At 39.7% G+C, this 72,089-nt stretch overlaps 4 protein-coding genes across 6 annotated transcripts; all 4 read left to right on the top strand.

Moving 5' to 3' along the window:
- Nucleotides 1-13,327: 13,327 nt before the first annotated feature.
- LOC148067394 (uncharacterized) lies at nt 13,328-16,704 on the top strand. 2 transcript variants are annotated; one of them, XM_087806192.1, is made up of 2 exons: nt 13,328-13,431; nt 16,191-16,703. In XM_087806192.1, the coding sequence occupies exons 1-2, from the start codon at nt 13,422-13,424 to the stop codon at nt 16,571-16,573; spliced, it is 393 nt and encodes a 130-aa protein (XP_087662318.1). In that variant the 5' UTR covers nt 13,328-13,421; the 3' UTR covers nt 16,574-16,703. The 2 variants fall into 2 exon arrangements, with proteins under 2 accessions (XP_087662318.1, XP_087662319.1); XM_087806193.1 differs by having other exon boundaries at nt 13,338-13,431; nt 16,198-16,704.
- A 1,940-nt stretch (nt 16,705-18,644) lies between these two features.
- Nucleotides 18,645-24,552, top strand: paplnb (papilin b, proteoglycan-like sulfated glycoprotein). The gene is made up of 11 exons (XM_087806191.1): nt 18,645-18,701; nt 19,386-19,492; nt 19,553-19,613; nt 19,679-19,781; nt 19,860-19,990; nt 20,913-21,218; nt 22,592-22,781; nt 22,841-22,909; nt 23,075-23,180; nt 23,246-23,318; nt 24,249-24,552. Exons 1-11 carry the CDS (start codon nt 18,645-18,647, stop codon nt 24,510-24,512), a joined length of 1,467 nt encoding a protein of 488 aa, XP_087662317.1. The 3' UTR covers nt 24,513-24,552.
- A 1,099-nt stretch (nt 24,553-25,651) lies between these two features.
- erh (ERH mRNA splicing and mitosis factor) lies at nt 25,652-28,663 on the top strand. The gene is made up of 4 exons (XM_087805602.1): nt 25,652-25,789; nt 26,142-26,229; nt 27,907-28,027; nt 28,111-28,663. The coding sequence occupies exons 1-4, from the start codon at nt 25,787-25,789 to the stop codon at nt 28,211-28,213; spliced, it is 315 nt and encodes a 104-aa protein (XP_087661728.1). The 5' UTR covers nt 25,652-25,786; the 3' UTR covers nt 28,214-28,663.
- Nucleotides 28,664-29,625: 962 nt separating this feature from the next.
- ppp4r3a (protein phosphatase 4 regulatory subunit 3A) lies at nt 29,626-39,407 on the top strand. 2 transcript variants are annotated; one of them, XM_087805147.1, is made up of 15 exons: nt 29,626-30,557; nt 32,148-32,203; nt 32,287-32,385; nt 32,474-33,091; nt 33,718-33,795; nt 33,880-33,996; nt 34,251-34,367; nt 34,459-34,590; nt 34,710-34,812; nt 34,890-35,048; nt 35,117-35,286; nt 36,041-36,180; nt 36,707-36,879; nt 36,964-37,172; nt 38,347-39,407. In XM_087805147.1, exons 1-15 carry the CDS (start codon nt 30,416-30,418, stop codon nt 38,470-38,472), a joined length of 2,439 nt encoding a protein of 812 aa, XP_087661273.1. In that variant the 5' UTR covers nt 29,626-30,415; the 3' UTR covers nt 38,473-39,407. The 2 variants fall into 2 exon arrangements, with proteins under 2 accessions (XP_087661273.1, XP_087661272.1); XM_087805146.1 differs by having other exon boundaries at nt 36,038-36,180.
- The last annotated feature ends 32,682 nt before the right edge of the window (nt 39,408-72,089 follow it).

Here is a 72,089-nt window from a genome sequence, read left to right as displayed (position 1 = left end):
AATGAAGCTGATGTAATATATCCTGCATTTATTGTTTAATGGTAATAACAATGGTAAATGTCATTGTGTCACTGAAATATTATGTCACTGAGTACGGAACGATACATGCCTGATTTATGAAGAATGATAGGAAAGAAATCATTTAGACTAAATATTTCAAAAATATTTCAAAATGATATGAAGTTAACAACAACAATGATACAATATAGTTATACGTATATAATTTGTACATTTTCACCAAACTTATGCTGTGTTTTCTTTGGTCATTTGGGATCCTACAGTAGTCCATTATTAAGCAGCAGCATTTCAAAACAGAAAACACTTTCTTATTAGATATCTTTGGGATGTTGGGGGCCCTACAAAGTGACCCAAAGATATTTTGACATCTTACAAATGAGACCAGCATGTTGTTGTTCTCAGACGGCCTTGCTCAAGGATGCCTCAGTAAAACGGAGATAATTCTTTCTGAAGCTGGAGGGTCTTGTACAGGCAGCAACAGAGGTCACAGGGGTTTATGTTCAGGACTTAGGTTTGGCCCCAGGGGCCACTTGGAGCAGAGGTGGTAATTTTCCACTTATGTATATTTCATTTTCCAGTTAGACCCTTTTGAAAAATGTCATTCCGATACGCTTCTGGAGATATAGTTTTCCCAAAGATAGTTTTACAAAAGTAATTTGTGTGAATAATAACTGAATCTTTTTTTTTTTTTGCTAACATGATTCCACCACTTTTTCCTGACTGGTGAGTAATAACAGTCACAGCTATGACTTTCCGGAGAATTTTCCAAAGAATATCACCTTTCTCAAAAGTGAGATGACTTCATTGTCAACTGAAACCGCTGAAATCCCAAAAGTGGCGAGGCTTTCCCGTCGAGGGCAGCAGACAAACACCTTCACAAAAAAGAAGTTATTGTTGAACTTTAATGATTTGTCACTCATGCATGTGCAAACTAGTCCTGCTGTTTACTGTGGAATTCCCATAGTTTAAGACTATCATGGACTTTAATTCTATAGGGATACAATTACCTAGAAATACTTTTGAAAAACAACAAAAAGCAGGATCCTACAAATATACGCTACAAAATAAATTTTGAATTATTGACAGATAATTGTTTATTGAGTAGATGTCATGACCAGCACTGGAAGACGGAACTCCACCATCTACTCTTTTAACAAATTTCTGGTCTATATATGTTGGAATGTTCCGAGTACAATACATTTTGTCAAAAATATTTATGCCTGAAGCTTATTTTCTACTGGTTATTATCCCGTGTATCTGGAGCTTTCATAATATTAGCAGGCTATTAGCTTAGCTACACAGCAATTTTTGTTGAATCTTTATGTATTTGGACTTTTTTTATGTTAACAGCCAGCAGTTAGCCGAACAATTAGCTAAGCCACACATCAATCCAGGTTGACATTTTTAGCAGATGAAAGAGCTGGCAGTTAGCGAAACAATTAGCTTAGTTGTGCTGACTATTGGCTAAACTATCAGCTACTTCCTGTCTGGAAAATACTCACAATCTAGCTTTTTGTGATTTATTTAAGCTTTTTTTTTTTTTTTCTAGTGCATAGTTTGCATGTTCATCTCTGTAAAGTGCTAGCGAGCAATTCGTTTCCAATACAACATCTTTATTTGCGTACAAGAAGTGCTAAAATGTGTTAAAACTGTTTGAGAAACTATTTTATTTAGCATAACTAAGTTTCTGCTAAAATATATTGCAATAGTAGCAATGTATATTTGTTGTACTGATCCTCTTATGTTTAGGATTATTCTTAATTAAAAAAAAAATTGGTTAGAAGCATCCGACTTCCCAGAAAATACCAATAAACACCTACTACACATGTTTACTTGTGTTTTTCCAAACATCAAAACAGGAAACGGTGATGCTGGGAAAAGCAGTTTATTTCAAGTCTTAAAATGACTTCCTGGCCACAGATAAGAACTTCCTGTGTTAATGATGTTTGTGTTTCTCATCGTGCTCTCACTTCTATCCTGCTATTTTTGCACTGTTTTTATTATCACATCATTGTACTGCTGGCTTATAACATCTATTTCTTTCTTTTTTTTTCATTCTCACTTTGTTTTTATGCCAGTGAATCTTCACATCCTATGACCCTGATTTTTAATCATGTTTTGTAGAAATGTAACTGTCCTTTATATATATATCTGAAAGGACGTGTGCATCTTTAAAGATAGCTCAAAAGCAGCTCTCCCTTTGCGTCACTCTCTGATGAACAGTGCCTGTGGTTTATGATGTCAAAAGGGCAGTATGACACATAAATAAAAATAGTCCCCTTTGAAGTGGCACTCAAAAAAAACAGAGGGTGAAACTAAGATGGATGAAAACTGATATAAAGCCAAAAGAGTGCATCTTTAACCGTACTATTGTGTTGTCTGCAAATCTCTCTAACAAGAATACACACCCACACTTATCCACGCCATCATCTGAGAAATACTTTCCGCTCCAGAGTTCACATGAAAGTGTGTGAGAGACTCTTTGTGATATCAGAGCCTGAAGAAGAGCCGTCAAGAGTTCACTCGGATTAACGGCCGTTAGCACATAGGAAACGCAGGAAATGCCTGGGAGGGTGTGTAATGCCATCTTCCATCTCTGCCCGTGCGACACCCGAAATGTGTATGCTAATGTTTTAGGGTGAGGGGGGGGGGGGGGTACAGAGGAGCTATTATGTGAGGGGTCGGCGCTGGGAAACACAATGATCAGAGGAGTGTGGACGATATACACTACCGTTTCAAAACTTAGAAATTTCCTTATTTTTGAAAGAAAAAAAAAACAGTGCTTTAAACTAATCTATACATTGCTAATGTGGTAAATGACTATTCTAGCTGCAAATGTCTGTTTTTTGGTGCAATATCTACATAGGTATATAGAGGCCCATTTCCAGCAACTATCACTCCAGTGTTCTAATGGTACAATGTGTTTGCTCATTGGGTCAGAAGGCTAATGGATGATTAGAAAACCCTTGTGCAATTATGTTAGCACAGCTGAAAACAGTTTAGCTGGTTAGAGAAGCTATAAAACTGACCTTCCTTTGAGCTAGTTGAGTATCTGGAGCATCACATTTGTGGGGACGATTAAATGCTCAAAATGGCCAGAAAAAGAGAACTTTCATGTGAAACTCGACAGTCTATTCTTGTTCTTAAAAATCAAGGCTATTCCATGCGAGAAATTGCCAAGAAACTGAAGATTTCCTACAACGGTGTGTACTACTCCCTTCAGAGAACAGCACAAACAGGGTCTAACCAGAGTAGAAAGAGAAGTGGGAGGCCCCGCTGCACAACTCAGCAAGAAGATAAGTACATTAGAGTCTCTAGTTTGAGAAATGGACGCCTCACAGGTCCTCAACTGGCAGCTTCATTAAATAGTACCCGCAAAACGCCAGTGTCAACATCTACAGTGAAGAGGCGACTCCGAGATGCTGGCCTTCAGGGCAGAGTGGCAAAGAAAAAGCCATATCTGAGACTGGCCAATAAAAGAAAAAGATTAATATGGGCAAAAGAACACAGACATTGGACAGAGGAAGATTGGAAAAAAGTGTTATGGACGGACGAATCGAAGTTTGAGGTGTTTGGATCACATAGAAGAACATTTGTGAGACGCAGAACAACTGAAAAGATGCTGGAAGAGTGCCTGATGCCATCTGTCAAGCATGGTGGGGGTAACGTGATGGTCTGGGGTTGCTTTGGTGCTGGTAAGGTGGGAGATTTGTTCAGGGTTAAAGGGATTCTAAATAAGGAAGGCTATCACTCCATTTTGCAACGCCATGCCATACCCTGTGGACAGCGCTTGATTGGAGCCAATTTCATCCTACAACAGGACAATCACCCAAAGCACACCTCCAAGTTGTGCAAGAACTATTTAGAGAAGAAGCAGGCAGCTGGTATTCTATCTGTAATGGAGTGGCCAGCGCAGTCACCAGATCTAAACCCCATTGAGCTGTTGTGGGAGCAGCTTGACCGTATGGTACGCAAGAAGTGCCCATCCAGCCAATCCAACTTGTGGGAGGGGCTTCTAGAAGCATGGGGTGAAATTTCTCCTGATTACCTCAACAAATTAACAGCTAGAATGCCCAAGGTCTGCAATGCTGTAATTGCTGCAAATGGAGGATTCTTTGACGAAAGCAAAGTTTGAAGGAAAAAAAATATTATTTCAAATAAAAATCATTATTTCTAACCTTGTCAATGTCTTGACTATATTTTCTATTCATTTTACAACTCATGGTGGTAAATAAGTGTGACTTTTCATGGAAAACACAAATTTTCTGGGTGACCCCAAACTTTTGAACGGTATATGTATGTATATCATGAACAACGTACACTTTTAAGTGACCCTGCATTTTTGCATGTTTCACGTTATGTGTTTAAATATGTTTGTCCAACTCTGTATATATTTGTATTATTTTAAGAACTTCAATCGTGGCCCATTTTTTGGTCCACTAGAATTAGGCGCCTGCATAAGAAAGAATCTGGCGAAATGATACGTATCAAAATACATGTGTGGCGATACCATGTGGTAGAAACAACAATATGTTTCTTAAAAACATCATAGCATAGTAAACATTACATAGTAAACAGCTATTTCATGCTTAACATCAGCCATATTAGATGTACATAAGTTACAGTCAGATGTAGAGAAAAATCATGAACACAAGATTTTTGTAGAGGAAGATGAGCTGCTCCAGATTTCATACTGCAGATCGCACGGCTCTTATCGACTTCGCCACTGTTTTGCTTTGTTTTAAACAAAAAATGTGTCCAAATTTTAGCTTTAAAAGCTGCTGTTGTTTCCATTCTTGTTCCGTCATCATTTCGCCTGTTTTCTTGTTCCTTTTGGAAATGACCAATGTTGCCAACTAGTGGCCATAGGTTCAATTGCACCAAATATTAAATTAAACAGTGTTAATTGTTAATTTTAAAAAAATATTGTTTTTTTTATACAAACCCATTTGAAATATTAACCATAAAATAACTAAACATAACTGAAATAATTAAAATTCAAAAATGTAAATATTGTAACAGTGCTATTGAATTTATAATTGTATACGTCAATATATTTTTACACCCCTAATCACGATACAAGGGAAACATGTATGAACAAGGATATATTTGTAGTATTGTCAAGTACTCGACTCTGGTGTTCCAGAATTTACAGACCACAAGACTCAAGACGAAGTCGTAACTGCTTTCATTTTCTTTGACATCCAAAATATTTTGAAACATTAGCTTTAAAAGCTGCTGGAGTCAACTGTATCCTCTCGTCCTCAGTCACTTACAGCATCTTGCGGAATTCCACTGTTCCTTGAGCCGCGTTGAACGAAATGAATGCTGCCATCTAGCGGCCGGAAGTTTAATTGCTATAGAAAAATGAACAAACCCTGTGAATCTTTGCCTGGTTATAGTAAATAAAAAATAAAAAACAAGAAATAGAATTATATACACAATTAGTTGAAATATAAATCCTCCAAACATGATTGAAATGATTTGAAAGCCAAGGTTTCATTTTAAAAATGAATGTATTCATTTTCTCACACCACACCCCCAAACTTGAACTCATAATCGCACGTCACTCTCCGTGGAGCAGCTGCTATCTAATCAGCACAGGAAGAAGCTACTATGTATCTGTCACCACCAGCCATGCTGCACCATAAAAACATAAACACCTCTCGGTCTAATTCTCCTGCTGATCCACGGTAGAAGAGTTTTACAGCAGAGTGAGAAGCTCAGCTGCATGTCTGGACACAATGGTTTCAGGAGGATTGAAAGCTTGAATCGAGCAGCAATGCGGGACTTATCTTCTGATAAAATCAACGTATTCAATAGCTTAAAGAAGTGCTGTCTGAACTTTTCAGAGGCGGATTTACATTTGAAACGAGCCGGAGGGTAAACGGGAACTGAACTTCAAAATAAAAGCACCTATATCTTCATGCATTCATGCAATGTTTGTGCCATTTTAATTGCATAGAATGTGAACCTTGTGGAATCTGTACTTTTGGACTGGCCTGAGTATGTCCCCTTACATCCCTTACTTTAGTACACTCTGGGTACTCCAGTCATAATTTGGATGACCAATGAAAAAATGACTATGAGAAATACATTTTTATTTTTCCAAAAAAGTTTCCAAAAAGAAATGTAAAAAACTAGAACATTTTCAGAAGAAATGCAGTGTGAATGCTGAATCCGCTGAATCTGTGAACTGAAATCTTTGAAAGCAAACGATGGCATAAAGAAGAAAGTCTGATCTTGAGAAGAAGAAAAATTGGAAAAGGAAGAAGAAGAAAAAAATAGAATTTGTAGTAGAAGTAGAGGTAGGAGTAGGAGTAGTACAATTAGTAGAAGTAGTAGTAGTAGAAAAAGAAGTAGAAGTAGAATAAGGAGTAGAAGAATTTGTAGTAGATTTAGAAGTAAAATTAGTAGTGGTAGCAGACGTAGTAGAATAAGTAGTAGAAGTAGAATAAGTAGAAGTATTAGAAGAATTTGTAGTTGAAGTAGTAGTAGTAGAAGTAGTAGTGGGAGTAGAAGAAATATTAGAATTAGTAATAGAAGTAGAAGTACAATTAGTAGCAGAAGTAGTTGTAACGGGTAGAAGAAGTAGAAGTAGTAGTAGAATTAGTAGTAGAAGTAGAAGTACAATAAGTAGTAGAAGTAGTAGTACCTAGAAGAAGAAGTAGTAGAAGTAGTAGTAGAATTAGAAGTAGAAGTAGATGTACCTAGTTGAAAAAGTAGTAGTATAATGAGTAGTAGAAGTAGTAGTATTAGAAGTAGTTAGTAGACAAAAGTGTTTTTTAAGTTGAATGAAGTTTCTAGGTGTGACTGATAAATGTACCTGAAGGTCAAAGTGGAAGGACATTAAACATGAGTTGAAGAGTTTTATCATCCAAGTGAATGAGGGAAAAATACAGGAGAAAGGGAGGAATAGAAGAAAGAGTTGAAGAGATAAAAGAAAGATAGATCATAGCCCAAAGATACAATTTGTAGGAGGAGTTGCGGTACAAAATGTAGGTCAGACGTGCAAGCTGATGACCAAAAATCATTCATCAGCAGCACATCCCTGCACACAGCCCTAACCCTGACCCTGACCTTTACCGTAGTCGAAGGTCAGATGTCAAAGAAACAAACATTCTCATGGAGCTTCTTAAAAGTTAATCCTCTGCTTGTTTTTTCTGGCGTGGTGATGTCATGCAGGTGAAGTTACGGGACATCCTGAGCAGATGTTTGGATAAAGCAACCTCCACGTTGGAATGGTTGATAAATGTGCAAAACAGAACTCAAGAGCTTTGACCTTATCGACCTCAAAATCATAATTTCTCAGCTCGTCTGAAACTCTAACCACGGTTACCTACAGTGCTTCCCTCCGACCCCGCCTCCCTCCCATCCACCGTTATCATCCATCATCCCAGGTCCGTCAGGACCCCCCGGTAGATCCTGGAAGGATGGGGGCAGCTGGTGGAGGGATCAATGTTGGACTCAAATCTGCTTTTCCCATCAGCCCCGCAATGATGAGAAAGTTAACCAGCTTTGACACCTAAGACAACATCAGCTTCTGGAAGGTCCTCCATCTCTCGTAGCTCTTTAAAGAGAGCAGGAAAGTCGGGCGTCTTCTCTGCTAAAGTTAGATACGCAATTAGCTCAGTGGCTAATGAGTCGAGAGGAAAGATTTCCCTGGTGTCCTCTCCCCCCTCACACGAGTCGAGATGAGGTCTTAGAACCAGCAAAAATGAACAGTTAAAGTTTTATTATATAATCAGACAGGTGTGATAACTGGCTAAAGGATGTTCAATGATTTTATTGATCAACAGTAAAAAGTCAGTAAGTACATAAGTAAATGTTATTTGTAAAGCGCATTTCTAGACCAGGGTCACAAAGCGCTTCAACAATCAAAAACAATACACAGTTAAAATACATACTTTAAAAGATCAAGACACATAAGACAAACACAGGTGTCACAGGAAAAGCCTGCACAAATAAAAATGTCTAAAGATGTTTCTTGAAGGAGTCAGTAGATCATCAAACACAGAGGGAGAGGTCATTCCAAAGCTTAGGAGCAACAGCCTGGAAGGATTTCTCTGCTCTGGTCCTGAAGTATGTTCAGGAACCATAAGTAAATTCTGATCCACAGACCTCAGAGCCCGAGCTGGGGTGTAAGGCTGGATCAGATAACTGATGTAAGAAGGAGTCTGACCATGAATAGATCTGAAAGTAAGAACCAGAATTTAAAAATTGATCCTGAAAGAAACTGGCAGCAAATGAAGAATTTTAAGGATCGGGGAAAATGTGAGTTCTTCTACTTGAGCGGGTCAGAATTCTCGCTGCAGAGTTCTGTATTAACTGCAGGCGAGACAGATCCTTCTTGTTTAGACACGAAAATAAACCGTTACAAAAGTCCAAACAAGAAGACATAAACAATTTTAAAATATTAAAATAATACTAATAATATTAATAATTCATAGTAATAAACAAATTCAACAATTCAATATAGAAATGATTGAATTCAATTATTAAAAAAAACTACATTTAAGCCACTCAATATACAGTAACTGATATACTTTCATACAGGGTTTGTTTTGATGGATAAATTAGTAGTTTGATGTGATGTAGAGACAGTTAGATGAATCTATAGTTTTAACTCAATCATTTTGCATTTCCACACTTTCCCACTCTTGTAGCTGTTCGCCAAGCGAAGCACTTAAGTGGAACTGGAAAAGATAATGGGAGAGGACTGCCAGGTGATAGAGAGAAAGTGTGTAGGGAGGCGAAACCACCAGCCTGGGAATGTCGCCGGGACAATAACACCACTGTTGGGTATGTGCCGTTTACTTCAGGTGCAACTGAGAAGCGACAAGGAGTTCTGGCCAGCTGATCAATGTCATGACTATCGGGTTCCTGGTCTTTCCAAGGAGGGATAATCGGGACACATTAGACCCTCATGATGGACGCAAGTCAGTGGGGGGTCAACAAGATACATTCCATCCAATGATTCCGAAAATCTCCGCCAGTGCTCTTGCTTGCGAGGTTCGAATTCTCTCGCCTGTTTCACGAAATCATAGAAATGTTTCGTGATCAGAGCCTTCAGATGTTTGATCATCTTCCTCATCCAGTCTTCCTCTAACATGTCCCCAGTCTTTCTTCTCCATGAGTCCAAACTGGCAACCTATTTAAAGGTCACATAATCTGGTAATTTCAGGGGATATTTAATTTGCTATTGGATCACAGTGAAGCACTGAAGTTTTTAAATAGAATCCTTTCAAATTATGTTCAGGAGAGGTTTGTAATTTTCTCACCGCTCCTTTGATCTCACTGTTCTTCTCCGCCTTTGACCACCTTCTATGCAGACCATGTGAAGAATAAGATTGATAGATTGACTTTATTAAACCCTATGGAGATCTCTTTCGGGGAAATTGGATTTCCAGTCCGGTACAACAAGTTTCATAAAAACCAAAACAAGAACAAAGTTCAAACAAAAGAACAAAGGTCAAACAAAAGAACAAAGTTCAACGGATGACAAAGTGCAAGTATAAAGAACAAGGGTCACATACATCATACTATCACTCCGCTCCTGCCCCCAAACTCAGAATTATGTCCGATTCGCAAGGGATAAGTATTACCTTGGGACCTCTGGTAATTTGTAATAATAATAATAAATAAAAGTTTTAATCCCGTGCGAATGTGCCATGTCTGTGATTTGAAATGTAATAATTTCGCCACAAATTACCTACTATAATTCACCAAACACAGACGTCGGCTGATAATACTAGTCCTGTGTGAATCCGAATGTCCGTGTTTGTAATTCTGAATGCAGCATATACGCCACTGTAACGGACTTCTAGGGACTCGCCATTCTGTTAATATTTACTTCCGTTGTTTTATTTTGAAGGGGTCGAAAAGGAAGTAGATCAAGTTCGTTGTTTTTGTGGGTGTGCTCCACATGACAAAAGTAATAGAAGACATGCGCGCTGCATAGCTACAAACTAAGTTCCAGCCTCGTTGTTTCCCACACGAATACACTCGGTTACAATACTTTAAAAGACTGTGTCTCTTCTTTAAGAATAATGTTGGGGCAAATTTATTTGCAGGACAGCGCTCTCACTGTTGAGAAACAAAAGAAAATAAACGCTTATCTACTTTATCTTCTCTAAACAAAGAATGCTTGGTTATACTAACTTTCTCTTTCAGTAATTGCGCTCCTTTTTACATCTGTATCTCTAAGTAAAGTCAGTAAAAATGACTATTTTACAGACGTCGCTTATCCTGTGTGAATGCAATTAAAATAACGCAGAGGAGGGGGCGCTTTAAACAGCCTAATATCACGAGGAATCAATGAGTCCCTGAGTCTATTAGTATTGCATTTGGGAAGGAGCATTCGTGCACTCCATCTGCTTCTCTCTGATGACGATGCTCAGTTAAACGGGTAAATTAAATGGTATTGAAGCCCAAAACCAGTCAAAAACATGTTTTCAAAAGGTAAAGAATTACAGATTTTTAGACATTTTTTTTCCACTGAAGTACAGTTACGACTCATAGCATGGGAGTAAGTTCCCTCAGTTGCAGTGTGATTCAGGTTACACATAAAATACATCTAGATGGTAATAACAACACTAGGCTAATATTTTCTCGTATGACCTCACGCCCTGTCACGATGATCCCTCAGTTTGAACCCCTTGCAAGATCCAACAACTACAATAATGCCTCAGTAAGACCAAATGGAAAGCCATAAATCCAAAAGTACATTAAAAAAATAAACCAATAGTTGCAGGTGAAAGTCATGAGTCTCTACGTTCTCTCCAGGGTTCAGCGGGCTGACGCAACATCCAAGCCAGGAGGATCATAACTCTTCTATTCATCCGCAGACTTTTTATGCGCTCATTGAGTCGGAATAAATCATGCACGAGAAACAGAGTCATGAACTTCTTCTCTGATGGTCTGCTGATGATAAGACTGCAATCATATTAATTATATGCCTCGAAGGGTTAAGTAGAGAAGGAATAAATCTGCTGCTCTCCAAAGGGACGAGTGGGAGAAAACCCTCACGACAGAAGTATTATTACTGTAAACATCAGTAACACAATGACACAATCAGTCTGCACAGTTTTTTTGTGCGCCGTTGCCATTTTGCAAGTTAAAAAGTCTGTAATATTGTGGGTTTAAATGACAGGTTTAGTGGCAAAGAACCACCAGAGTGGAACCCAAGAAACTTAAAAACCCCATAAAACGAACCCTCGCCTGAACACGGAGTGTTGCAGGAGACTCATTAGACGCCGCGTCTGGCTTCTGTCGCCACAAATCATGATGGGCGTCGAATAACTGACTCCATTTACCAACTTGAAAACATTTTCTTCATTTAAAAAGAAATAGCTTAAGTTAACTCCAAATGAATGATCTCAAAATCATGTCCAAGGATGGTGTAAAATAAATGCTGTACAAGCTAATCATATTTTTACGGTAAAAGTAGTTTAATCTGATATTAGCCTTTTTTACATTAGCTTGAGAAAAGACAACTGCTGAACTGAAGCTGTTCTGTTTTCATCCTAATAAGGTTACATTTGACATTTGTTCAATGCGTTTGGCTCTTGGATTTTAGTCTCGATTAAAAACACACGGGGGTGTTATCTATAACATATTGCAAGATAACAACAGTGACACCAAATAAGTTAACTTATTAGTACTTATCAGCAAATTATTAGGTCATTTATGATGCGACATGTTTTTATAGCAACACTATTCATACAGGAAAGAGCATTTTAGTACTTAGAAGTTAGTTGTCAGTAGTTAGAAGTTAGTAGTTAGTAGTCAGTATTAAGAAGTTAGTTGTCAGTAGTCATTAGTGAGTAGTTAGTAGTCAGTAGTTAGGAGTTAGTAGTCAGTAGTTATAAGTTAGTAGTCAGTGGTCAGTAGTCAGTGGTAAGTAGACAGTAGTCAGTAGTCAGTAGTCAGTCATCATAATTAGTAGTCAGTAGTTAGTAGTAATAATAATAATAATTCATTTTATTTTGAGACGCCTTTCTTGGAACTTTCTTGGTAGGTCACCTTACTAGTCAGAAGAATGTAGTTAGTAGTCAGTAGTTAGCAATCAGTAGTTAGTAGTGAGTTTCCAGTAGTTAGTAGTTAGAAGTATGTATTATGTAGTCAGTACTTAGTAGTGAGTAGTAAGTAGTATGTACTTTGTAGTTAGTGTTTAGTATGTAGTAGTTAGTAGTTAGTAGTTAGAAGTTAGTAGTTAGTAGTTAGTAGTTAGTAGTTAGTAGTTAGTAGTTAGTAGTTAGTAGTTAGTAGTTAGTAGTTAGTAGTTAGAATTTAGTGGTCAGTAGTTAGTAGTAGGTAGTATTTAGTAGTCAGTAGTTAGTAAAAAGGCTAGTAATTGGTTTGTGATAGTTTTCCATTTACTAATAAATGCTAGCTCATACACTGTTTTAAGTTTACTTTACAAAGCTGTTAAGGTATAGTCGGTTAGTATCCAGGAAACTAGACTTTTGCATAATTAAAAACTATATATTTTATTCATATTTTAATTGCTTTAATAAATGTATTGAAACTTCAAATCAAAAGACTAGAGTCGTCTGACAGGATCCCATTTACATCCAGCGACAGCCATTCAGAAATTCCAGACCATAATAATTGAAACATTTAATCCCATTTCTATTGTACGAACTGCTCCCGGTCATAGTCTGCGGGGCCAGTCACTTGTTGGGAGTGTGTTTCTGTTAAAGACCCCATGAGTATAAATCTATTTTCAGAGCCACCTCTGACACTCATCTGGAACACAACAATGGACCCCATTCTCCCCCCCGCCTCATGCTTGGCTGGACTCCCTGAATAGAGAAATAATCCATACCCCTGAACCCCCCCCCCCCCCCTCCACACACACACACACACATGCATGCACACACACACACACACACACACACACACACACACACACACACACACACACACACACACACACACACACACACACACACACACACACACACACATTATATGATCAAACGTGTTGAGGCTCCATAAACCAGGTAGATATTTACACACAAAAGAGTCAGATATAGTTTAAAAGTAGTGTCACACTGGAGATGGACTGTAAACTCAATTGCATAGGACAATACTGCCACCTTGTGGACAACCAGTGTAATGTCACTAGATTGAACGTTTTATTATTTTGTTGAAAATTCGTTTTAATGTTGAACTATATAACTATTTTTAACATGCCTAAATGTATATATAAATGTATGTTATGTCATATATATATTGTGGAAGTTTTATTCGTCAACCATTTTTTCATCAATGACTGCATTGCTACTCAAAATTGTGTTTTTAAACTTCCTCCTCCTCAGCAGAGCAGCAGGAAGTTGGGTTGACTTCGTTCTGGACGATCTTTCTTATCTTCACTCAAGGTTGAGACCACGGAAAAAATGCAAGAGAGTAAGTATCCACTTTTCTTTTAAATTAAATCTAAAATGATATCTGAATAAATGATTTCAATTTATTAATTTCTTTACTTTTATATTAACATTGAACATTGCTTTAATAAAATAAAGCATATATGTAAATAGCAGCACATTTTCGTAATTATAGAGTAACTGCTTTTTGTACAAAGATCATGTGTTTGCTGTTATTTAAAGTAAGCATTTACAAAACAATGTGTAAACAAATACTGAGTTACACTATGATGACTGACCTGAAATCAAAAATTTGTAAATATGATGTCTAAAAATGTTTATAATAATATAACTCGTAATAATTAGTTTGTATAATAAGTAAAAACAATAATTATTTACCTAATTTTTTTTTACTCAATAAGGTTTTTCAACAACTTTTTGTTGTTCTGACTTAAGTGGGAATTTTATGTTTTGAGTACAAATGTCACATTTCTTGTCTCAATACTTTAACATTGGCTTCTCTGTTATTTAATATCTGGATTTGTTTACATGTACATGTGATGGAAAATGTCACATTTTGGCACAAATGGCCTTTTTCAGCAGCAGTTGTATGCGTTTGATAAGAAGTTGTGTTGCTGACATCATCCAGCCGACGTCTTATCTCGACAACCATTTAAAGGGACGCACACGAGGTCTCTTTAACACGATGATGACATCATCACACAGAGTACACACAAGCTTTTAAACATACGATGAAAACACATCCTTATAGACAAATCATCTGATAAACACCTACAAAAGTACGCACAATCAAGTGGAAAACACACATCAACACTGTTACACAAACGTAGAATTTTAGGCTTATGTAAACTAGTAAATATGTTGCTCATTATCACACACTAACCCATATGTAGACACACACACACACCAACGATATCACAAAATAAAATGTCACAACTACGCACAAGTTTGTATAACACAACTTGTCATTCAGATGCTCGCTGATGTACAAATTAACTGAATTCAAACACTCACACAACACAAGTTGTGCTCAAGTATTCATTCTTTCATGTGTGTGAACATGTGGACACACAGTCACCCACAATTACACAAACACACACATGTAAATAAACACAGGTGCAGATGCATAAACACGCATACGAATACACAAACAAATAAAAACACTAATTTATGCACACACACAAACACACACACACAAACTCATGCACACATATGTATACATACGCACACTTACCCATGTACTGACAAACTTACACACACATGCCCGTAAGCACAGAACAAATATACACTTACACAAATACACATGCTCATATGCACAATAACAAACCCACACACGTTAACTTATAGACACTTATAATTTAAACTCACACACTAACACACACAGCCACTCACTCAAACACACACAGATATACACACAATTGATAAAATAGACACACATGCTAACTAAAACACCCCAAAACACACACACACAGCCACTCACTCAAACACACACAGATATACACACACTTGATAAAATAGACACAAATGCTAACTCAAATTCACAGAAAACACACACAGACACTCACTCAAACACGGACAAATACACACTAATTTGATAAAACACACATACACACACACTTACTCAAACACACCGAATTTCAGTCAGACACACACAAATACACACACACTTGATAAAACACAGAAAACACACACTCTCACTCAACACACACAAATACACACACACTTGATGAAACACACACACAATAACTCAAACACACACAGAGACACTCACCCAAACACACACAAATACATGCACACTTGATAAAACACAAAAACACACTAGCTCAAACACATAGAGACATTTACTCAAACACACACAAATACACACACGCTTGATAAAACACTCACACATACACTATCTTAAACATACAATTACACTCAAACACACAGAAAACACACACAGGCATTCATTCAAACTCACACAAATACACACACTTGATAAAACACACACACAAACTAACTCAAACACACACAGAGACACTCACTCAAACACACACACTTGATAAAACACACATACACAATAACTCAAACACAAACAGAGACACTCACTCAAACACACAGAAATACACACACTTGATAAAACACACAAACACACTAGCTCAAACACACAGAGACACTCACTCAAACACACACACAAATACACGCAAGTTTGATAAAACACTCACACATACACTAACTTAAACACACAGAAAACACATACAGGCATTCATTCAAACACACACAAATACACACATTGGATGAAACACACTAACTCAAACACTCACTCACTCAAACACACTTGATAAAACACACATACACAATAACTCAAACACACACAGAGACACTCACTCAAACACACACAAATACACACACGCTTGATAAAACACACAAACACACTAGCTCAAACACACAGAGACACTCTCTCAAACACACACAAATACACACACGCTTGATAAAACACTCACACATACACTAACTTAAACACACAGAAAACACATACAATGACACTCAAACACACACAAATACACACTCTCAGACAAACACACACACACACACACAGTAGTGATGTAGTTGGACGAGGAGGGTGAGAAGCTGGACAAGAACCAGCAACATAATCCTGATGGTCTGGACTGTAATCTGTGGTCAGACTCTCTAACTGGATTAGTGCGTCAGTGAAGACACACACACACACTCACACACACACCCACACACACACACACACACACAGATTAGGCTGATCTTCACATCTTCTGCTCTCCTGAGGTTCCAGCGAGGAGGACATGGACTCCAACATCCGCGAGGAAGGCTCAGCTCAGGCGGACGACAACATGGCGACAGACAGCAGTGAAGCTGTGGACAAGTCTGAGGTGGAGCTGACGTCTGAGCGGGTGGAGCAGCTGATGAAGGGCATGGAGACGCTGCTGTCGGACGTGGAGGAGATGAGGAGCCAGTGCAGCCACCAGGCCACGGAGCTGGTGCAGGCGGCCGTGGACCTGAAGCAGCAGCAGGAGGAGCTGCGGGACAGCTACAGCCAGCTCAACCAGGACATGCAGGACGTCATGGACGCCATGGAGGACCTCTTCTCCACCAAGGCCGCCTTCGAGAGCAAAGAGAAGCAGATGCAGAAGCTGAGCCGGCAGCTCTGAAGACCCTTGTGATCCTAGTGTTTGTGTGTTTCTGGAATTCAGCAAAATAAGTTTTATGAAAATAAATAAAGTTTTGAAGTGAACTACACAATCTTGTCAAGCGTAGTCGACTCAATAACGTTTTTTAACTTTAACTTAAATAAAGTACTAGTAGTGAAGAGACTTGTTTGTGTTTGTTTGTGTTCTTTTTTGTTGATGTTTATGTCTGTTTTTTTCTTCTGCGTAAGAAAGGGGGACTTTGAAGTATGAGGGTATTTTTGTGTGTATCTTTTTATTGAGCTGCTTTATGGTAAGTATGAGTGGATGTTTTAATGCGTGTTTTGGTTGTTTGATGATTAGGACCCTTTAGTGTGTGTGTGTATTTGTGTGCAGGCTAGCTTCATTTTATTTTATTTTTTTGCCGTTGTTGCTGTGTTTTCTCACCATTATTTTTGTGTGTGTATGGATCTTCAACGTATTAGCATTGTGTATATTCTCTTTTTATTGTGTATTTTATTTATGTGTGGCTGTTTTTAGACAGATATTTTCTCTGTCATTTTGTTTGGTTGTGTATATTTTGGTACTAATTTGCAGGATATATTTGTTTCAAATCAAGGATTTATTACATGTACACACAGACACTCATTTAGTGTTTATCTTTGTGTTATAGTGTGTGTTTTGTATGGCTTGGGCGTGGTCTGTTAAAAGGTAAATACATTATTATGTGCTTTGTTGTTTATCCTTATGTACCAATGGATGTTATAGTGTGTGTTTTTGTATGGCTTGGTCACGATCTGTTGAAAGTTAAATACATTATTATGTGTTTTGGTGTTTATCTTTGTGTACAAATGGATGTTATAGTGTGTGTTTTTGTATAGCTTGGACGTGATCTGTTGACAGTTAAAGTCATTGTTGTGTGTTTTGGTGTTTATCTTTGTGTACAAATGGATGTTATAGTGTGTGTTTTTGTATAGCTTGGTTGTGATCTGTTGAAAGTTAAAGACATTATTGTGTGTTTTGGTGTTTATCTTTATATACCAATGAATGTTATAGTGTGTGTTTTAGTATGGTTTGGTCGTAGTCTGTTGAAAGTTAAAGACAGTATTATGTTCTTGGTGTTTATCTTTATGTACCAATGGATGTTGTAGTGTGTGTTTTTGTATGACTAGTTGTGATCTGTTGAATGTTAAAGACATTATTTTGTGTTTTGGTGTTTATCTTTGTGCACCAATGGATGTTATGTTGTGTGTTTTTGCTCGGGTTAGTTAGAACTTGTAGGTATATGAACGATTGATTCGGATGATTGATTGTGTAAAAGTGGGTCTGAAGGAGGATGTTCGTATATGTGTTTTGATGTGTGTGTATTTAGGAGGTGGTCTGTAGTTGTTTTATTTGTTGTTGTTTTAGTCTTGGTGTGTAGGACTTTGTTTTTAGGCAATCCAGGTAGTGTAATTATGGGTTTATATGGGTTTGGGTATGTTAATTATAACACTAGGGTCTATCTATAGTTTTTGTGTGTTTTTGTTGTACATTGTGTAGTTCAGAAGTGTGTGTTTTAGTTTAAGTGAGTTTCTTATTCAAGTTACGACATTGCAGGTGACATTAAAATAAAATAGCAATACACATATTGGTTTATTGTTTTAGAAACTATTTGTTTAAGAAACACATAATCTAAGAAGAGAATATCAAGAGTTATTTTCTTGCTTGAGATTAGACATCGACAGATTACTGAGGTTCACATTGTCACCCCACACTGAGTTCTAACTCATCTGCTGTTGGGGAAACTCCACTTTATCATGAATCTTAGCATAAAATGTTAAATTATACACTATAGTTTTCCCACCAATGCCTTTTTTTATCTCCTAGCATTTATCTTTACAACCTCGCTTCACACCTCGCTGACGTTACCCTCATAAAAAGAGAAAGTTCGGGTATAACCCGTCGGTGTCGTACCTATTAAAAGGTGAAATATTTCTGGTGCGATTAAAACCTGACGCCTGTAGGTGTGGAGCGGAGAAGTTTGAAGAAACAGAGAAGACCTGCAGACCTGAGGAGAACACCTGAGATCAACTGGAGTCATCTGCTGATCACCATGAAGATCCTGCATGTTCTCAGTCTACTACTGTTGCTGAGTGTTCCTGCTTCATCTGTGAGTCTTCTTTCTTCATACACTGTAAATACTGCATTTACTACACCTACTGTATATTATTATTATTCTCAGGTGTGTATTAAACCTCTGAAACAAATTCATTTTATTACACACCGGTACACTCAAATGAAATTGCAAAATAATTATTCAATAAATATTATTTATTTATTTACTTTAAATATTTTTATGTGATCACTTTCAATTTATCACATTTAAAATGGTTAACCCTCATGTTCAGGGTGTCTCAATGTTGGATGTTGAAGACAATAGAAGGGATACCACAATCACATTTGTTTTCAGTCCTTTGGGTAACCTCTACCCAGAGATAACACAAGGGTTAGATATTTGAACAAGAAATGTATTTAATTTTAAATGTCAAACTAAGAAAAATCACCATTTATTGTTTAATATTTTCTAATTATACGTTATCTGCTATTTCTACAGAATAATTATTTTAAGTATAGTGAATTTTTATATCACAATTCGGAACCTTGATGCATGAAGACTTGTGTGTGAATATATATATATTTTTAATAGTAACTTATTTTTTCAATAATATTCTTTATTACTTAATAAAAAAAAATGAAATAGAAAAAGTAAAGAAAACTGTGATCTTCATACGAAATATTTTGTTTTATTGAGCTGCTTATAAAGAACACCATTCATTTCATAAAATATTTTCAGACCCTGCCAAGCCATGACCACTGGGGAGAGTCCGGACCGTATGGACCCTGCAGCCGAACCTGTGGCACCGGTGTGAGGATGAGAACCAGAACCTGTGTGACCTCGAGGTACGACGATAAATACGTTGTTTTTTGATCCAGACAACTGATCTGATCCTTTTTCACAAGAACCGACGGAGGCCACAACTGTCTGGGATCTTCCAAGTATTTCCAGACCTGTAATACTCACGTAAATATTCAAATCCTACCTCACTAGAAGCACAAGAATCCCATTTGAACAATATACACTTCCAGGAATGTCCATCCGGCTCCAAAGACTTCCGGGAGGAGCAGTGTTCACAGTTTGACACCGTGGACTTTCGGGGAAAACGCTACACATGGCTGCCTTATTATGGAGGTAGAACCATTAAAGTTTCCTTCTTTGGGTTGTACTTTGAATACGATGAGAAGGAACCAAGATGTGTAATATGTGCAGGATCAAACCCGTGTGAGCTCAACTGTGTCCCGAGCGGAGAGAACTTCTTCTACAGACATCGCCCCAAAGTCGTGGACGGGACGCCCTGTCACGGAGATCGCTCGGACATCTGTGTGGATGGAACGTGCCGGGTGAGTACTGACCAGTACAACATTTATACTGTTAGTATGTCGTCCACTAATCACTATGAAATCATAACATCTGAGTCTCGTTTATTTTTTGATTGTATTGTTGCACTTTATTCCCCAGAATACATTTTTACTTACTTATTTAAATATTGACTTTGAAGCATTTATTATTGACAACAACTGGAACAAAGTAATATTTTGTCTCAAGCACAAACATGCATAAATAAACTTATAGTTAAAATTAAAACACTGTTGTACTTCTAACTCTTTAAACACTATATAACATGGCCATTCAACCTAAGGCCCGCAGGCCTGATGCGGCCCTCCCAGACAGCAGTCCCATTCAATTATGAATGCGTTACCGAAAAGCCAAATAAAAATTGCAATTCACTTTGCAACACTTTTCAGCAAAGCCTGATTTTTTACGGTAAACCGAAGGGCTTTGGTTTATATAACGCAAAATTCCTTTCAGAGCAACGTAAAATTGACACGAAATCAGAGGATTTAGTGACGAATGTACAGAAAAATATCGACACAAAAAATTGCCACAGGCAATAAAGTTATATATATATATATATATACTGTATATTGTTGTATCTATTCCTATGTAGCTTTTGTGTCACGATTTCTGCGCCGTCGACAAGGAGTATATTGAGAGAAGATACTGTTACGATTTAAATACATAAGCGTGGAATGAGTATTTATTTTTAATCTGTTTTCACAACATTCAACAGGAAATAGTAGCCCACAATATAGACATCCTTCTGAAAATCTGGCCGAAACATTTTAAAAACTCTTTGTCTCACTCCTACTCAGTGAACTCATCCCTGCAGCTTCATCCTTCACGGAATATCTACCATCGCTGTGCTACAGAGCAACTATTTGTACATGTACCGATTAAACTTTTTCTTCGTTCAATCGCCAGGTTTTGATCCACGGCGAATTCCTGGGTCTGGACCACGAGTCCGGACCTCGCGCTCCCGCAGAAGTCGCTCCTTCAGGCGACGCCTCGTCCTACTTCTACGAGAGCGGCGTTTACGACGAGTGCTCCGCCTCCTGCGGCGGAGGAACGCAGCACCGCGGCGTGGAGTGTTGGATCCGTGACCCGGAGAACCCTCGTCTGGTGGACGAGTCTCACTGCGTCTCACAGCGTTTGCCGCGACCTCAGAGCCAGCAGGCCTGCAACCCTCACCCATGTGGGCCGGATTACATCATCGCCAGCCTCAGCCTGGTCCGTGTTTGAAACGCAAATAAATGAAGATTTTAGATCAAAAAGGTCTTTAGTGCTGGGAGTCAATCAAACAAGGGGCCAAGATTTTAAATACAGTACAGGTTGAGAGCCAAAATAAATGATTGGGATCCTAAAGAGATTTAGATAATAGTCAAATTAGTTTTTAATTATTGAAGGGTAACTTTAATATAAATCTCCTTTGTGGTGAATTATTTTATTGGTGCTGTAAATTATTTTTGATTTTTAAGGAAACTTTTGATAATTTAGACCCAATTTGTGTATTTTTTTTTTATTTCTGCATCATTTTGGGGTTTTGAAGGTCATATTAGTTGTAGTTTAATTAAGCTAAATTAAGTGTTTTTTGCTCAAATAAATAAACAAGTCATTAGTGTCATCTTTCATCTCATTATTGTAATTACAATTTTAAGAAATGTATTCATTAGTATTTATTTTACTGGTTGAGTCTCATTGAGATTTTTTTTTTAAAGCTAAAAAGGCAGCAAAGACACAGTTAGGACAAAAAACAACGTAAAACTCAATTCTACATAGAACGGGTACTTAATGCCTACAACAACACACAAAAATTTAAAGAAAACAGTGTCAGGCTTCAATTTTGGCAGATTACAGATTTTTAAAAACACCCAGAGCGACAGGAAGGAAGAAAATTATAACCTTCTCTTACAAAGTGTAGATGTTTATGACCTGAAACTACAGAATTTCTTGAACATACAGTCAAATACATTACAATTACAATACTACCAATTGGACCTTACCTGTCCTTTGATAGCTGCTATAGAAGTCTTTCGCTGACATGTTTCCCTTAAAGTTCAACTAACAGGAAAACTCTCTTGACTTACATGTTTCAAATGTTGAAGTCAAGATGCAGTAACTCCTTCATCATGACCATGTTTTGAACTTATTACTTTATAAAGTTCTCCTCCATTTGAAATCTCGGTGAATGAGAGGTTACGAGAGCCGAGTCCATTATGATGTAATAATGGCTTCACTCTTCCTCCACCCAGTTGCAATCAAGCCCCGCTTTGTTTAAACAACAAGTCCCTTGGAGGTGGAGACTTCCGGGATCGATGACGCGTGGTGACAAACCTCAATGCTTGACCTAGAGTGGGTGTGGTTATGGTAAACAAGATTTTAGCTGGAGAAAAAACAAGTGTTTTCAGTGGGCGGGGCTTAAGATTTTTTTTCTAAATTAACTATTTTAATGAAAAGAGAGTTTGGTACGAACAGTATTAAAAGCTAAAAATATAACTTCTGTGAGATTTTAACTTAACGTTGCTTCAGTGTCCAGCGAGGATTGAGTTTAACAAACTTATGTCGAAGGTGACCCTCATATGTCGTCTCTTCTGCCCCCTCAGTGCTCCGTGACCTGTGGCGAAGGGCAGCAGACTGGAGAGGTCGTCTGCGCTGGACCCGGAGGTCGACATCTGCCGGACTCTGCCTGTCAGGGTCTTCCAAAACCCACCTCCGTCCAACCCTGCGTGCGACCGGCATGCAAACCTGACGCGCAGGAAGCCTGTAACACCCAGCAGTGCCCCGGAGCTCAAGGTGAGTCTGCAGTAAAAAGTGAATTGAAGACTTTTAACAACACGTTCTGTTTCCTGCAGCGAGTGTGCAAGACCCGGCAGCTCACAGAGACCCCGTCACAGCGTCCCCGCCTCGTGTTCCTACTCCAGGTATGTAGTCCTGCTTCTCCATCTTCACATGAAGGAAGGTGTAATTATTCTGCTGCAGCCCTGGGTTCAAATTTAGATGCACAGGCTGTCATTTTGTCTAGACTGAGTTTGTGCTGAAGGTCATACTTAACCATAATTATCCACATTTTTCTGTATCATCTGCAGCTTCCAATCCAGAGCCGTGTTCAGAGTCACCTCACGGCTGCTGCCCTGACGGTTCAACTCCAGCCTCTGGACCCGGGAGTGAGGGATGCGACTGTGTCCGAACTCGGTACGAACACATCTTCTACGACCATCAATGCATGTTCTAAAAAAAAAAACGTCTTTCTAACTCAGGTTCGGCTGTTGTTTGGACGGTGTGACGGCGGCGCGAGGGTTTGGTAGAGCAGGATGCCCCGAATATCCCTCGGTGAGGCCTTCACTGTCCCGTGTTCCAGAGCTTTAAGTTATAGTTGTCAAGGTCAACACAAGTATTAATCACTTACATGTGGTTAATCATCTGTAAAACTATGTTCAAACTACATTTATTTATGATATACTCTAGTTGTTCCCCAGACACCGGGCTGTGGCCCCAGTATCAGTCCATAAGACTGGGTCCCATAAAAATAAAAATAAAAAAATAATAATAATCAAAAAATAAACTTTTATTGATTACCAAAGTATATAATTTTTTGGAATAATGGATTTTTTTTTTCTGTAATAAAAGGTTTAATTTGTTTTCATTAAATCATTGTATTTTTCTTTTTAAATTGAAAGTTTAAATCATTTTTTTTAAAATTTAATTTAAAAAATTGAATATCTTCAAAATAAAAATGATATTTTACACAGAGTTTTATATTCAAATTCCAATAATTCAAAAATAATGATTCCAAATTCGATTTTTTGATTTCAATAAAAAAAATGTTGACATAATAATTAGCTGTTTTCCCAGTTTATTCGGGCAAGAGGTGGGGGGACACCCTGGACAGGACGCCAGCCTCTCGCAGGGACACACAAAAACAGACCAATCACACACACACACACACAAACTATATATGAAGACAGCAGGGGGCAGTAGTGGTCCAGAAATAGCTCAGAGTAAAAGCGAGCAAGAAAGGAGCTCCCACGGCTACTGTCTTTACATCATAACATCGTCAATATTCCCTGAAAACTTTATGAAAGTCTGTTCATCTGTTTCTGAATTATTTAGTAAACAGACAAATTCAGATCATTAATTAAAATCCTTAATAGAAGAAAAAAATTGGAAGGTGAGATATAATATAATACATTTTTTGTCAATCCTGACATAAACACAGTTGAAAAGAAAATATTGTCTGAAATTCTATGATTTATTTTAAAGGTGAGTGCGAACCAAGACCCCCCAGCCACAGCACTTCCATTCAGCGTCTGCACTCTACCACGGGACGAAGGGCCGTGTGACTCCTGGAGGAGCAGATTCTACTTCAACTCACGCTCGGGAAGATGTGCCAAGTTCTGGTTCGGGGGCTGTGAGGGCAATGGCAATAATTTTGTCTCACTGCCGGAGTGCAAGAGATCTTGCGGGGGTCTCGGAAGGACCGGTCAGGAGGGAGCAGGTTCCACCACTGTTAGACAGACGGAATAAATCGTCTGATCAGATGATGTCCAATGACAGTAAATCTGTGTAAACGTAGGAAATAGTATGTCATTATATTTGCTGACAGGAAGTTCTTTTAACATCACTGGTCTGTCCTGACACATAAATTTCTTGATGTCTACAGTTTCTTGTCATTTTCTGTTTTAACAATCATTAAATTAAACTGATTACAGTTTACAACTTCTGCATCCATATGTGGTCTTGGCTTGGGTTCTTTTTAAAATACGATCATGAGGATTTGAAGGATTTTACACTTGCTAAATTCTTTAAACTCACACTATTTTATTGAATTTCTCTAACTAAGTCTTTTTTTCCCTTTTTTTTCAGCGATTAATTCTTAAAATCAATTCAAGTTAAGTTATATGAGGAATATAACGTCATGGAATCCCAACTTGAATTGCTGGGATCTATTTTTCGTTAATCAACTGTAGTCTTATTTCAACTGTATAGTGTCTTGAGATAACTTTGTTATGATACGACACTTTAAATAAAATGGAATTGAATTGAATTCAACTGTATGGATTTGTTTAAAAATAAATAAATAAATAAATAGAAGAAGAATAAACCCTGCGAAATACACAAACGCATTAAATTGATTGAAGCAACTTTTTTTTTGTGATTTAATAAAAGTTTATTTCAATCAAAATGATTAAGATCCTTTGTTTTTTATTGAAACAACTTCTTTTTTTGTTTTAAGATGTTTTTTTTAATTTAAAATGTTAGTTTTGTTTTTGTTATTGGAGCAACTTTTTTGGATCTGAATAATAAAGAAACAAATTCACGGGCATACAAGCGTACTTTACTGTTATTATCCGATTATCAAAACAAATCCTACATAACTTAGATTTTTTACCTTAACTTTGAAAGAAAAATACCTTTTTACGTTTAATTAATCCTATCTCATTCCTTTATGAATAAATAAATCTACCTTTAATAGAAACCGGCAATCAACAAAACGATTTTAATTATTTAGTACGACCCAATATGGGGAGTTAACTTACTTATCTTAGAAATAACACCTTTCTTTTCATTCATTGTTATATATTCCTTAATGACCAATAATGCGCAGCAATGTGCTTTTATTTCGAAGCACTACCTCTTATTTTGAAAGTCCGTGCCCTTTTCAACCGGAACTACATTTACCTAATATTCGACACGCAGTTAGCATCAGACAGCTTCATACAGATTCATTGAAGAAGCGAAAAGGTTAATCGCACCTTTTCATTTCCAGTTAACGGTCGGTGTTCACAGGCAGCACAAACATGGTACGACTATTTAATTTTTGCATTTTGTCTGTGGTTGTGGTCGAAAAACTAGTTGCAATAACTACGAAGAAAGCTAGCTAGGCTAACTAGCTAACTTGTTTAATTTGAGACGCTTCTATTAGGTTCTTGTTCGTATTTTTAGACCTAGTGTTTGTGTCTTTAACTCCTGCTTTTATCGATTATTTATCGACCCTCCTCGGTTATTTTTTATCTCTGTTTGAGGGACCAGAGTTTGGGGGGATGGGGTCAGCCCCCTTGCGAGCAATTTAAAGCATAAACACAAGTGCTTAAAGTTGTATTTTTTATTTTTATGTATTTGTATTGGTGTGTAACTCTGCAATCGTGTTCACAGTCGCACACCATCTTGCTTGTCCAGCCGACCAAAAGACCAGAAGGCCGCACATATGCCGACTACGAGTCGGTGAACGAATGTATGGAAGGTAAAAATCCTGATCATTTGTGTCACTGTAGCTTTATTTAAACCGTTATTATGCCTATTGAATGTTTAGTGTCATGCAGTTCTAGATGAATAGTGGGAAATATCTGTGCTGCTAGTGAGTTATGATGGACATCTCCATCGATGTAATTAATAAGAATAGCTCTGAACGTAAGAACCAGAATTTTAATATTGATCCTGAAAGAAACTGGCAGCCAGTGAAGAGTTTTAAGGATCGGGGAAATCTACTAGAGTGGCTCAGAATTCTCAATGCAGAGTTTTGTATTCACTGCAGGTGTGACAGCTCCTTCTTGTTTAGACACAACAATAAATTGTTACAATAGTGCTAACAAGAAGACACAAATGCATGGATTACAAGCTCCAGATCGGGTTGACACATCATTTTCTGGTCAGTTTCCTGCAGTGTTGTACTAGAGACATGTCTTTGTCAAATACAACACACAGGTTTCTCAGGCTCAGTTTGACAGACTGACCTAAGTCAATCAAGTACTGACTCAACCCTGGAAACTTATCAGGCGCAATAACCACAGTTTCAATTTTGTCCACATTTAGCTGCAAAGTGTTTTCACTCAGCCATTGTTTCCTGTATTTAAATGTTAGAAATCCTTTGATCACTATCTCGTATCATCCGTAGAACAAAGTTAACAAGTGATGAAATTAAAATAAAACCCTTACAAAGCTACTCTGTGATCAAACTAATGAATCACACTTTAAAGTGGACTTTCAGGAAGGAAAGCACATGTGGAAATGTTTTGCTATCAGATGAATCATTTCCAAATGATCTGATACTTGCCTTTGCAGCCATTTGTCACCAAACACCAACAGACCAAAGTCGCATGTAGAGGAGGATAAACAAAAATCATAGCGTAAACTTATTTTTATAAAACCTGATTACACATAGAAGCATGTTTTGCAGCCATACACGATTGCATGCAGTCACACAAACTGTCATATGTAAAAGGCTCCACAATGTGTGCAGAATAACTGTGGCTTTACTTTTTGTAATGTTTAATAAAACAATAATTGTGAAATTGGGATTTCCTTCTCTTAATGATCGCGCTTGCTTTTATTTTGTACGTTTAACAGATCTCCCTATTTTATCAGGCAACATGAGCCTTGAGATTAGCCTTTAAATAACAGTCTGAGTGATCCTAGTGCATGGGTGTTAATCTTGATTTGTCTTACTAATCATTCTATTTTTATGTTCCTCAACAAGTCTTTCCTTTTTAAAATAATTTTACTGTAATTGGAAGTCGCATAATTGAAGACTTTAATCATATCCATTTCTATAACCTAGTGAACCCCATTTAATACAAAATGTATATTAATTTACTTCTAGCAAGCCATCTTTCGTGGTTCATGCCGCATCATCTGGCTCACTATCTTTATATTTGACAGCAAAGCAAAAGTGTTATTTGATTTTCTTTATTTTTAGTCAATTGAACGAAAACAACATCCGAACTGCTGCGAAGCAGGTGTTTACTTTATAAAGTCTTTGACGTATAAATGTATGCCTCACCTGCTCAACAATTTAGAATTTTGTTTGGTGAAGTGGACAATAAACAACGGTCAATATTATTCTTTTAATCCTATTTATTTTCTAGCGGTTTGTCTTATGCAATTGGTTGACAAACGTTTTTAACTTTTCTTTTCCTTCAAGGAGTTTGCAAAATGTACGAGGAACACCTGAAGAGGATGAATCCTAACAGCCCTTCAATCACATACGATATTAGTCAATTATTTGACTTTATTGATGACCTGGCTGACCTCAGTTGTCTTGTGTAAGTATACCCACAATTGTAATGTGAGCCAGTTTAAAGGCACAATTCTGATCCATGTCATTGATATTGTTGTCTATGTGTAGTTACAGGGCAGACACTCAAACCTATCAACCAAACAACAAAGACTGGATCAAGGAGAAGATTTATGTTCTGCTGCGGCGCCAAGCTCAACAAGCAGCAAAGTAACAAAGTCCCCACTTTTACACCTGAACTAAGTTTATATGGTTCTATATTTTGATTTTTTTTTTCTTTTTTTGGTTGTTTTTCTAGGAAGGGGTGGGGTCACATTTCAAAATATAGGGATATATAACACTACTCAATTTGTAACAAGAGTGTTAACGTGAAGGCAAGTGGCTTTTCTACAGCTCACTTGTGAAAAAGCCATTTATTACTTTTTTATTTTTAATTGAAATCAGTTTGTTTTCATTCATAACTGAATGTCATGTTTTTTAAATGTTCTTTTTGCAAATTGTTTTTGTTTCTAAGGTAGTTATTGCTGTTATTATGGTTTACTTTTAATAGATTTCATATCTTTAGATCAGACCCTTTTTTTTTTGTGTACCATTTTCTCTCATCTAGTTACGTTGCTGTTGTGTTGATGCTCTTCATCATAATAAAGGTTTGTGTTGTAAGTGATCTTTTGCTTTTTTTTTTGAACGCCTGGGAGCAAATATTTCCTGCCTTATCACATGTTTATGAATTAAGAAAGTTATGTTTGCCTGAACTCTGCGAATCAACGTAATTCTTTCCTGCCATCTATCAACAAGTCTATAGTTGAGGTTCCTTTCTGAATGAGGTACATTCTGACATGTTTTGGTCAGCCGTCAAGTACATCAACAACTTTTTTGACAACACATGGTCCTGAAAAACAATATTTGTGAAAGTCCAGCTGATTGGACACGCTCTGTACTAGTTCGAAAATGAACCAATGGGTGGCTTTCTTTGTCATAAGGTCTGCACATCGAGTTGGAGCTCTTAAAAGATTTCATTGGATCAGCCAGCTGTCGATTTAAACAGCTGGCGTTTTGAAAGTGGAAAAACTTTGACCTAAATGATTGAATTCAATGCATGTCATAGTGAAGTCAGGCAATGAAAATGTAAATTACAATTTTGAGTTTTTAAATTCTCACAAGGATAGACTAAAATGACAAGATTAGAATCGTGTGTACCAGATTGACTATGTAAATTGTAAAGTTTCAAGAGGGAGGCCAGGTTGAAGTAAACAAACAAACCAGGTTTAGACAGACTTGGTGCCAGATTCCTATTTCAAACGACTCTTGTGTATGTTTCAGTATACATTTACAATTTTTCTTTATTCTTGTTTTGGTTTTAAGAATACCATATTGGAAAATTTGCTCATACAAAAAAAAAAATCTGCATCATAAATAAAAAAAAAAAGATTTTATAATTGTTTATGATAACTCCCTAGAAACTTTGTAATCATAATGTCCTTCCAATACTAAATGTGTAATATTTCCCACGCGTTTATGTAAAAAAATAAAAATGATAAAAGTAGAACTTCTATTTACTTCCAACAAGGCGCAACAACATAGGGTGTACTGTCTCTTTAAATGTGGCGGGCTGCCCTGTTGTTGCCGTACAGGAAACCCCGTGCAGACTCTGAAGGGGCCCAAGATGGCGGAATACTCTCGGGAGGCAGTTAGCAAATAACTGAGCCAGACGTCGCCTATGAATGGCAAACAGGCCTAAAATGTAAAGCGTTGCTTCGTGGTAATCTCCCGACTGTAGTTTCTTCCTCCGCACAATTCTCGGGATGCATAAATACCTTTAAGGGGAGAGTTGTCTCTCCGCGGCCCCGAGCCAGAACATGGCGGAACACTCGGGGAAGAAATAGCAAGCTAACGCTAGTTAAAGGTGTATTATTATTGAGAAACATTTCGTGTTTTAGAGGTTTGTGGGAAAAAAAACATTTCTCTAGGATACGAAAGAGAAATATTGCTATGACTGCGCGGTTTCTACATAAGCTGTACAAAATGATGTTTTCTCCATATAAATACGTGCAGTGCTCGTAGTTAGCTACTAGCTGGCTAACAGGCTAATGTTTAGTGGACAAGCTGTGCTCAAAAATCGGTTGACGGAGAAATATTCAAAAATAACGTGTGAAACCCGCAATGACTACGTTTCTCCGATAAATATTTTTTGGGCTGGTTAAAGCTGGTGCTGTACTTGCAGCTTTGTTATATTTCCTCAGTGGTCTGCGCGTTTATTTGTGCACTAGTAGGTTCGGGAATAGTTGATATTTGGTGAATGCTTGTGAACCGGCAGTATTAGTGAATTAAAGTTGTGGCGTTACTAGACACACTGTAAGAGCCAAGACGACCCAAAAGAAAAAAAAGGGGGGACCGTGTACATCCTTCACCTGCCAGGATGACGGACACCCGCCGGAGAGTCAAAGTCTATACCCTCAACGAGGACAGACAGTGGGACGACCGTGGGACAGGACACGTCTCTTCTGGATATGTGGAGCGTCTGAAAGCCACTTCTCTTCTAGTGAGGGCAGAGAGTGATGGTAAGCATGACACTTCTCAAACTATTAACATCAATGGAATGCTGTGATTGATGTATTTTAAAAGTGTCAACAAGACTACAAGCACCCATACGTCCCTATCCAGTTTTAAGTGCTGGGTTTGATCCCCTATTGTTTTTGTCATATAACAAACCCTTTTCAGATTGTCTTTGGGTGCCTTGTTATATTTGATAGAAGGATAAACTTTATTGATCCCTCTCGAGATCTCCTTCGGGAAATTGTTTAAGATTGAAGGTGTTGAGACATTTGTTTCCTGTTGTATGGGTAGAAGTGTATTCTTAACGCGGCAAGTTATACAAACTTTTAAGTGATGTGTGTACTTTCTAACATGGCTTGCACATCAAATGCAATAAAAACTAAGCCAACAACTGCACTGATTTACACGCTACCTGTTCAAATAGTAGACTTGTCAACTGAGGATGTATTTTTTGCAGATAAGCATGATACATGTACATATTTAGGGACTCTTGATTTGTATAATTGTATTTGGAGTTGTATGTCTATTGTGTGTCTCGTTTTAACGTATTTATTTGATTAATTATTCTTTATTTGCCATTTTACGTAATGTCTATTATTTTTAATTTATTTTTTGTTTGTTAATCGATAATATAATATTTAGTTTATATTACTTCATTATTTTACTCTGTAATGCCACCACAAAAATATCCTGTGTGTTTACAACACTGGCATTAAAAGTTCATGATTCTGATTCTATAAATAAACAGTTCAAATACATTAAAAAGAGCAACAATATGTGCTTCAAATGTTCTGTACGATCACTAAGCTTTGAGTTTGGTGCCATTTGTACGTTCATTAAAAATATGAATAATCGTGTTAAACACAATTGCTCATATGGTGAATACTATCAGTTTTCTAATAAAACCATAAAGTGACAGTTACTGTGTATGCCTTATAAACCTCTTAGTAACAGTTGTGTTTGAGATAATAAACTGACAGATTATAAAACGGGGCAAATTTTGCTTTGTTTACATCTAAATCAAATCTAGTGATGATGTCCTGTTGTTTCAGTTATTTTATGTGATGTGGTGCCAGGATCCACTAGCTTGATGTCAGAGCCAAGAATAGTGTAAATGTGATGCAATATATATGACTGTCGATAAACATGTAAGGTTCCTGAAACCACAGCGTCTATTTCAGTCTTGTCACTTTGTTAAAATGAACAGGTGAACATTGTATCACCGTTACAAAGTATGTCCCACTGTACCTAAATATTGAAGTGTAAATACGACGGTTTACTTGATGTTCTACATTTACCGGAAATAATCATTTAATATACATTTTATTATATTTATGTAAGAAACTTATTAGTGTGACGAGTTTCCTATATACATTTAAATTGGGTTACTTGGCTTGTATAAGGGACATGTATTTAAATGCAGTCATCCATACATTCAAGAGTTCACACCAGGTACACTAAATATACTTGTGGGAAAGTGTGACTCATTGATCTTGACTTTTTTATATGCGTACAGTTTGAAGCAGTCTTCTGATTTCTCCTTGATGTAAAATCATTTTCTAAAACAATATTGTCACCGTCTGTTTTTTCCCTAGGTTCCTTACTGCTTGAATCTAAAATTAACCCAAACACAGCCTACCAGAAGCAACAAGTAAGCCGCTTGATCTTTCATGTTCCTAATGGATTTTAACTTTTGGGTCAGTTTTGTTTCATTCTTCTGTCTCTCCTCTTAAGGATACATTGATAGTTTGGTCTGAAGCAGAAAACTACGACCTTGCTCTGAGTTTCCAAGAGAAAGCTGGCTGTGATGAAATTTGGGAGAAAATATGCCAGGTAAGAGTGATTTAAAATGATAAATGTATCTTTTATTGGTGCAGTATCAGTTTGATTTGCATCAAATTAATCGCCTTTGTCTTTAAAGGTGCAAGGAAAAGACCCGTCGGTGGACATAACCCAAGATGTGGTGGATGAGTCTGAAGAGGAGCGCTTTGATGATATGTCCTCACCTGGTCTGGAGTTACCCCCATGTGAACTCAATCGTTTGGAGGATTTGGCTGAGTTGGTGGCCTCCTCGTTACCGTCGCCGTTACGGCGTGAAAAACTGGCCTTGGCGGTGGAAAACGAAGGCTACATTCGCAAGCTGCTAGAATTATTCCGTGTTTGTGAGGACTTGGAGAACAGAGAGGGGCTGCACCACTTGTACGAAATCATCAAAGGCATCTTTCTGCTCAATCGTACTGCACTCTTTGAGGTCATGTTCTCAGAGGAGTGCATCATGGACGTCATTGGTTGTCTGGAGTTTGACCCAGCACTCCCGCAGCCGCGGCGGCATCGGGAATTTCTCACAAAAACAGCCAGATTTAAGGAGGTGATTCCCATCTCGGATCCAGAACTACGTCAGAAAATACACCAGACTTATCGAGTGCAGTACATTCAGGATATGGTGCTGCCGACTCCATCTGTTTTTGAGGAAAATATGCTGTCCACCCTGCACTCCTTCATCTTCTTCAACAAGGTGGAGATTGTGGGCATGCTGCAGGTGAGAATAAAGGACACGGTTCATTACGTGCATCTTTACATGGGTAATAACTTTTTTTTTAACCGAATATAGAACTGAAGTTCAAATAAGTTGTTTCAAGAGTATGACTGTCCTTAAATACACTCGAGTCAATTTGCTTCACACACTGCAGTTCATCGGGAAACGTAGATGGTCATGTGACCTTTGTTTACTCGTTCTGTGTGAACCAGCCACTGTTTATGTACAGTTGTCTCCCTAGAGATGGCAAAGCACTGTATAAATCCACAGTGTTGCTGTGTGAGAGGAAAACAGAAACTTCTGCATGGTTAAGAGAAAAGCACTTGTCATTTATTTATGAGTTACTACCCTCAAGATAAATGATTTACACGATTGACCTCACTTTAGCAAGCAGAGCTTTGAAGAACACAACTTTATTGGAAACTACTATAAACGAAAATGGCCTGTCAACATCGTTTGAGTGTAAAACTGAATAATTTACCAATAAAATCATTTTATTTAAATGTACCTATGAACAAACCCAATTCAATTCCACAGGGTATGCTATCATATTGACGGCTTGTGCTGTATTGATTTTTTTTTAATGTTTAATGTCTTGAAGACTCACACTCTCCTTTCTTTAATGTCAGGATGATGAGAAATTCCTGACAGACCTTTTTGCACAGCTAACAGATGAAGCGACTGAAGATGACAAAAGACATGAGCTGGTATATTATAGCCCTCTGGGCAATCATATAACTGAAGCTGAGTTTTGCTCTTGGAATCACATGTCTGATCTTTCACTTTCAAAGGTTAACTTCCTAAAGGAATTCTGCGCATTCTCCCAAACGCTACAACCTCAAAACAGAGACGCCTTTTTCAAGACACTGTCAAACATGGGCATTCTACCTGCTCTAGAGGTCATTCTGGTGAGTGCTGTGAACATATGAGATGATAAGTCTCAGAACGAACACTTTGTAATGTGAACAATGGGTCAAGTACCTCCATGGATGTTTATATAAATAGATATCTTGTATTAATTAAAGATAAGTGAAAACTTGTTTTGACGGTTGACGCATCAACTGGACCCTGGACTCACCAGAAGTTGGTCAAGTTAGATTGTACTGTTCAATGCTAAATTTAGCAATACCAAAAATTGATAATCTTGTATATTTGGGAACAGGGAATGGATGACGTCCAGGTGCGCGGGGCAGCCACTGATATCTTTTCTTATCTGGTGGAATACAACCCGTCCATGGTACGAGAGTTTGTGATGCAGGAGTCTCAGCAAAATGATGATGTGAGTGGACACTTTCAATAAAAAAAAATATTGTCTCTCTAAAAAATACAAACTAATTGCTCACCATTATTATTTGATTTCTACTTTTTAGGATATTCTTCTGATCAACCTCATCATAGAACACATGATCTGTGATACCGATCCAGAACTAGGTGGTGCGGTGCAGCTCATGGGCCTTTTAAGAACCCTAGTGGACCCGGAGAACATGCTGGCTACTGCAAACGTAAGTCATTTACTGAGTCATGGTTTGAGTATTGGAATCCTTCCAGATAATCACCCAAATTGTGGTAAGAGTTTTTTGTTAACCGCTAACTAAACACATTACCATTTTATTTCCCCCAGAAAACCGAAAAGACTGAATTCTTAAGCTTCTTTTACAAACATTGCATGCACGTCCTGTCGGCTCCACTGCTGGCCAACACCACAGAGGACAAGCCCAGTAAAGGTGCTTTAGCTAGTTTATGAGTTTGTTTTTGAGACGGTTATTTATATTCAAATTGTTGTTTTTTTTTGATCCGGCAGATGATTTCCAAACATCTCAGTTGTTGGCTTTGATTTTGGAATTGCTGACGTTTTGCGTGGAGCATCACACCTACCACATAAAGAACTACATCATCAACAAGGACATTCTCAGAAGGGTTCTGGTGCTTACGGCCTCGCAGCACGCCTTCTTGGCACTTTGTAAGCAAATGGAACTTTTCTTCACCTTGAAATGTGAGATCCTATCTTAAATTTTGCTTGTGATCCAGGTGCTCTGCGCTTCATGAGGCGGATCATCGGTTTGAAGGATGAATTCTACAACCGCTACATTATGAGGAACTTTCTCTTTGAGCCCGTCATCAAGGCTTTTCTCAACAACGGCTCACGTTACAACCTCATGAACTCGGCCATCATCGAGATGTTTGAATATGTCCGTGTGGTGAGTGTTTTTCCAAACTTGTTCACATTAATTAAAGGGCAACTAATGTGTCGCTTAAATTGATCTTGGATCTCTATTGTACTCCTCAGTATGTGTGTTTATACAAAACTCTTTTCATTTAAATATTTACATTAGAAAATGTGCTTAAGCCCCGCCCACTGAAAACGCCATAACCACACCCACTCTGTGATTGGTCAAGTGTCAATGCTTATAACCATTATTACGTCACAATGGTCTCCGCTCACGTTGGCCAAGATTTGAGATGACTTCAAAACATGGTCATGATGAGGGACTTACTGCATCTTGGAGAGGAAGACCTCCACATTTGAAACCTGAGCGTGTCAGGAGGGTTCTCAAATTAGTTGCCCTTTAAGAAAAGTTTTTTCCGGATTCACCCACTTAACAGCTTGGATGTTTCATTTTATAAAAACGACTTTCAGCTTATATTTACTGGTGAGTCAATGTACACACTGATGATTTATGGTTTAGTCTAGATGTAACTGCTGCTGTGTTTTTGAGAGGTTGGTTAAATCCATGTTCTCTCCAGGGAAAGGTGTAGAGATGTTTTAAAAAGTAAATTATGCTTAATTAAGTTTTAGAAATGCAGTCATTTGTCGACATGCTCTTTGATTCGTAAAGATTCATGCTAATTGGTGTCTCTTTTTTCCTCTTCCACCACCGTTCCTTTTCGACATTTCCTCCAAATGTTTTGGCCCCTGCACCACCCCTCTGTCCTCCACATTTCCCCCAGGAGGATGTAAAATCTTTAACGGCTCATATAGTAGAAAATTACTGGAAGGCTCTTGAGGATGTGGACTACGTTCAGACATTCAAAGGCTTGAAGCTGCGTTATGAGCAACAACGAGAGCGGCAGGACAACCCGAAATTAGACAGGTGAGTGACGTAGCTGCTTTTCTTTCCACGGCACTGTGCAGTCAAAATGGGGGCTTCCACTTTCACAGTGGACAGTATCCCTCAAAATTGGTTGTGAAGAAAAACAAATTATTTATTTGTTGGGCTGCACCGATATGAATATTATTTTGACGTCATCCTAATCTGCTGATTAAATGATTTATCTGAATGCTAAACTGGATGAAGGATAATTTCTTGATTTAATACTTTGAGTTTTGTATTACTTATTTTCTTTTAAAGGTTCCAATGTGTCGTGCTTTTTAAGAAGTGTTAATTGTTGTTATGTGGGTTTGTGTGATCAATAAGCAAATGATGACCTGTGAAGTTGCTCTGTAAGAATGTGAAATCGTTACAGTCCACAAATGATGATCAGTTCGCCCCAGATTCTTTCCATATTTATGATCGTTAGTGTTTTACTAATTGCGTTTTCTTCATCTTAAACGTCGGACGTGTGTTGCTGCTGAGACTCACTCTTTATCCACTGATGACGTTCTTTCAATTCCACCAGCATGCGCTCCATCCTGAGAAACCACCGCTTTCGACGTGACGCACGGACGCTGGAGGACGAAGAGGAAATGTGGTTCAACACGGACGAAGACGACCTTGAAGACGGCGAGATGAAGATGAAGAGCGAGGAAGACCTCATGGAGCCTATCAGCAAATTCATGGAGAGGAAGAAATGTAAGTTCTGGTTACTCGTGTGTCTTGCAGTCGCATGTGTCAAGGTCAATGAAGCTCAAACCTCTTGTTCCTCTGCTCCCTCAGTGAAAGACCCGGAAGACAAGGAAATGCTGGGGAAGTCCAGTTTACAGAACAGGCAGAATCCCAGCTTCAAACTCTCTTTTTCTGGTTCAACCAAAACCAGCCTGTCTAGCCCCCCGTCTGCCTCACTCAACCCTGGCTCTCCAGGGTCTCCGGGGTCTCCTGGCTCAGGAGTACGTAGCTCGCCCTCCACCACAGCTGTGACCACAAAGGTAACTCGACTCCAACCATATACACAAGGAGATAAGTTCTCTCTTCTAGAAGTAACACATTTAATGACAATACTTATTTATAATTTATATAAACATTGATACATTTTTAACCCGTTTTATTTTCTGCTCGCAGCAGTGTCATTATTTTCAGAGTTCGCTAGATGGCGTCTAGTCTGGCACAGTCTCTGCACTTTTTTTAAACGACTGTTCTAATGAAACATCACATCATTTTTAAACTGAAGGCGCCACCTACTGACCTCTTAACAACATGACACTGTTTCATGAAGCTTCATCAGACCATTACTAATAAGGACACTTGTTTCCTTTATTGAGATCGGCTCCTGACCTTAACATTAAACGATACTTGCTGAATGACCCACAAGACCCTTGCTAGCTCCTATCGTCGGCTTGACAATGACAAGCGAGCCAAAGGCATTCAAGGATTTTTCCAAATTTTCTTTCCAGTCACTTAGAATATGGCGAGATAAGATACCTTAGCGCAGTTTTACAGTATCGCAAGTCTTGGTATTTGTCGCCCCCTGTCGTCAGAATGGAGGGATTGCTTTAGCTGGCTCTGCTTCTTGTCCTCTTCACACTATAATACTAACATTTATATTGATTTAAAAATGTATCAATTAGTCTCTCAACTCATCCTGACCATGTTTAACAGTGACTGTAAAGATGTATAATCTTGATTATCTGAAACCAAATTAAAAATAAGAAGGCAGTATTATTATTTTCATTTTTTTTCTCTCAAATCACTGTAAATAAATCTTTCTCTTGCATCTAAAAATTGATGGAATCAAATCATCCATGTAACTCCGCCCCCCCCCATAAATATTTACACATAATTAAAACATCCTGTCGAGGAAGTGCTCTCAGTGACATCTTTTCGATACTTAATACAAATTCACATATTGAATTAAATGCAATGAAATAGCCTGTAGATGGAAATACCTCAAACTCATAATTTAGAATGACATTTAATACTTGTGAGTGCTGTGTCGTGTTTGATGGATCAGAATAAAGAATATACTGTTGTTACTTCACAGGTGTTAAATTCGATCACAAAAGGTGAAAATAAAATATTAGTTTCCCATAAGCTGTGATTTTTATTAATAATGTATTGTTATGAATTACACAATTCAAATGTAAATCTTGAATCTGTTCTCAGGGAGGGTTGGTGGGACTGGTGGACTATCCTGACGACGACGACGAGGATGAAGACGAGGACGAGGACGACGGGGAGAGTAAAGAGGAGACCCTCCCCCCGACAAAGAAACCCAAACTAAACTCCTAAAGGCTCCTCGGCCTCCGAGCCGAGACCCGCCGCAGGAACCATGTACACAGAGTGAATGAATGAAGCCACATCTGGCCGGAGGTCAGAGCAGGAGCGGACTGAAAGGGTTCAAGCTCACCTCTGACCGGTCCAGTTCCTACAAGTGCCAATCAGCAGACCCCCGGAGAGAGACACGTCCGAGATGTAAACCACCAACGTGAAAGTCAAAGGGGAGGGGGACGGTCCCGTGGAAGGACCTTCAGTTCACTGGTTTGGTCAATGAAATGGACCACAAACAAACATGACTGAAGTTCCAGTTGTGAGCTTGGATCATAACCCACTCCCCCCCCAGACCCCCACTCAGGGAAGGACATCACAGTGACCCCAATAGGTCCGCCAATTCAGACCCAGAACCATCACGTGCACCCACTTGAGAATCTTCTTTCTGTTCTTTCTCCACCCGTTCATTTTCCCTGCTCTCTCTCCACCTCTGTTGCTTTGTGCCCGTTTTTTAAGTTCCTCAAAAGGACCAGAAGGGAGAAGGCATGTGGCGAGGATCTGTCTGTGTTGTCGTCGGATGATGTCATCAGTGTCTTCGTTCGACATCGTCTCTCTGAAGAGAAAAAAAACAAGCCAGCAGTTTCTTCATTATGTTCATTTTACTCTTATTTGTCCAGTTTTTTGTAAAGAGAAAAAAAAGACCTGCCTTTAAATGTTCAGGATGTTTTCAGTCACTTGAACAGGTTTTTAAAGACCTCAGTAGGTGAGCTAGTTTGACCCTTTTTGCCCTTTGAAACTGCAGATTTTTTGGAGAATTTGTAATCCCGTCTTGATTAAAGATTGAGTGGAATTCTAGATGTGATGAATTTTGTCATATCTTCTCATTTTCTTTCCTTTTACATGAGTGTACACTTAGTTGTTCAAAATATTTGGGACCATTAAAATCTTTGCTGTAAGGCGTCCTGCTAGCCTTTTGTTCCATCAAGTCTTTCCTGCCACTGCTTTTCTTTTGTCTTGAGCGCCACAAACATGTGGTGTTTCCCTGACTGTCCACTAGGCGGGACCATTTCTCCATGGATTATAAACTGCTGACCCAAGTAATCCTCTAGTGGACAAATGAGGCTTTGCAGCAGCTGTTGGGTTATACTTTAAATATTCCAACAAACTTCTGCTTCAGTTTAAGTTCACGATGCTACATTTGTTTTGCTAAATAATAAACACCCTGTTGCAATGAAACATTTCAACAGGAAAAAAAAAGTTTTTAAATTGGTACTATATTCCATTTCTTTTCTTCTATACTTTAGTTTCTTAAAAAATGAAAACGCAACTTACTATAAAACTCGAGTCCAACTGATAATTATTAAATAATGTTGTCTGGGAACGGAGTATTCCTACTCTTGGGCCCCCTCTAGTGACTCGCATGTCTCACGATTTCTCTAGATCATATATAGATTAAAAACAAAGCGTTAATATCTAAGAAATGAAGAATAAAACGGCTGAACTGTATGGTTTCCTCTCGACAACCCTCTGGTTTCATGCATTTTATAGTGTTGCTTTGTGAAGTTGTTTTCCCTTTTAAGGGTTAATATCTCAGAAAGAATAATAACTGATAAAAAGGAAAAAATATATTATCCTCAGGACCACTCTTATGGTGCACAATACATTGTTAGTACAGTCACAACTAAATAATTTGCACCATTTTGTGTAAAATAAGATCAAATCTGCAGCTCAAGATTATCTGACTTTTATTTTTTTTGCTTTACTAGAAAAATATGTAGGTGAATAATTTTAAACTTATAATTCTTGTTTATGATGATTTAGTTTTTGTTTTACTAATTGCGTTTTCTTCATCTTAAAAGTTCGACATGTGTTGCTGCTGAGACTCACTCTTTATCCAAAATATAACAAATTATGATACTAACAAGGAACAAATATACATTTGTAGTATTGTCGAGTACTTGACTCTTGTGTTGCAGAATTTATAGACCACATGACTCTCGACAAAGTCGTAACTGCGTTCATTTGTTTTGAAACCAAAATATGTTCAAAAATCAGCTTTAAAAGCTGCTGGAGTCTAATGTATCCTCTCGTCCTCAGTCATCGCCGGACATTACATTTTTTCTACATTAGCTATTTTATTTTAAAGACAATTTAAATATTAACCATAAAATAATTATCATATATACTGTATATACAGTACAGTGTGTATATATATATTTAAAACAAAAAAAAAACACCTAAATATCCATCCATCCATTAAAATGTAACTTTAGTGTTTGATGATCTTCAACAGTGACTGCAGACGTCGGCTACAGTTGGACTGTACGTGGCCTCAGTGAGAGCCAAACAGAAAAACAAACACTGAGACTGTGAGGTCCGTCCAAGATGCACTTCAAACATTGATTATTAATTAAAAAGCGGACAGAAGAGAATCCCTCGGTGGCCACAACGCCTATTAAGGGCTCCTTTCACGCGAAAGCTGTTTGGGGGATGACGGCAGCTTTCCCCTGCCAGTCTGTGTTGGCTCCTCAGCAGGAGTGTGGCGGCATGTGTGTTGATGTGTGATCTGTGCCACCAGAATTCCTGCTTCCACTTCCACGCCCGGGCACCTCTGCATGTCTGCCATGTTGAAGAGTGACCATTGGGGGGAACGTCCAATCCCCCCCCACCCCGCCGTGCCGCTGAAAAGCATCCCTGACAGCTCCTTTGATTGACTCGCATCCCCCGAACATCACGTCTGGCCCGGAGAGAGAGAGCGGTATCTATTCACAAGTGACAGTCGTATGGCGGCAGACAGGACAGTGTGGCGACAGCAGTGGGATGTATGCATGTAAAAGAAAAAAAAAACTTAAGCTCGATCTCTGACGACTTTCACTTCACTGACCCTTTTATTTGGTAATTGTTTTTTTTCGGCTCGTTAAGCTCACTCTGGCCAAATATCACTCTCTCCTGACCCAACGTGACCCCCACGGAGGTCACTACCCAGCAAGGCATTACGTTGACGACTTCCAGTACAATCCTATGATGCAGCATGACTTAATGTTTATTAATTGAGTTACTTTTTTTCCCCTTTCCCTTCACTTGCTTTTACTTTTCAAACATTTCTTTTTTTTCCACTCCATCCATTATTTAAAATTTTTATTTTATAAAATTTTATTTTTGCCATGTTTTTATGGATGGATTGATGGATGGGTGGATGGATCGATAGATACATGGATGGATGGATGGATGGATGGATGGATGGATGGATGGATGGATAGATACATGGATGGATGGATGGATAGATACATGGATGGATGGATGGATAGATACATGGATGGATAGAGAGATACATGGATGGATGATAGATTGATAGATACATGGATGGATGGATGGATAGATTGATAGATAAATGGATGGATGGATAGATTGATAGATACATGGATGGATGGATGGATAGATTGATAGATACATGGATGGATGGATGGATAGATACATGGATGGATGGATGGATAGATACATGGATGGATGGATGGATAGATACATGGATGGATGGATGGATGGATGGATGGATGGATGGATGGATGGATGGATGGATGGATGGATGGATGGATACATGGATGGATGGATGGATGGATGGATGGATGGATGGATGGATGGATGGATGGATGGATGGATGGATGGATAGATACATGGATGGATGGATGGATGGATGGATGGATGGATGGATGGATGGATGGATGGATGGATGGATGGATGGATGGATGGATGGATGGATGGATGGATGGATGGATGGATGGATGGATGGATGGATGGATGGATGGATGGATGGATGGATGGATGGATGGATGGATGGATGGATGGATGGATGGATGGATGGATGGATGGATGGATGGATGGATGGATGGATGGATGGATGGATGGATGGATGGATGGATGGATGGATGGATGGATGGATGGATAAACTGTATTGATCCCTCCAGGTCTCCTTTTGGAAATTATTTTACCAGTGCACAGCAACACAGACAAAACAAGAGCAAACAAAATACAAGAACAAAAACAAAGTACGATAAAAAGAAAGCGCAAGATGATAAAATCAAAGTCTAAAGATAAAGAACATTAATCATAGTATAAGAACAAAGAAAACGTATATAAAGATTACCCTGGAATATCATCTTTTCCCTCCACTCCTGCCCCCAAACTCAGAATTAAACATGATAGACAGTAGTTTGTCCAGTAATCTTCTCTTGAGTCGAGTCAGCATTTTTTCACAGCGTGCACAATTTAGTTTTACTTTTTTACAAAACAATTCCAGAATCACCTCCGGTTATATGGAATTCTTTCAAATTCTTTGACAGATTTTTATTCCTTCACCATGTTCTCGACAGTCACTCTCATTTTTGGGAGCTTTTCGGACTGTCAGAGGAAAAGCTTAAATAGATATTCATTGTTATTTTTAGCCCGTACAGTAGATTAATTTGTGCAATCCAATTTTCAAAATGTTCTTTTTTAATTTTCAGCTTATTAACGCAGGGATGTTAAGTAAAAGTATCGCCTTAATCACACATTTTCTCTTGGAAACTGACTGCGTAATTACGCAATAGTATTTGCTCTCTGGCTCCCTCTACTGGAACAACAAACTGTTGTAACCAGTCAGTGTACCACCAGAGAGGGCGCTCTCACGTCCACAAAGAGTTTATTTTCCTCGTTTGGAAACATGTGCTGTTTGCTCGGTGAAGCTAACAATGGCTCTGCAGCAAGTTAACCGAACTCTAAGCTAACTCCAAAAAAAAAAAGAAGTTTCCTACGATTTTAAATCCTCTTCAGGATATGAAAACGGAAACGTGGCACACGTGCGTCTCTTTAGGAAACCCCCGATTGAGGTTGTCTAAACACCGGCACAGAGTCCACCTTCATGACTCCCCGCCGAGTCCGGCGTCCACGCCGACAATGGTCAGTGTTCCCGGGGACAAAGTGTTCTCTGTGTCTGGATCCGCCGGAGCCCATTGGCCGAAGTCGTGCACAGCGATCCGTCGCCTGCGTGTGATTAATCACCGCGTTAAAAACTCTGGAGGTGGACGGAGGTTTGCAGGGAGGGCCCCGGCTGACCGACAGGGACCCCGGGCGGCGAGGATGCCCCGGGTCAGCGAGAGTCGGTAGCAAATGAAAGCCGTGAAGGAAAGTCATCATCCGTTCCATCTGGTCTTCATTACCTCGGAGGTGAGATACAGTCACCCGCCCAAGTCCACGCTGCTTTTCACAAGTTTTTCCTTTTTACAGTCAGAATTGATAGATGAATGAAGCCAAGAGGTCGCGTCCCCCGACTCGCCAATGACATCCTAATTCTAAATAATTGAGCGTAATGTGTGAGGAGATCACATGTTAAGCCTCTCGCGCTGCCTTTGTTCTTGAAATGTCTCCCACACGCTCCATTACTCACTGCAAACACTAAACTGCATCTTTTGGTTCAATCTGAAAATGAAAATTACACTAAAATCACATGAATAGATTGAAATTTGCTAAATATTTTATGATTAAATGCGTGAAAAATAGGATAATGATTAACACATGAGTGTTTAAAAAAGGTTATTAAGATAAATAATCCAAATTGAGATAATCCAGAAATTCTTTTAGTTCTAGCTTGATAGTAAATCAGAGCCAACACAATATTGAATTTAACTTTAAACATGTTGAAACTTTTAATAGTTTATATTGAAATGTTGCTTTTTTAAAGCATTAATCTATTTGAAAAAATGAATTCAATATTTTCTATATTGAGTTGTTGGATTTTATTTTGTGGAATTCAATCATTTGTATTATGTAAAGTTTACAATAATAAAATGAAAAAATGAAAATAAAAATTGGTAAAGGTATTGATAATAGGTATAATAGTGCCACCAGACAGTAGCAAGTACTGGAACTATTATATCAAAATATTTATATTGAATTTAAAATGAATTGGATTAAAAAATATTGGATTCAGAAAATTTATTTTTGAATTTTTGGAATTAGAATATCAAACTCTATGTTTAAAAAAATAAAATAATATTAGTCGAAAATATTCGATCTAAAAAAAGAAAATGTTATTTAAAAAAGAAAAATAATTTAATTAACTTATACAATAAAACTAATTAAACCTCAATATGAATAACATTAAATAAAACAACAACAAATTGACTGATTAAGTTATTTAAGACGATTTAAAGACAAGAGCCAATCAATGTCGTAACAATTACCGTGTAAAAATATTTGTTTCTATCAAGTAGTGATGACAAACAAGATAGATTCGTGCTGGCAAATGACATCACCGTGAAATTGATCAGCAACAACATTTCAAGTACATCAAAATACATTTTTACATTCTTTAAATTTGAATTCATGTTATTTGGAGTTTGTAGTTATCTTGGACCTCTGGAGTGCTGCCCCCTAGTGGACTGGAGACACCATTTCATACTTATTCAGTAAATCTCCTTTTAATTTAAACCTTATTTAAACTAAAAAGACAGATTTATTCAGTATTGATTTTGGATACTTCGTTTTGAATATTTCGTTTTCTGATTTCAACTTGATTCAAGTCGGTATGCGTGACTTCGGTGAGAAAAAAAACTTTTTAAACAGCAACCTTCAGTCGGGTCGTGGGTCACTCGCGGCTCTAAATCAAGGATCCATAATCGGCGTTCCCACCGACGTGCTCGGAAGCCGAAGAATCCGAGTCTGATCCGCCATCGCTAAATGTTAAGTGGCTTGTGTTGTGCCTCGGCATGGTGGGGGGGGGGTGGACAGGAAGCATGGATGTGAGGGTGAGAGCTCTTGGGCTGCATGCAAAATGAAAATGTCACAGTGATAAAGAGTGTACCTTCCACACCCAGGAGTGTGTGAGTGTGTGTAAGATGGGTCGGAAGTAGCATGGCGGCGCGCTGTAAATCTACGAGTCACTGATAGCCATGCGCTGGAATTTCTTCCTAGAAGTAGAGCTTACGAACACAGAATCCAAGCATGCCTGCGTCGCCCCTTATAAAAGAATTTAAAAATGTAATAAGCTGAATATCCCCGGCCTCTGGGGGGCACGCAGGGGGGTGTTGCTGAGAAATGAACGGAGAGGAACAAAACGGTGTTTGTGAAGGCGGAAAACCGGGCTGGACATGTGAAAATCATAAAGCGCCTCTGGAGGAATGACCACGACGATGATTCCTCAGCTATTGGATTCAGCTCATGTAGTGTAGCATGAATGAAGCCCTTAAAAGTATCACTTTTCAGTCAATAAATAGAGGATCGGACCCGCGGTTCACTGGAAGTTAAACATGTGGAAAACACACACACATACACATACGCACACACACACACACAGTTGGTTGTGTTTGATTCTCACTTTTTAAATCAATGCTACATGTGGGATTTATAGATGTGTCTGCTGTGAATACAAACCAAGAGACATGTGTTCTTAAACATCTCGGTCATCCAGCGAACTAGTCCATGAACCTGTACTGGCCTGTGAGGCCTTTAAACGATCTCTCTCTCTTTGCGCTTGATGGAGTCTACTGACTCCTTAAGAAACATCTTAAGACATTTCTATTTGTTCAGGCTTTTCCTTGATTTTCTGGAACTCCTGTTGTGTTATCAGTTTTATCTTGACCTTTAAAGTATATACTTTATTGAATATTGTTTTGATTGTTTAAGCGCTTTGTGACCCTGGTCTACAAAAGTCTTAGACAAATAAAAATGACTAACTTACTTACTTACTTTAATACAGGGGAAACAGATGGGGGGGGAAAAATTATTTGTATTTTTTTTTCTTATAGTGATTATTACCGTCTGACAGGTGTTTTATTTTGAGAAAATATTTTCTGTTAGGGTAACTCAGCATTGACACGGCAACACGCTTATTTTCGTAAAGTTTAATGAAAAAATAAACCTGTAAACTAGTGAAAACGTGTGAAACAGAAACTCTTGTCCGACTCCTCATTTCATATAAATAGTGTTAAGACACAAACCCGCTCACACATCCGCAAACATGTCTTTAAAAGCTTGGAGACAAACACGTACAGAACACCATCGTCGGCATACCATAGAATATACATGGATGCAAATACACAAACATCTGCTGATTCAGCGTTCAGAGATGTATTTTTCATGCACTTAGTTTTAGCTTTTTTAGCCAGTCTTGCTATTTTGTTTATACTGTTTTTATCTAAGGGATGGTCCATGAATATAAAACTGGTCCGTTGTACTAAAAATGTTGGATCGCTGATCTAGAGTCAAATCCTTTCCCGACTGCCTTGAGTTTCAATTGTGCTTCATCAGTTTGTGTCGTGGGGGTTAAAACTAGCTGAAGGCAAATCTTTGGTTTCGGAGTGACCCTGGGGTTCTGACTTCCACCCACAGAGCTCTTAATACAGGGGTGTCGAACTCCATCACACAAGGGGCCCAACATGTTTTTAGCAGTTGAGGTTGTGGGTTGAATTAAATGTATACTATTCCTGAACTGTCGACGATTGCTATGTTTTGATGATCTATTTTTGACTTTCCTCAGTTTTAGACTAATTGTGCGATTATACATTTTTGAGACTTATCTTATCTTAACTACTGTCGTCTTCATTGGTAACGACATCAACATTAATCTACTCTGATGTGAGTAAAACCCTCTGGTCGGCTACATTAATTTTCTTAATAGATGACTCAAAATCGTCTGTACATGTGACTGGTCTTATCTTCTTATGAACGGGTTTAAGGGACCATGAAACCCAAAGAAAAAAAAAGGTCTTTAATTAAAAAATTAATTAAACTTTAGTATGGATAAGTCAAATGATTCCCTATCATTGTTAATTCTGCTATAAGGCCATATATTATCCAATTAAAAATCATCAGAAACTCTCTCTACGGTCAGTTGAATAGTTTTCCTCTGACTTCACGAGGGCCACATGTGGCCTCCAGTCCAGGTTTCCTGTCGAGCCACGTCGATGGATACCATCCATCCCAAATAATAAAAATGAAATCCCACATTAGTGGTTCTTCAATCGTCACTTCCAACTCACTCCTTACATCTTCTCCGACTTCCCAGCTGCTGTTAGAACCATCCTTTCGTTTGCTCCGCGCCAGGTCGTTGTCGTCGTCGTCACCTGTAGAGTTGGCGTGCGATTCCCCGGCCAGCTTGTGCACGGAACCCGCCTGCATGTGTGGTCGACGGAAGCGGGGCACGAGAAGGCGTTCTTACGGGGGTCGACGTGTGTTCAAGTAAGTGGGCTCATCTCTACCGTCTTTTCATATCTTCCCTCGGGTTGACCTGGATCCAGTCGATGATTTCCTAGAAAGATGGTTTCATAACGCTCGCACCTCATCTTCCTTTGAGGTGGGCGGTATCTGGGCAGCAGATAAGAGAGACGTGTCACTCTGCTGCGCTGGAAGAAAAAACACATCCTTTAACCCTCCCCTCCTCCTTTTCTACTCTTTAATACCCCGTCGCTGTTGCGCTCTCTTCCCAACTCCTCACCTCTTCCGTCTCGGTGGCGGCTGGGTACAATTAGCAGCAAATGCCTTCGCAGAGAGATTCGCTGTTATATTTGTGGGTGATGGAGAGGGGAGGAGAGGGACCCAATGGGCTTCAGATGGTCTCCGAGGGTGAAGACGAAAGGGGGGTCGGACTCAGGGGCTAAAGGAGAAGAGACAGATCCTCTTCATGCCGAATGAAAGCGCTCTCCTCTGGTGTACGGCACATCAGAGGCCCCGACGGAGAGAAAAGTGGTTTCCACCGAACTCTGGTTCCATTTATCTCTGGATGAATCGCCACACATTCTCAACACACACTGTACACTGTCTGGATTCGCTTTGATTCCTGATTGCTTCGGTTTCTGCGGCGGTTTCGCTCAGGTTACCGATCCTTGTGTGTGCAGAAGTGACGTTTTCGGGAGAGAGAGCGCCACTGCTATTATTAGATCCGTACCAAAGACCTGATTCTTTTTTTCCCTCTTCTCCGGTCTGACCATGGCGTTTCATTATTATCTGGCTCCGGTGCATGAAGGCCGCCGCTATCACTACAGTGATGGAGGGAGGCAGGGGGGTGTCCTCATTCCGACAAATCTTTTTATAGACTCCCTGCTATGATGTGCTACTTTGCCTCGGTCTCAAGGTGCTTCTCGCAATAGTTGAGATTCATTAAGACCCAAGTTCTGGAGAGACTTCGGGGTCAGAGCTGAAAATAAACTGTCGCTATCCAGGCCAGAGAGTGATGTAACCTTGTCGTGAACCGTCTCGATCCACAAGTGCCATCATACTGACTCGGCATCTACGAGGATGTTGAAGACTACAAAAGACTTATGACTGTTTCTGACTAGTGTGGCTGTAAAGGATCTAACCCTGAACTTATGAGACTAAACATTCGCAGTTGCCCAAACCAAAGTCCTAAAAACCTTCTTGATCTTCGTGTCCTCAATTATTAAGAACCACATTGTTCTTCTCCTCTCCAGACATGAGCTGTCCCTCTGATGTACTCATTTTTATCTACCTCTTCAGTGCCATCCTCACATACTTCTCCTGAATTCCTCACTCGGATCCACACTTAGTTGCTCGCTGACTGACCAAGAATTGACCACTACTCATTGTAGCATTCATTTGTCAACAGTTGGGTTTCCCCCACTTGGCGGTCCTGGACATATTTCAGTGGCGCTCACGAGCCTGGGCAGTCAGTAGGTGGCGTTATTGCCCATTTGTTCTAATCTGTACTTGCTGTTTATAAGATATAAAATAAAATTAGAACACATTTGTGAGTGGACATACAATCTGAAGATGTAGCAAACAATCCTGAATGCTACCATAAATAGTGATCTACATTGAAGATATTGTAATTTATTTTATTCTTGGAACCCTTTTTGCCTAAACTCTCCGAAAGTAGTAGTTCAACCAAATTAAAATTTTCACTCATTTTCTACTCACCCTCATGTCGATTAAGGCTTGGGATTATTTTAGAGTTTTAGACAAAAAATGTAAGTCCATGCTAAAGAGGCACTTGGTTGTCATCGTCTTCATCTTCAAATGAGGACAGAAAAACAATCCCAACCCTGAGTGGATGTGAGGGTGAGTAGAAAATGAGTTTTATCCTAATTTTGGGTAAACTATTACTTTAACACTTTGATTGCAACCAATTTCAATAACCTGTGGTTTGTACAGTTAAAACCATTGAAAGTGGTCCTTTTGATTAATTATTTTTGTAGATGTATTTCAATTAAACAAAACCCCCAAAAATAAGCATTTGAATATAAATATGAAAAAGAAATATCAAACATTTTGAAGGTTCAGACTGCACTTTAAATAGACCATACAATGATAGATATTTCTAAAATTTCTTCCGCTTAATTCTGTACAAGAAAAGTACTCCAGCCACTGAGAGAATAAATCCTGTGTAAACACGGCAAAGGAAATACTGGTAAAGTTCCCGGCTCTTTCATCGATTCCTCGAAGCAGCTGACCCTCTCCCCTGCCCTCCAACACTCCACCCAACACCTCCGCCTCCAGACGCTATCTTGACCGGCAAACATTTCGAGGGCTCGATCCTGTTTGTGATCGTGACATATCGCACTTCAGCCATCCGAGCAGCGTCTCCACTCCCACGTTACTGTATACGTTCTCCCCCTGTGGCTGTCGGCGACCCCCCACCTCACTATCGGCCTCACAAAGTGTCTTCCATTACAGATAAGTGCGGCGATATTGACAGGGTCATGACGGAGCAGCGGCGCCTTGACCTCCGAGACAAATGTCCAGATGGCTGAGCGGGATGAAACGATGAAACTGAGCGCGGCTGTCTGTACCATAATGTAAAGTAACAGTCGTCCTGGTTGACTTGTTGTTGCAGTGAGAACAGACCTTCGACTGGGTGGATCAATTTTAATATCATTTGTGAAGCTTCACTCTGATAAAGAACGTTGGCTTCCTTCTGTTCAACCACTTACTAAAGTCTTTAAAGTTGATTAAGTCAGAGTGTTGGTGCGTACCAGCCTTAAAGACTACAGGGAGCTTCCCTCGGTATTTAGTACCGATGTATGGAGTAAGTGTTGATGTCCAGGTTGTAATAAATCCCAGACCTGTTGCTCACAAGTTATCGTACAGATCTGATGTTGACAAATGGGCTGAGAAGAACCTCACTTGAGTGATCTACCCGCTGGCCAGTAGAAAACATACAGCGGTTGTTGATAACTGATCCATCTCAGAGTAGAAATTAATTATAAATCATTAATGTTAAACGAAGACAGGTGTTGGCAGTTACATTTAAATTTCTTATAATTAAAAAAATTGGTGGAACAAGAAGAAATTGGAGCCATTTTATTTTACTTTACGTTTAAAAAAAAGTCTGTGCAATTCAACAAATTGGAAAAGTATGTATACAAAAAAAGAATTGTCTGAAATACTATGCAAGAATGATACACGTTTTATTAAACTATTCTCTTTGTTGACGTGCGATCAGGACATATGCATTTGCTTGGAATATGTTTCTCAGCCATTATCAACCGTTTTAACCACTGTACAAATTGGGGGTTAAGCCACTAGCACATGCTTAAATGGTAAAGCAGTGAATGGCTCTTCTTCAGTTGCTGCTAAAGTGAGAGATTTTTCTTCTTCCTACTTCTACCTTAACCACTTACTATTTTTTTTAGCAACAAAATGATACTTGTATGACCAAAACAAATATACATTTGTCCTGAATTGCTGAACCAAAAAACATAAAATACAGAGGACAATGAAAGTCAACTATGATCAGTCAAGCCTTCGGAACACATTTTAAAATTTTTGCGTGGACATAGAATCCGTTTACTATATTCCTTAACCCCCCCCCCTTTAGATTATTGATCTATTCTACTATGTCTTTGGTATGTACAGGTAACTGCTAAGACTTGTGTTTCATTGTTTGTTTATACATTTGTCAGGATAATACTTAGGAATTTGGGCTGTAGTGGCTCACCAGAGGTACTACTGTCACAGATCTCATTGTTGTCTCTAATTTGACATCTTGTCTGTGTGGTCTGTTTCGTAAACACATCCTTGACAAACTGATGAATTCCTCTTATCTATCATCCATCGACAAGTCAACATCTTATCAATGCTGCTACACACTCTGCCTAAATACCACAACCCCAGGGCCGCACTATAAGGCCAAAGTTCAGCTGTCCCTGATCTGACCTCATTGCGACGCTTTCTAAAGTCATTGACCACCAATACAAAAGGGCCCCAGTGGTCTATCGTCCAAGAGGTTCTGGTCCATCCGTTAGCCACAGCAGGGGCAGATCAGGGGAAAGGTTTCCGGGTCAGGGGTCGGGGAGATGCCACATGTTCGGTCGTCTGTCACATGGACCCGTCTTCTCGAATAACAGTGGACGGCTTTGAGAGTCTGTCCACTCGCAGATGGTTACGATTCATTCATGGCTGGCGGCGCCCTCTCATGGGGGCAACATGGGATGAGGAGGGTTTCAGGTGCCACTCGGAAATGGAAGAGTGCCCACGGTACAGTTTGGGTTTTAAACCATTTGTCGAAGATGGGTTTATTTTAGATTTCCCGTCCCTTCCCGGTTCACACACCACCGGACCAGAGGTGACCCTGACCACACGGAGAACAGGGCTCGGTTCCATGGATACTGCTGAGGAGGTGAAACATGAGCCCGATCACTGTCCTGGATCGATGGACTCGCCCCTGCTGCCGTCCCTGGAGTCTGCTCGCTCTCTATCACCGTCGGAGCAGTATCTCTCTCTCTCTCTCTGGCGCTCAGGTTCATCCATTTCTCTCTCTTCATCTTCGCCCTGCAGTTCTCTACGCACACCAATAAACACCATTCATTTCATCCCTCTCTCTTTATTTAACACCCTGCCAGGTCTCTAAAGTGTTCTGTTACTTCCTTCGTATCGATTTTTTTTGTATCTGTGGAGGAAGGATGTTGCAGCGAGGCGGTTCATTTCCAAGTGTGCGTCTGTGTTTGTAAAATACATACACCATTTATTGTGTATCACCAGTGGCGTCTGGGTTTAGGTTACATCGCGTCTGTGATTCTAGACCGAGATCATGTCTGTTTGTTTGTGTAGCTTAAGGTAAGATTGCTTTTTAATTAAAGCTAAGTCAATAACTAGTTCCACTTTGGGGAAAGTATTAATGGCAGAAATGAGCTGAATTGATGATAAAGCAAGCATCTGTCTCAAACTGGAGGCCAAATCTGGCCCGCCAAGTGATTTTATGTGGCCTGCTGGAACATTTGCCTTATTAAAGTAAATTAATGTTCATGTTCATATCAATACCTACTTTGATATATTTTCAAATAGAGTAATACAGAGAAGGAAGGTAAGGAATCTTGTTCAGCCCAACACCTTGTCTGCTTAAAAAATTGGGCTGATGGATTTCTTAAGAGGTTAAATCTACACAAAATAATACAATATCTTTCAAAGCCTTAACAATGTACAAGGTGTGTTGACTTCAATCCATAGAGACCCCTAAAAAAAAATATTGGGTTGATTTTCCTCTCGAGCTTGAGAATGATGGACTATCACATTTTTCCATTCTCATGGCATTATTTCGCCTGCGACAAGTTTCAAGAGGCTTGTCGTTATGAGTTTAATTTAATAGGAAAAGGGGGTCTGCTATGTTAGTGTATCTTTATTGCTCGGAAGGGCCACCTGAGAAGAGGCTGTTTCCTATTTCACAGTCGATCCTCCAGCAGCTTTGATGGTGTCAGCGGCAGCAGCGGGCAACATGTGCAGCCACATTCTCTTCATTATCACTTCGGGAACACTTTGGCCCAGCGCTGCCAAAACGTCAACCCACTGTTTCAAGTCCAATATAAGAAATTAAGGTGAATTACAGCCAGAAGGACTTTCCTGTAAACGTCCTCCTCTGGGTGAGGGCCATCAATCCGCCTCTGGCAGCGTTCCTCCCGGAAACAAGGATCACGTACAGTCAAAACATAGCGGTGTTTGGTTTCTACCGCAGAGGGCCAGTAGCAAAGACCCTTGCTGTGAATATGTGTGTGAGGAGGGGATGGGATTTTATCGTACCGTAGTGTGAGACACAGGTGAACAGTAAAGCCCTTGCATGTAATTTGTTAATTTGCCTGGAAGCGGAGAAAGCCCTTACAACCTCTCTGTCTTGAACAAAGCTTTCATCATGGGGCGCTGTAATTGCCTGCCAGTGCCAGTCGGCGTGAACACCGGGAGGATGCACTGTCTTCTCAACACATGTTGCTGCACTTTGTAGCGATTTGAAAACTCCCATCTGCGGCGAGACTCTCTGTTCTCCTTTCTTCCCTGGGTCAAAAAAAAATATAGGCCATTAATCATCACCTGGGCCTGTGACAGCCAGTATTTGATTGGAGGTTTGATCCTGACAGGTTTGTGTGGCTGGAGGGGTAACAGCAGGGAGATACGGGGCGACATCGGGGGTGTGCGGAGGGGCGACCACTTCACAGGAAGCATAATTGGTCGTGAGTGAGCACCTACTGGATCAACGGCTAGATCCTGACTGAGCAGTATGACAAACTAGACCCCCTCAGAGCAGCTGGGGATATTTTTAATTTACCTCCTACATCAGGCTTTAGGAATGCACCCCCCCCCCCCTCTGCACCCATACCTATAGATGCCACCCCTAACTCCCTTTCATTCACTCTGCTCTGCTTCCCATTATCTTTATTTGAAATGCAGATCTATATTGACTCATCAGAAACACATGTTAGCAACACGCGTGTATCTGAGGAGTTTCTGCGGGAGCAGCACATGAACACAAACATGTGCCGCCACCGCCGCCGAAACGCAAATTCACTTATTTCCAGTATGAAAGCTGATATGAGGGTTCACTGTAAAATAGGCCCAAGGTGCACTCCGGAAATACCTGGAAGTTTGAGCCAGGATGCAAGTTTTTTCATCCTACTCTTTCAGGTCACCGAAGTTCAGACTCTCTTCACAGGCATACCTTTCTGATTGATCTGGATCGGAACCAAGGAATGGCTCTGCCCTTAGGTACAGTAGATCAAGTTGGTTTCTAACCGGTCGGCTGTGCTTGGACGCCTGCTGAAAGGGGCCCTACTGATCAAGCACAGGCCTGCCCGGGCTCCCACCCCGACTTGTAGTTTAACTACGGCAACTACTGCAGAATCTATAAAGGTTTCTCTCCGCAGACACTTTTTTGGACCAGCAACAAAGCGGCGGTACCATGATGTAAACAGCTGGCCTCAGTCGGTACCAAGCCTCCAGTACGGCTCGTTTTCAAATTCCTTTTGTTGCAGGAAACATTTCTGCCTCTCTTAATTACGCCCCGGGGAAACAAGACTTCTAGGAACCAACGACTTCGTATATAAACATACCGCTGGATGCATAGAAGTTGAGGATGTTTGGAACGTACTTCAGAACAGATATCAAATTTAAAAGTTGATGGCTGTGCAGAGGAAAAAGATAATAGGAGTGTTAATGTGACACGGTGCTGACAAGCCTGCACTGTACCGAACGGGCTGAGAACATTTTGAGGATCAAAAGGTGAGGAAAGGCTTACATTTTTCCTAGAATCCCCCGAGCAAGGTTACAGGGAGGTGAGCGTCGGGAGGGTTCATTGCCAATGTGTGTGTGTGTGTGTGAGCATGTGTGTCCACCCCTGTGTCGTTATATAGGTCCACCTGAGGAGAGGCTGTTTCCTCTGTCAAGGTAAATTCTTGCGCCGGTCTCACGGTGTCGGTGCAGACAGCAGGCTGTCTTTAGGGTGGTCGCGCTCAAGAGGCCCCCTGTTTCATGGCTCCTCAGGTCGCCCCCTGCCATGCCTGCCTAAAATAAAGAGCCCCTCTGTTTGTGCTCTGGAAACATTAGTGATTTACTTCAGGCCGGTTAGCTTGTGTTTCAGCTGCCAACACAGGCATTGATCATCAGCCTTTATGCGTTTCCGAGCACGCTCTCTTTGCGTTGAATCTCGCCACAAGTCGGAACATAAATAAACCGGCCACTTCAGACCAAATAGTAATCGCATCATTCAGACTTTCGATGTATCTTTATTGATGAGACGGGAGGTACTGTTGTCTCTGCGGAGGAGTGATCCATTCTTTTGTTTTAAGTTAGCAGTTTGTCAAACCTGTCGCCAGATTTCAATGGAATGATCAAGAACGTATTTCAACAAGACAAAGAACAAGCTCTTGAACTTTAGTACTCAAATGAAGATTATTTGGATATTGCTGTCTTTAAAAGGTTTATGAACTGATATGAAGATAAAAACTTGAGATTCAAATCCAACATATCGTTACTAATGACAGTCGTCTGGAGAATAATTTACAGCTGACACTTTAACCAAGACAATAAAAACGTATGCTTTAGATCAAATTCAGCCAAATACTTCCTCTGTTGTGTTTATTCTTTTTTTCCCTGAGTCGGCATTAATTGTTGAACCTATGCAAATGTAAATTGAAGGTGCCCTTGAGTTTGGTCCTTCTGATGTATTTCCAGGATCCTTCATCAATGGTCTTAAGGGCTTTGATTCGGGGATGACGGCAAACCCTTGACCAATTAGAAGCACAGAAGCAGATAATTAGCCGTTCATTATCCTCATCACGGCGGGCACAGAAGCCATCTATGTGCATACATACACAATAACAGTTTGTGTGTTTTTGTGAATTGGAGTGTGCGGAGTATGTGTGTGAGTGTGGGGGGCGGGAGGGATGCTATTATCTAATATTTGCCTGAACAGATTTCTCCACCTTCCACAAAGCTGATTTAGGGGTGCACAAATATTCTCTTGTTTGCCTCTGTATATTGGAGTTGTTCCTCAGAACCAGTCATCCATGTTCTCCTCTGCCCCCTTTGTTCTATACATCGGTGTGGTAATGCTATAGAGGCATGACGTCACCCCGTGGCTCGCTCTCATTACTGTACTATCCCCCGAGCGGGGAGGGCTGGCCAGACAGCCGCTCCTGCCGTCGACTATAAATGTATAGAGGATCCCCTTTGTCTCACTACTTGTCTGCATCCCCACCTTTCCTTTGTTGCTCCGTCTCAGCCTTTTGTTTCTTGACGTTTTCTGCACTTCCTTCCCCCTCCACTGCTCGTTCCTCCAGGGCTTCACACACAGGCATCCCTCTCTTCTTCCCGTCTCTGGTGGCAGTGAGTGATGTAGCCAGCTCTTTGCCATATAGTGCACTCCAAATGATCACCCCGTGGCCTAATGGGTTGCACCGCCAGCACCCCTCTGGGAGGTTTCAGTACCACCCAGAGATGGTGTGTGTGTGTGTGTCCATGCGCATATGGTCACTCTGGTGTGTGTATCACTGGTAATGTAATGTAAATATCAATCACTGCAGGAAGGAAAATGGAAGATCAAAGCCGCTGGGATACACGAGAATCTACTAAACGTGGCCATCCTGCCAATCACTGGAGCATCTTAAGTGTTTATGGACCCAAGGGCTTCCTATGGGTCTGTTAGAATTAACTTTGGGGGCCTTTAAATTCTATTCATACTTGATGCTTTCAATTGCTTTTGCTTGTCTCCTAAGAATGTATTACTTTAGATTTGACAATATATTCGGGTTGGAGGCAAAACTCCACCTATTGAAGACACAATTTATTGAAAAATATCCACAGGTTGGTTTCCAGAAATGGTTTGAATTGTTAACTATTTGTTACCTTCAGGCATATGTTAATCCTTCAGTGATGATCTGGTCACCACTGGCCGGATTTGAAATGTTCAATGACAAAAATGTGTAATCTTTACTACCCAACCTGATACATAATACTTATAATACCTGTTTTCATACCATGTATATTGAAACTATTACTTATCTTGGAAAAGAGACAAGTTGCATATTCAGAATGGAGGTCCTGTACAAATCTGCACATCTTTGTTGGTCCAAGGTAGTAGTTATGGTTTTCTAAGGTTTTTTTTAGGAATAACTGGCTTTTTGTTTTGGATTTTTCCGATATGTTGAGGCATATCAACCTCAAGACTGTACAGTCTGATGTCATGTTGCTTCAGTCTCGACTGTAGAACCTGGTGGAACCAAATGCTAAATCCAGTACTGCAGTCGTTGATTCTGAATGCAAAACATCTGGCTGGAAAGCGAACAAGCGGGATGGCATTAAGTGGAAAGGGACCATTTTCTTACATTGCCATCATCTCTGTGGTTTCTGTACAGAACCAAAACTGATCCGCCAATCTGCTCCCACTCTTCTCTATTCATCTCCGTCTCTTTCCTGTCAGGTCTTTGGTTCGATGAATATGACTCCATCTTTTGGTACGCACATCCATCCTGCGCTCTTGGGCTGTTGAGAGATTTGTACTTTGGTACGGTTCAGCTGCTTTTAAGACCACATGCACAGCTGTTCATTACATATTTTTAAAGCCTTCTGCAAAGAATGTTTCAATGGAAGCTATTTGACAGATGCTGCCTGTTTGTCTACCTGTCTCTCCGCCCGTCCGCCTGTCCGTCCGTCCATCCATCTTTGTAGCCACAAATGCCATCCATCCATCCATTCAGTAGCCTCCACTCTAGTCACTCTAGTACCTCCTCAGCACTACAACGACTAAGCTATCGTCCTTGTCCATCAACACCAGGCGTTACAATAGTATGACATGTCTGATTTCAGTCCTTTATTAATTACATCTTCACCATTGAGCATATTTACTGCCTGAGCTACAAGTGGTTTGTCACAATGTACTCGGAAGCAAGTTTGTTCTCGTCCAGACGTAGGTAAACCAGCTGAAAATATAAGACAATGACACTCTTGTATACAAGGTTTAATAAGAAGAGATCCTGTATGTGCACATGAGTGACATGTTTTCTTTTTGTGACATGTAATCTGGATGTTCCAGAGGCTCCATACCAACTGTACAGGGGTATACATTTTCCTTCTGCGGCCCCTTGAAGATTAGGACTGATGCGTGAGTGCCTATGTGCTTCTGGTGCTATCGGAACCAGAGTTTCTCATGCCCTGTGCGGTTCTCCTCTGATATAGGAGAAGGGAGGGAAGCAATTGAAAAGAAAAATGTGAGTTGAGCCCCTCAATTCTCAAAGGGGCAATGAGAGATGATGGGTGGTGACAATACACCCTTCAGCGAAAAAATGCACTTCCTTTCCACTTCTTGTTCTTGGGCCCCCTCGCAGCTGTCTGTACCTCAGGGTTGAGAACCTCAGCAGGCTCCAGGACCCCCTCCCTGGACTGGATAGCTGTCACCCTGGGCCGCTCCGGCCGGTGAGCACCTCTGCTGGGCTTCCGACCCGGAGCTGCGGGAAAGCATGGCTAAATTGTACGAGGGCCTTTGATATGATGTGGTCAGTGGCGTGGTCTTGATATCGAGTGAACGTGACAACGGCAAATTACCGCCAACGAAGGTCAGGGAGGCTTGAGGGAATCTATCGCACAACTGGACGCCACAATGACGAGCACAAAGATACTGTCCAGCTGCATTAGCTATGTCTACTTTTTTTTTCTTGCTGCAAAATCCCTCTATTCTGCTGTCACCACGAATGAAGACGGAGGTTGTACGCTCACAAGCGGTCAATTAGAGGATCTGCTGTGTGAACAAGCTCTGGGCGTCATGTGTCCAGATCTGAAAGCTGGATTAAGAGTTTTGTTTGTCTGCTATTGATCAAGCTCAGCACTAATCAATTAAAAATATGTCATCTTCGGTGTCACAGGAGCTCTGACGCCGAGTCGCTGCGTGAAATTGGTTCAAAGCCTTAAATTAAAAATATGCTCAGTGTGATTTATTGTAGGCTTTCATGCAGAGTCTAACATTCAAGTTATACAAATATACAAAGTGTCATCTAGCCTCAAGATGCTAGCTTAGCTAGCTTGCAAGTATATACTATGCAGTTTGAATCTTCATCCTTACAGTTAAACAATTTAACAAAAATAAACTGGAAAAACATTCATTTTAAGAGTTTCCGATGCAACAGTGTGGAAATATCTATAATACCAGAAGTAATAAATAAATTATTATAATGTGGGAATATGCCTGCCCGAGAACTTGGACCCCGGAATGGTTTGAGTGATTATCTGTCTGTTGGTCACTTATTATTATAGCTTTTTATTTAAAAATGAACAAAAACAAACAACAACATGGAGAATAAATGACTTTCATTGCATTGTAGTTTGTATTTGTCCTTGTGAGACCCGTGAAACATTTTCTTGTAAAAAATGACTAAAACCTGTAAAACTGTATTTACTATGACGATGTTAAGTCATTCAATCAAACTCTGGGTTGAACCACAAGGTACAGGTTTGGTAGTAGGACGTTGCCCGGCTGCATGGGCAGAGGTGGAAGTCAGCCATGGGTGGTCGCTGGTACGGAGCACCAAGGGTTACATAACCCCCGCTGACCAAGTTGTGATTGGAGACTGATAAGGGCATGTGATCCCTGCAGAGGACTCAGCACACGCCTCACTTCATCCCTGATCCTGCTTCAATTCAACATAAAGCAAATTACTGCTAACAATCTGCAGCAGTGGTGGCTGTGCTGTGTCGGGGACAATGCCATTGTTCTCCGATTCTTTTCCTCCCTTGCTCCCCCAACAAATTATAAGTACCCCACTGGGCCTCGAAGAAGGCTGTCGGCCTCAATTCCGTGAAAACTTGAAACAGCTAAACTGTCTTAGTTAACATTGAAAAGAAAAATGTTTCTCCTTCTTTTGTGGTTTTTGTCCTCATTGTTTTGGATTGTCCTCTAATTGACGGAGCCTTCAGGTTCATATTCGTGGCTGGTTTTCCCATGCTCCTGATGGATGGTGGGCTGATTAAACACTCGCGGCCCTGGGAAGAATTCGAAGCAAACACCAAGACCCGTGTTTACCTGTATGATCGCTGATGAGAAGTGAAAGCTGCGCGCAAGTCATGCTGGTTTTGTGTGCGGCGGTTTGGAAAACATTGTGGATGAGGGATTGGAACGACGAAGGTTGCCGGATCCTGTAATGTCACCTCTAGTATAAATGAGTGTGGAGGAGAGTGGGGGGGTGTAGTGTGGGGGATAATTGTATAGAAATGAAGAGTAAATGCAAACGTCGTCAAAAAAAAATCGGGGTCAACTGTTGGTCAAGGTGACTTCAAAAATAATTTTTGTCCACGTGTTTTGGATTTAATATATACAAGGTGTAGACGGTGTAATTGTTCCATATACATCAGGCAAACGTCGGCCCCTTGAGCAGATTTGATTCGGCCCCAGACCCCGTTACGACTGTATTAACTACAGGAAGCTGGAGTGGAGATTGTTACAGTATAGAAAGTGCTCAAGGATGTCGTGGTTGCAGCGCCGCTCGCTGTACTCTGAGTCCGAGTTAAGTCGACTGCAGACAAACGGCGTGTAAAATAAAAAATTTAAATTGGCAAAAGAATGAATATTTTAAATGCCAATCAGGGACATTAAGGACAACATCATCAGTCAGGTTGAGGCTAATTTCTAAATTTGTCTATGTATTACTAGATTATTTTTTACTGTATCTCAGACTATCTGTTCTAAACCTTCTGCAGGAGTAATTCACATCATAAAACCGTTGATACTTTACTATAACAATCCACATCCTTTTGGCCCCTTCACAGAACATGTCATCAAAGAGAGCTTTCGTCTATAGCTGACGCTATGATCAACTCATTTATGTTAGGAATGGGGAACTTTGAGGTCATGCTGTACTTGCCAGACACAAATACCTCTGGACCTCGTCCACGGACCACAGAACAACTTTTTAAACTTGCATTCTCACACTGTTTTTTTTATTTTCTTTTAAATGTTGGTTTTTCTATTGTTAAGAGTTAGACTAATGGCTCCTTAGTGGCGTCACTGTTGGACCAATCAGTGCCTGGCAATCGGTCTATGTCGCCCTTTTTAGTGCCGACTCAGCTCGCTTGGTACTAAAGTGAAGCGGGTACTAAAATAATATCTGCTTGGCACCGGTGGAGACTCAACACAAACCAGGGTAGAGTAGAGTTGATCTAAGACGAGCCAATGGAAAAGTACCATAAAATGGTAAATATAGTATCACACCAAGGAATGTCTTTGTCCTTCTGACAGGAAAGTTGTATCTTTTAGTATCCATCCTGGCTGACGACCTCTGATAGAAGCGTACGCATGTGGCCTGTTCTCTGAGGGTGGGGTTATCTTTGGTGTCAGGTGGTGTAAAGGGTCGTGATGGGATTGCAAACAAAACACATTGTCGACTCACGACCGGCATCGTTCATCCGCGACAGCCCAAACAAGCCTTCAGGGTCCGAGGTGATGGACTTCTAGTGCTCTTGGGAAAACAAATCAAACATTTATCAATCGCTCATCTTCAACTGGCTTCTGTTTTATCCCAAAAACTTTCCTTTTTTCATGCCCTTTAGCAAACCTTTAGAACTTTGCCTGGCCCTTGGCTAGGTATCTTGGTCTCCCATGGGATTTATTATTGTTTTTTCTTGACTTCTATACTTGAATCGAAAACTGGAAATGGAGATACAAAGTGAGCGTCTGAAACAATTTCTAAAATTCTTAGATTTCTAAAAGGTTATTTCCAGAATCCATTCTTCATTAGATAGTCATGTGTTTGGGTAGATGTCATGCTGCGTCATTCTCTCGGTCAAAACACTTTCTTCTCACAGCCTCTTGAACGCAGACCTCGGGCGTCCACGACACACATTTGAATGGCGGCTATTTTGCATATCTATTTAGCTCTGGATGTTTTCATCATATTTCATCAATTAACATATCTGCGAGCGGAGATGAATTCAACCGGTTTATCCGAGGAAAAAGGTTCCCCCTGCCGGGGCCTGAGATGAGCCCATTTGTCTTTGTGGCGATGACTGCTCGGCGCTCGCTTGTCTTCCTGAAAGAAAAGGAGTCACCCTCGGCCAGACAAAGGAGCGGCGGAAAACAAAGTGAGGGCAGTTAAGGCGCCGACACCGATGACATCCTGTACATCATCCCACCAAGTGCACCATCCTCTCCCAGCATCCTGTTGTTCACCAACCCTCCCCTCGCTCGCCCTCCCTTTCTCTCTCTCTCCCGTGTTGCATAATAGCAGTCGGGGTGGTGAGCTCACAGTGGCTCGCCCCGCCCAAAAACCCAGCTCCAGCCGTTACTGAAAAGATGCCAGTATTTCATCATCCTCCCTGTCTCCCCTCAATGACCCCCCCTTTTCCCTCTCTGGAGCCGTGTCTCTGCCGGCCTCTAGGTGGCAGTGCAGCCAAGGATTTTTTTCCCCGGCTATCCTCAATCCCAGACACATTGTCCTCGTTGACTCTTGAGTGTGTGTCTATAACGGCTGGCAGGAACATCAACCGCCTGCAGTCTGCGATTCTCTCCTTCTCCAGTCTGGGCCTGGCTACCACCGATAGACGCAAGGGAGTAAGAGAGAGAGGGAGGGGAAGGAGAGAGACTGCGCAAAATAAGGACAAAGAAAAAGGATGGAGAGAGAGAGAGGGGAAAGTGTGTGTGTGTGTGTGGGGGGGGGGGGGGGGGGGGGGTGGTGGGGGGACAATGTATGGAATGATGAAGTGCAGAGGATGGAGAGAGACACAAAAGGATGCTCTGGTTCTGGAGGAGACAAAGATTACCTATGGAGATAGATGAAGTGGGAGTTGGGCGTCCAGGTACCAAAAAAAAAAGGAAACCCACTGACCATGAAATGAAGTTGGTGTTTGGGTTTGTGCAGCAAACAACAAAACCTGGCGCAACAGCTGAGGGAACAACTGTGTGTTTACGTGGAAACCGCAGTCCAGGTAATGGGCGTGAAGAGGGTGAACGTGAGCAGGGCGACAGCTGTTAGGTCGGCACCTGTCACGCGTCCGTCGGAAAGAGAAGCTTTTTTTTTTCTTTAAACATATGTGTAACTGAGGGGGTTGTTGCAAGGAAATGCCTCAACACTCTCTGATCCCTTGAGACCCCCCTCCACCACCACCACCACCACTCTCCCCTCCCGGCCCTCACCCCTCCTTTGGTGTTCACAATCCCCCCCAAATGATTTCTCATCTCTGTTATATAATCCCTTGATTCTATTGAGTAGGCACACGAGGGAAACGGACGCACTTGTGCGCACGGCGAGGAAAAGGTGTCCGGATGGAACGTGTTGGCCAAAGTCCAGAGCCGGATTATATCACTTTCCTGTAGCTTTCAATACAAGGGAAATCTAGCGAAGCCCCAACAAACGCTTCCCCTTCCTCTGTTTAGCACCAGCAGCTGCACATCGAGGTGGTTAGTAATTTACACAATCTTAATCCAACGGCAAATCCCATCAGCATCCGTCAAATACCCGAGCGTTCCCGCCGTGTCTGGCTTAAGCAAACGTCACCTTGTGTCATCACTGTCATGGCTGTGATGATGTCACTCGCACACCGTTGGAGCTGTAAATATTTATCTTCCAAAAACACATTAGCAAATACTAGGACTGTCATTTGGGTTTAATGGTGGGCACAGTGGAGGATTGTTTGATTATATGCTATCCATTCATCCATCAATCCATCTATGTTCTCCATTCATCTATTCATATATCCATCAATTGATCATGTTCCCTGTGCATCCATCCATTTGTATATGTGTTCATCCATCTATTATGTTCTTCATTATCTATCCATCTATTATGTTTCCCATCATTTATCTATTTATAATGTTCTCCATCCATTCATCCAGCCACCCATCTATTATTCATGTTCTTTTCCATCTGTCCATTCATGTTCTTTTCCATCCAATTATTTTCCATTCTTTTTAATCCATCCATCAGACCATCTTGTTCTTTTTAATCCTTTCATCCAGTCATCTTGTTCTTTTTATTCCATCCATCAGACCATCTTGTTCTTTTTATTCCATCCATCAGACCATCTTGTTCTTTTTAATCCATTCATCCACACATCTTGTTATTTTTAATCCATCCATCAGACCATCTTGTTCTTTTTAATCCATCCATCAAACAAGCTTGTTCTTTTTAATCCATCCATCAGATCATCTTGTTATTTTTAATCCATTCATCCAGTCATCTTGTTCTTTTTAATCCATCCATCAGACCATCTTGTTCTTTTTAATCCATTCATCCAATGATCTTGTTCTTTTTAACCCATCCATCAGACCATCTTGTTCTTTTTAATCCATCCGTCCGACCATCTTGTTCTTCTTAATCCATTCATCCAAAAATGTTGTTCTTTTTAATCCATCCATCCAACCATCTTGTTCTTTTTAATCCATTCATCCAATCATCTTTTTCTTTTTAATCCATCCATCAGACCATGTTGTTCTTTTTAATCCATCCATCCAACCATTTTGTTCTTCTTAATCCATTAATCCAAAAATGTTGTTCTTTTTAATCCATCCATCAGATCATCTTGTTCTTTTTAATCTATCCATCCAACCATCTTGTTCTTCTTAATCCATCCATCAGACAATCGTGTTCTTCTTAATCCATTCATCCAACCATCTCGTTCTTTTGCATCCATTTATCTCGTTCTTTTTCATCCATGTATCAATTTATCCTGTGCTTTTTTATCCATCATCCATCAATTTATCACATTCTTTTCCATCCAACCATTAATCATGTGCTTACCAATTCATTTAATATTTTCAATTCCATTAATTGTTTTGTTTATCCATCCAATCATTATTTTCTTTTCATCCATTCATTTAATATTTTTACTTACATTTATTATTTTGTTTATCCATTATGTTCTTTTCACCCATCCATCATGTTATTTTTCATCCATCCATTTAATATTTTTACCTCCATTTATTATTTTGTTTAATCATTTACACATCATGTTCTTTCCCATCCATCCATCTACCCATTTATTATGTTCTCATTTACTCATCGAACTGTCCAATATATTTTTTTCTCTATTCATCCATCCTTCCACCTGTCTCTCTTACCATCCATCACCTCTTCAGTGTAGGGATGAATCAGATGAAGAGTGAGAGTGGTGTCTGTCTGCAGGATGCAAATGTGTTGAACCATTTCATAACAAGCATATAATTACTCTCATTAGTCTCTGAGCAACTCAGTGTAGACAAAAGATGATAATTAAAAAACATACGAGCTCTTTGAGGCTCTTCATTCATGAAATCCTTAACAGCCTCCGACACGCTCCCCATTAAAGTCTTATTGAATGTTCTTATTATTATATCACGTTCGCGCCCCGGACAAATCCCAGCACCGCACTGGCAGTAAATGCGTTTGCTCCCAAATTGATTTGTATCACTTTCCAACATCAGCCCAATAAAGCCGTAAGAAAAGTCAATAAAATGCGTTTAAAATGAGCTGTCTGGACACTTTCACTGCGCCGTGACCTACCGTCATGACCCCTGACCCCTAAAGTGTACGCACAATGGGGAGCAATGAAACACTAGGGATATAGTAAAGTAGTGGAACTCCCCAAGGTCAATGGCTTTATGGTCTGCGGAGAAAAAGGGGTGACATAGATGAGAGGAAAAGGAAGTGGGAGCAGATGTTGGATTGCTTAAAAAAAAACAACATACGGATGGTTTTATCACTGACTGACGCACAGATTCACACACACACACACCCACACACACACACACACAATAGCCTACTTCCACATTGTTTTGACCGAAGCGGCGGAATTAAGATCCCCAAAGTAATTATGAAAATTAATTACAAATCCTTGGGGAGTTGTATGGAAATGAGTTCCCATGTCTTTGTGCTAGCATCTTGAACAACGGAGGGGCAACTGGGCTGGAAACGCACAGTCTTTCTGACAGCTGTAGCATTATCTGACTAATAGACAGAACATGCATTACATGCCTGTAGGCCTTTCAAGAGTCCTCGAGTTGTCTGTTATTTGTCCTGGATTGTTCAGTCGGTGCCGTCATTCAAGGTTCTTATCTCATAAAATCTTTTTTTGAGTAGATTCCTTGAGAGATAAGTAAGTCTTAGTGAAGAGTGCAGGCAGGGAGGATCTCAGAAAGTGGAAAGGAGTGTCTAGGGAGGATGATGTCATTAACTTTAAGTGATAGTTCACAAATTTTCAACTCACCCTCTTGTCGACTAAGGGTTGGGATTATGTTCAGAGAAAACTGTTCCTTTTTAGAGTTGTAGACAGAAGTGTTTGTTCATTTTAATGTAGCGAGTGGAGCTCGGTCGTCCTCGTCTTGTTCAAAAAAAATCTAGAAAACCTCCGAACTGCTCGTCTGAAATGTCCATCTTGTATTAAAGCTTCGACATGAGAAATTGTTCAGAAAAAACAGTTTATTTTTAGCTTTTTTGAAGTGGAAGATCCCAGTCTCCCAGCTCAACTTGTTTCTACCTGTTGAAATACATTTCTAACTAGTGTTAGTGTGCAAGTTCTACCCTTAAACATTTTTAATGAAATTTTAGGCGTTTCTTTTTGGACAAAGACAACTGAGCTCCAGTCACTACTTTAAAGTGAACATACATTTTGTCTATAACTTTGTATCCTTTGTCTTTGTTATTTTTCTTTGATCTATGTTCTTTATCCTGAGACTTAGATTGTATCATCTTGTTCTTTCTTTCTCTTTGTTCTTATTTTAATTTCTATGAATAATCGTCTGTATTGCTGTGTCTAATTGGAAAAATACAATTTCAATAAAGTTCTACCTAACCTAACCTATAACTCTAAAAAGGAACAGATTACTCTGAAAATAATCTCAACTCTTTGTTGGCATAAGGGTGAGTAGAAAATGAGTGAATTGTGGGAGAACTGTCCCTTTAAGTTATGGTGGAGGAGAAATTTGATGTATTTAAATTGTATTAATTATTTGTACAACTTTATTGAAATGTCTCTAATTTCATTATTAACTCTATTTATTTCATTTAATTCTTTTATTCTTTAATGTCACGACACATTGTCACCATGTGTTGTGTTTAAAAGTCAACCTCTTTTTTGGGAAATTGTCAAAGCTCATTGTCGAAAATGAAAATTCTTTTTCCCTTGAGTGAAATAGTGAAGTTGTTTTTTTGCAAGTTGGCTTGGAATTAATGCCTTTGCTGTGGTGAGCAGGAATCTCAGTTTTGTTTTAAATGTCTTTAAATTCCTGGTCATTCGGAGATCAACACTGTGGTTGTCCATTAAGCTCGATCAGCTAATATATGGAGGGGCTTTTGTTGTGGTGTTTGAAGCAGCAGACTTTCACGATCGTTAAGAAGCTGGCGTGCTTTGTCAGCAATATATTTTCCTCAAATTAACCCTTAAATAGATAAATCATTAACCTTTGATCCTTGCCTAATGATCGACACGCCCACATTTAACCCTGCAGCCACCTATCAACCATTAGGAAACCTTTAGTGATAAACGATTCTTGGACCGGATCTCGTTCTGATCCAGAACGCACCTCCTCTTCTTATGATGACATTTTATTTCTTCTCTCTAACAAAATAAACAACAACATTGTATGTTTTGAACTTCATATTCAGACCTTCTGTTCATAGTCTCCTCATGATGTATTAAAATACAATATATGGTCCAAATGCTCAGTCCATTTTCGAACAGATTATAGTCGGTCGGACTGACACAGATTCTTATCTATCATGTGAGGGTAGGAGTGTGTGTAAAAAAACACACTGACTGGAATTGCGATCAACAAGACATTAATCCTGCCTGGCAAACACACAGATGTGCTGCGAAACAACACAATCCAATCACATCCCGGACGCCACGTAATGCGGTCACATGCCATAACAATATATGACATCAAAGCCGGCGTGCTTGTAAGCTCCGAGGGGCGGAATAACCTCCGAGATTAGGGCTGTAAGTCAAGGCAGCAACCCCTGCTCAGGGACCCAGACGTCATAAACGTCCCCAGACACTGAGAGCCAGTGTTGGGCTTGGCCTTGGCGACCCCTGGGTGGAGGTCCCTGGGTGGTTCGGTCCTTCGTGAGCCAGCTTCTAAGGTCACTCCTTTTTTTTTTGCGTCACCCTGAGTGTCAAAAGTGCATCAGGGCTTTGTTTTAGATCCTGACTTGGTTTAGGGTGTGAACAGCTGTTGACTGGGTCGACTGGTCTTGATACTGATGGTTCCTTCAGATGAACAAAGTCTTAATACTAAGATTAATTTAAACATCGCCGCCACACATACTCTCATATTGAGAAACAACTGTACATAAAAGGTACCCCACATTTTTTATCATTATTTTATTAGAGATTTACACAATTTATAAAGATTATAAACTATCTTAATGACTTTATGAAACAAGTAGCACAACAAAAGGGCCTAATTAATAAATAAAAAAGTCCAATCAATACAATCGCAAATGTATTAAACCAACAAAAAGTCCAATATCTCTAAATATCTGAAACATACAAAAACCAAATAGCGACTGAACCAAGAAAACGGGGAACCAAAATGAAAGAGCGGGGAACCTGGAAACAAAACACGGCGGTCAAGCACTCGCAAATAAACAAGATAAACTTATGCATTCAGGCACGGGAGAAAAAGATAAAAATACAAAAAGATCCAAACAGTAGTATCTCAAAGAGAGCTGTTAAGATTAAAGCCCTATCTAACAAAAAAATATAAATATTGTCTTTTCAATAGACAGAACATTAATGGGTGGAAAGTAATGATCGTGAAACAAATGATAATATTGTATTAAATATAATTCTTCAATGTGGGATATTCCATATACAAGAGTAGATTCATATTTACATTAAAATGTATGAATCATCCAGAACACTTTTACAGTTTCAATAATTTAGTGCAGAACTTGTTCTGTCAAGTCTTGCCAACCTATATTCTCTTGGCATATTTCCAAACGGGTAACCCATAATGCCCGCAAGGGTCAGAATTGTAAATTGTGACTAAACTATGGTGCGCTACGACGGTTCACATCAGGAGGGAAATGTGTGGATTGCAGGTCCTTAGAAGTTTTCAAACAATAACTATCGGTAGTTGTATTTGTGTTCGTGGGAGATTCAAACCTGCTTTCCAAACCACATACCTTCTGCACACAGAAACTGGTCCTTGTTCTATCATAAACGCTGCCGATGCCAAGTTTAAGTGATGCGGTTTCTGAAGAGGCTGCCCGGACTCGACTGACTCAGATCTTATCTGCAGCAGTCTGTATACAGTAAGACATTTCTGCCATATTGAATAAAGTCCTTTATGTAGGAGTTTGTCCGACCGTTAAAGAGGTGCTCGCAAGTAACTCTGGGCTTTTTCAGGTTTAGAAGCTCTCCTTGGTCGTTGTTGAGCAAGTACGTCAAATAAAAGTGACTTATGCCGTAGACCAACTGCCATTTGTGCAATAGTTTATATAAAATAAACAAAAAAAAATGCTTTCTGTATTTTCGTATAAATTTCAAGGCTTCCCACAAGCCACGGCTGGGAGTACGACTAGGGCAGAGGTCGGCAACATGTACCACTCTAAGAGCCATTTGGACCCGTTTCCTACAGGAAAGAAAACACTGGGAGCCGCAAAACCCTTAAAGTTAAATATATTTCCATATAATGTTCACTTTCTCTGTTTGCCTTTATGCTATATATAAATAAACTATAAATAAAACGTTTACTCAAAGTTCAACCAAAAAGTGTTTTTTTGGACGAAGATGAAGACGAAGACGAAGACAACTGAGCTCTAAAAATAATACCTCATCAATGAGGGTGAGTTTAGAAATTTGTAAAATTTGAATATTTGGTGAACTATCACTTTAAGCATTAATAACTATCATAACAACGTTTTGTTCTGTATATTTACAGCAGAGTCATGGTTGTTTTTTTCTTTTCTTATGTCTAATGACTCAGGAGGATTATACAGTATATACACTAATATACATCATAATAATTGTATCATCATCATCTTTACATTTTTATTATGACCATCATTTCAACAATGCAGAATAAAAATAAAAGGATATTAAAAACGAAATGATTTGATATTCAACTTAACCTAATTTATAATAATGTACACGTTTGTAACCGACTGACTTGCTGACATTTTTTAAAATATTTTCTATGTAGGCTGAAAGAAATGATAGTTCACCAGGTCATTGGTCATCACACATTTGAAATAACACTTTTGAACAAACTAAAGTAAAATACTATAACGCTTGTTCTTGATCCTGTTACTGTTCCTTTAAGCGTGAGACAGGTAAAGGAGGGGGGAGCAGGGAGTCTTGCAGTAACAGTTTTTGTTGTATACAAAGTAAAGGAGAGGTTTTCTCGTTTTCCAGGCATCATTGGTAAAAAAAAAAGAAACATTTGAATAAAATTCCCACATTTGTACTTATTTTTGAAATACTCAGTGAGCCGCATCAAAGGTCTGAAAGAGCCGCGGGTTGCCGACACCTGGACTAGAGTATAGCTTTTGAATCAATTGCTTCTATTGCTCGACTAACCACTAACTACTGGTTTTGGTTTCTACACAGATGTGACCAAGAGTCACCCGAGGATCCCCTCGTTCCCATCAATTCCATTTTAATCACCAATGACTTACAAATGATTAGCATGCATCTACTACTGAACTTAAGATAGATGGAAACAGACTGCTTTCTAATGAACTTCAGGTCTGGTAACATCACTCTGCAGGAGGATGTCGGTACGATTAAGATTGGATTACAATCATCAGCGCACTAAACTAAATGGTAGGGTTGATCCTCTCGAATGCTGCGGTTTCCGCCTGTTTCTTCTTGTGTTCTTCTCTGCTTCCTGATGTGTCGTCAAACATCTCCGATGAAACCTGGAAAACAAAACCTGTGTGCAGGGAGAACTGTCGCTGGTCCGAGCCTCATGAACTCCAGTGATGGTTTCAATTTGTGTCAAAATTTTAATCCTAATTAAAGCATTTTTTTAATTCTTTGTGACAGAAGCCACTACTTTTCTGATGAAATAGTACAGAATAATATGATAAAATAGTTAAATATATGAACAGAAATCAGTGTAAAATGCAATTTAAAAAAAGACTGTAGGTTTGTATTGGCAAGAATCTAGCGATTGATATGTATTACAATACAGCAGCAACGATACGATGTAATGTGATACTGTAAGATTTGGATTGTATTGTAGTATTGTACTGGTGTTACAGTATTTACGTTGTTTACCGGTTTTCATTTGTTTTGAAATCAAAACAAGGCAAAACATCAGCTTTAAAAGCTGCTGGAGTCGATTGTATCCTCTCATCCTCAGTCATCGCAGGTATCTTGCTGGATTTCAATGTTCCTTTAGCTGCAAAGTATGTAAAGTAAGTAAGTAAGTATTTATATGTAATGACAGCTGTCATCTAGCGGCCAGAAGATAAAGATAAAATAACAGTAAAAAAAAAGAAAAAAGAATCATAATCACAATCAAAAAATCATACAGTATCTTGAAAAAAAATATTGCGATAAATCTCCGTCTAGAGATTCTTTAAAAGCCCAAGTAAAAACTCTTTTTACATATCCAGTTAACTTACAACAAGCTTCAATAAGTCAAAATTGATGGATTTATTTCAAGTACTTTCTCCTACTACCTACATTTTGATCACACACACATTGACTAAAGCCTTCTTCTCTGAGAGCGGATCAAAGTGTGGAAAAACACATGTAGGCTCACAGAAGCTGACAAAGGCGTCCTGATGTAGAAAGGCGTAAAGAGCGCTCGCTGAAAGAGGAAGAGTTTGATGAAAGCGGGTATTTGGACATCGCGGAGGTTCTGAGCCTCGGCTGGCATCGACCACGAAGTTCGGTGCCAGCCGAGCAGATGCGACGGCCAGACCACCAGATACGGAGGCAAAAGAGCCGTGATAATAAGGAAAACTATATTTTTTTCT

Source organism: Callionymus lyra, chromosome 13, assembly GCF_982586985.1.
Source record: "Callionymus lyra chromosome 13, fCalLyr1.hap1.1, whole genome shotgun sequence".
Lineage (NCBI taxonomy): Eukaryota > Metazoa > Chordata > Actinopteri > Syngnathiformes > Callionymidae > Callionymus > Callionymus lyra.
This window is presented reverse-complemented; position numbering and strand designations above follow the sequence as displayed.

What these genes read in the sequence shown, in the direction of transcription:
- erh (XM_087805602.1), top strand. An exon ending in GGTGAACGAATGTATGGAAG is followed by an intron (nt 26,230 to 27,906) that starts GTAAAAATCCTG and finishes TTTTCCTTCAAG; the next exon opens with GAGTTTGCAAAATGTACGAG. An exon ending in GCTGACCTCAGTTGTCTTGT is followed by an intron (nt 28,028 to 28,110) that starts GTAAGTATACCC and finishes GTCTATGTGTAG; the next exon opens with TTACAGGGCAGACACTCAAA.
- paplnb (XM_087806191.1), top strand. Translation starts at nt 18,645, where the DNA reads ATGAAGATCCTGCATGTTCTCAGTCTACTACTGTTGCTGAGTGTTCCT. An exon ending in GCCTCGTGTTCCTACTCCAG is followed by an intron (nt 22,910 to 23,074) that starts GTATGTAGTCCT and finishes TATCATCTGCAG; the next exon opens with CTTCCAATCCAGAGCCGTGT. An exon ending in TGCGACTGTGTCCGAACTCG is followed by an intron (nt 23,181 to 23,245) that starts GTACGAACACAT and finishes TTTCTAACTCAG; the next exon opens with GTTCGGCTGTTGTTTGGACG.
- ppp4r3a (XM_087805146.1), top strand. Translation starts at nt 30,416, where the DNA reads ATGACGGACACCCGCCGGAGAGTCAAAGTCTATACCCTCAACGAGGAC. An exon ending in AGAGGACAAGCCCAGTAAAG is followed by an intron (nt 34,813 to 34,889) that starts GTGCTTTAGCTA and finishes TTGATCCGGCAG; the next exon opens with ATGATTTCCAAACATCTCAG. An exon ending in GACAACCCGAAATTAGACAG is followed by an intron (nt 36,181 to 36,706) that starts GTGAGTGACGTA and finishes CAATTCCACCAG; the next exon opens with CATGCGCTCCATCCTGAGAA.